A 68,084-nucleotide genomic window follows, 5' to 3' on the forward strand; every position below is an offset into this window, starting at 1 on the left:
CAGACGCTTCACGGATGTAATTGCCTGCCGGACTGCCCGTTAAATCCCAAAACAATTTCTCGTTTTCTTTCCGCATCCGCAAAAAGATTTAATCAGTGAATTTCTCGAACCGTTAGATGGTCGATGTAAAAAAAAAAAAAACTAACAAACAAACAAAGTTAGATTTAGTTATTATATTATTCACGGCGGTTGGGAGAGTTTAAAAACTTGTGTCAATAGAAAAATATCCGTATAATTTATTACGTAGGTATATTTATGCTTTAAATAATAATATATATATATATATATGCGTATATTCTTTAAATAGTATATAATAATACAATATAACACTTTAACACATTAACTAACAATTTCATAAGAAACAAATCTAGGATTTGGTTAACAGAAATCATTATTATAAATTTATCAATATTATTTTTGATTCTTTTTATAACCAAGAAACCCATAATAGAAAATTTAAATATTGAATGTATTGAATTGTATTGCATCAATAGAAAATTATAGTAAACGTAACTATTTGCGTAGCTTATAAACTACAAATAATAATGCATTAATTAGTATATGCGTATCTTAGACTTAGTAGGTATATACCTTATATTTACCTGAATAGGTATATTAATATATATAATAGGATCTCGTTAATTCGATGGAGTTTGGGGAAGAGGGTCATTCGGATTACTGTTTTTTTTTGGATTAGTTACCTACAACAGACTATCACATGATACGATGATTCTCAAGCAAATTCGAATTACCACGTCTTTCAGTTTTGTCAGTGTTCGATTTAACGAAACGTGGTTTTTATGCGTATTTTCGTACTAATTCCTATTTTTCACTCAATTAATGTTACAGTATTTACGAAGACATACAAATAAATTATACACGTACCATGGCATATACATCACTGTCATATTATAAAACTATACCAGGTTATAATAATTGATATAGTTTCCACTACTCGAGAAGTAAAGAATTGGGTAGGTTTATTAAATATATAAATTGTGTAATATCTACAATTAATTATAGTTGTATGGTTTTATTAATTGTTAGATAGATGTACGACCAGCGTATTATGAGAATAAATCGTATATGATTTATTTTGACCTTTGAACATTGTTTAATGAATCGAACAATTGAAAAAAAAAAATGAAAATTATTCATTTATGTAACTTTGAGTATTTATTTATAAAATTATTATATAAATCTACTATTTAATGACGAAATTGCAAACTGCACAAATACGGTAGACTCAAATTCGTGAAAAAATCCTTTGAATAACTCTGACACCACTCTACTATTACGTTATTCCTATATACATCATTTTTACATCATTTACATCAACTGACTACGTCTATTATAAAAAATATGTATACCTGTTTAGAGCAGCAAAATCAAGCCGAAAAACTGCGCAAAATATTAAATACAGCAACGCCAACGTGCAGATGGGGAAATAAGGATAAAATGGAATGAACAGTAGTTGTTTACAGATAAATAGATAGATAGATAGATAGATAGATAGATATACAGACGGAAATATAGAGATATAAATAACGTTCGCCGAGTGTGAAAAGCGACGCGCGCGTAGGATAAAAAGGCCGAGAGTTCATTTTCCGGACGACCGGGAACCGCTGGAGCGCGGTCAGCTGCTCAATAACCGCGTGCCTGTCTGTGTCGGGCCTTAAGAGGGGCCGCGCGCGTACATTATATTATATATTTTATTAAATGGCAATCGGATTATTTACGGTAGCCTGTTACCATATTATATACGTATTGCAATATTATAATATAATATTAATTATACATCAGTTAGTACTTAAACTATTATTATAATGCGTCTTTATAAATATCCAATCTCCGTATAAGTGACGTAATACTACACCCTCCCCCCCATGTAGGTGACCTTATTGTGGTGACGATATTCAGGTTTTCTACTTTTCAAAGTAATTTTTTTTTTCTAAAAAAAAAAAATGGCAGTACCTATTAAACAACTAAAATACAATTAATGTATTTTAACCATTATGTAATACCAATAAATTTTTCTATCTAAACATTTTTTAGAAATATTAAAACATTAAAAAATATTTAAAAATATAGTAATAAAAGATATAATAATAAAAATATAGGTTAATAATTATTAATATTTTTTAATTTTAAGCATATAAACATTTAGTTGATATTTTTTTAGTATAATAATATATTAACTACAAAAACATATTCTATACTTTCATTAAATAAGAGAATATTATAACATTTATAACTATGAGTTATGCTTATATAATTATGACTAAAGATAAAGTTTAGTGTTCAGTTCAAAAGTAAGCAAATTTAGCATCTCTTTTACACTATATTTAAACACGCCAATAATCAATAATATTATTATTTATTAGTCTCTTTAACCTTTTTAATACATAGCGCTATGATAATTGCCTATACTGAATGCCTTAAAAACGATCGGTATCGAATCATCTTCATAATAATTTGATTGTTGAACTAATTTATTTTTGAGGACTAGAGAATTATTGTGTACCTATATAATATTATAGAAGTTTATAATTAAAAACCGAAATACATCACATATTTAATTATACATTGTTTTCTGGTTTCGTTTTATACGATTCATGAAACACAATTAAATCACTTACACGTTTATTACCAATGAATCAACGGTGTACTTAAAAATCAACGCCGTCGCTGTAACGAGAATCTTCCACTATTAACACCGACTCGTATAAATGTGTACCTAACAAACGGCTGCATGTATTATATATTTGTATATAATATATTATTATATGCTAATAGTTTTGTACGAATTATTATTTAATTCATTAAACAAAGCTGCACTTTCGATCGATTCGATGAATATAAAATTTCGTTTTAACCGCGTGTAAATAGTGCGTGTGATCGTTAAGCATATTTACCAAAGTCTTGCAGTCTTGGGATTAATCTGGTTCTCATTAGCAAACTGAAAAAAGGAAACTAAATGGGGCTTGAAATAGCAGTACGACATTAAAGTCAAAGAGCATATAACTGCGGCTAGTCTTCCTTGAAATTGCCAAAGCCGTTTTCGCCCCTAATTCGGTCACGGTATTCTGATCTCTGTGCGAATAATAATATATATATAAAAAAAAATCAGACCGTTATATGTCCTGTGTCATTATTCCACCATTATCTTGCTACAAGGGTGAAACGGAATGCTATTATCTAGCTGTATGCCTATATATATATAGCCATATAGGATAATATATAGGAACACAATATAGGTATATACTACTATTATAATATGTAGGTAGGTATATCGTATATATATTATATATTCATGAAATAATACCTATACAATGTATTATTATTATTTTATAAGCCCCAAGACCATATACATGTATTTACAGCAATACATAAATAAATAAATAGTTAATCGTCGTAATCATTAAAATATGAATATTATAAAATATAAATTACCTAGTCGGTGTAATGAAATTCATTTAATTAATATTTAGGTACAGATACAGATGCACTTTTTAGAAATAGATATAACTTATATCATATAAGTATCTTAAGATAAGTAGGTACATTTAAAAGAAAACTAATTTTATTATAAAGATTTAATATATTAAAGTAAGATAAATATTACACAATTTAACATAGTGTAGTGATTTGAAAAAGAGGATTACTTAGTTAATCGGGGGAGATTGCATATTTCTAAATTCATTATTTATTAAATAACCATAACTTATATTACCTCTCTGATTTCCGTGTCGACTTGTTCGTTGAAATCGTGGCTTTCGTCTGATATGTGGAATGAGGTGACCGATTTATATTCCAGAATAAAAAACTTTTCTCTTTTAATCACTATTTATTAATTTTATTTAACACCTTCTTTTTACACACATTAATTAATATATATATATATTAAATTATTATTAAAAACGTTTATAATTAATTCACTGTGTCTTACTGTCCAGACGGTCTGCGTAGTCTCTTGCCGTTCGTACGATGAGACACAGATCACGCAATTGGCCGCCTGAACGGCAGACTGGAGTTCTTATAATATGATATCTTAATGTGTGTGTGTATGTGTGTGTGCTTAATCTTAATGGCTAATAATTATTATAATTATTTTCTTATATACTTTAAATTTAAAAGATATGATGGCTTAAACGCACATCATTACAATAGGTAATAGCCAATGAGTATTATTAATGTTATTATATTAAACAGTATACATCTGTCCATCCGTCAATAGTTAAAATAACCATAAATAATAATAATAAAAACATTAATGAAGATTTTAGTATTCATTTTATAATAAAGTAAGATTTCGATGTATTCGTCATCGAGTAAATTTTTTCTCTTTTTGGGTTAACACTTGTGCACCATTACTAAATAATAAAACTGCTCAGCCGATGCATTAGAAAAGAAAATTGAATTATATTTTATAAATACATTATAGATATTACTTAATGCCTTAAGAAATTGTAATCAAACTTTTTCTTAAACATGTCTTAAACACTCTATATGTCTATAGAATTCGAGTCATTATTTACGAATTGACATCATTATACTTTAAACCTAAATATTTAAAAAAAAATCATTCAAAAGCTATTTGATATTACTCTATTATTCAAGATCTTATACAGTAAAGTTTTAATTCAGCAATTTACATTCTTAAATCTATTAATAATTATATCATAAAAACTATAATATACTTTAAATACATATATTAAGATACAAAATATTTTTTACCTAATTTACAGACACAGTTTTATTTAAAAAAAAAACTATCTATAGATATATATGGATACAATAAGACACCTATATTACATTACTGATAATAGTTTAAAATTTAATTATAAAAAACACACAAATCCTTTGAAAATGCAAATATTAAATTTATTCCAGAATCATATTTATATATATTGTATATTGGTCTAGGTATACTATACCTTTTAGTGAGCATAATTGCTAATTTCTATGGTATGTATATACACAATTATTGCTTTCACTAATAATTATTAATTTAAATAATTTTAAATTCAATTATCATGATTGGAATTCGAAGAATTTACTTGTATAAACACTATAAACTGAGTTAATTATTTATGATTTACACACAGGTTATCCTATATTATCCAAAACCTATAATTATAATATTATTGTTTGTTCTATGTTAATATTATAGATAGCTAAACAAATCAGTACAATATTTACAGTAATTGAATAAGTATTTATATAATGTTATTTAAAAACTAAAAATATTAGAAAAAAATGCTTTATAATAATAAAATTTATAATTCCTAGTAATTTTACTAAAAAGAGCAAAGGTTTACATATTGAACTACAACATATTTTATATCATACCATAGTCCTACACTTGTGGATTAAAATATTGAATTAAAATTAGTACAAATTTTATATGTTTATGGTTTGACGGGTTTACTATAATTGTCACGAATTTCGTCGATTTTAGGTATAACATCCGTTGAATAGCAAAAGGAATTCATTATAGGTATAAGCAATAATTGCATTCACAATACTATAGATTCACTTTTTTACATGCACAGAAAATATTTTTTTGTGAATTATTTTTATTATTCTTCTTGTACAATCCATTCACCGAGGTGAACGATTATGCTTATTATAGTAGGTACACCCTATTCCGCTGCAATATTTACGTTTATTACGGACCACGTACTGTCCGTACTGATAATTAAATATAAGGTGGTACAATGGTACATTTTCATATTATATAATAATTAAAACTGCAATAAGTGCATGCATACGCACTGACGTCACGAACATCTTCTTCACAGGGGCAAACATTGAAGTTAACCACCCACTCACCCAGAAAAACCCTGCCGATATGCCTATATATTAAATATTAAAAATACTTTATTATTATTATAATATGTATAACATTTGTATAGGTATATTTATTATTTATACATTATAATGATAGTTAAATACAAAAATATTGTTACGATCTAACAAAATTACCCACCCTAAAATTGTTTGGGGAAATTGCCCCAAAAAAAAAACTAAAAAAATTATATACTATAGTTTTATCTAATTTATAATCAATAAATAGTTCTAGCCGTTATAGGTACAAGCATGAAGTCTAGAGTTCATATTCTAGTCTTCATGGGTACAAGTTATAAATATTGTGTGATTGTGTAAACAACAAAAATATTAGAGTATGACGTACTGTCATTTGATTCGAAAACTGTTTGAATAGGCGCGTATTTGTTATCACCGCTGTTGTTACCACAACTATGGTTTTTGCGGTATCATTAGCCTCACAAAATACTATTTGTTTTGTATGCCTGATGCTTAGTACGACTGCCCGCCTGTACGTTATCTGTTCCGTATCCATGTTTATAATTTATTATTTTTGCTTATGATAGAGTTTTGGATTGGATATTTGATTCCAAACTTTAGAGTTAAGTTTAAGTAGGTACAACTGTCAACTATAGTTGTTCTAAAGTAGTGTTTATAATAATTGTTTTTCTAGTTTTATTTCTGAACATTCTTATGTTTAGATATGGAAAGTAAAGTGTGTAAGGTTAATAATGCTAAAAGAAACCACAGTGACGACGATGACGATAATAAAAATTCAAAACATACAAGAAGACACTCAAGTCGAGATCGCCAATCAACAAAAGATAAATATGACAAGAGTAGTAGACGTAATTATGAAGAGTTGAAAGTAGGCGATCCATACTATTCGGGTGGTACTGCTACGAATTACCGTAAAGGTGAGGATCGTCATAAGGATGAATCTAGACATAAAAGACGTCATAGGAGTAGAGATCGTCATGAAAAAGAAAACAGATCTAAAAACGCAGACACTAAAAAAGAGGAAAAAATCGGTGCTCCATATTATTCTGGTGGAATAGCAAATATTGATGAACGTGAGAGTGGTGAAGAAACAAGTGACGATGAAGATGATAAAATTGGACAACGATACTATTCTACAGAAACTGCTGATACTCAAAGAAAAAATAGTGAAAACTATTGGAACAAATATGCTAAAAAAGATAAAAAACAAAACGTATGTATATATTATAATCAACATAATTATGGAAATATATTAATACTTTTTTTTTCTCAGGATGATGTAAATGATGTACCATTACATCAAAAGAAAACTGTGGAATTACTGACATCTAAAACTGGAGGTGCCTATATTCCACCAGCTAAATTGAGGATGATGCAAGAAAGTATCACAGATAAGTCTAGGTATTTGACACATTTAATTACCTATTCTACTTACAAATTATTATAAAGGATAAATGCTAGTTATAGATACCTATATTGATAAAAGTTTTCTATGTATTAAGCTTGAATAAACAATGTTTTTGGTTGTTTTTACATTTAATTCTTTGAGATTTCATAATAGTATTACCACCATGATATCAAGATATTTTGTGTTTTCAATCAATACATTAGCATTTTCAATTTAAGTAACTTAGATTCAAGTCTTTTAATCTATAAAAATAAAAATATATAATTATTAATTATATTAAATAAACTATTTGAACTATGTGTATTGAATTGTAATTTCATTATATTATCACTCCATGAATTAGTGGCGATAATATATTTAATCAGTGTTTCTCAATCACCGTGGCTCAATATATTAGTATAATATTATAATACTCAATAATTGTGATGTATGTCAATTAAGTAAATATTTTTCTACAAATTCAAGAAAATGTATTTTATGTGACGTGTATGTATGATAAAGTATGAAGTAACAGAATTTCATTGATACAAAAATGTTGATAGATATTGCATTAAACTTGTGAAAATAAGTTTCTAGCACTTGCAATAATTAGTTCAATATTTTTTTGTAATTATAATAGGTTATGTTATAATAACATTTATACTATGTGTCCCTGGAAACAGGGTTTACTTTATCACTCTTTACTCTGAAAATATTTTTAATTCTATTTGCTTGACATTAAAAAAAAAAAAAAAAATGTACCTATTAGGTACATTAATTTTTTTTTTTTAATTGTACATATTTTTTCATTCAAGCACCATATGATACATTATGCATTTATTATTAAAGTAATAAATTATTCACTATTTATTATTATATTATTGTGTTTTGAACAAAACATACTAAACATATTAAAAAAATTATATCTAGCTCTTATTTTTCCATTTTTGGGTTTTTGATAGATCTAAATTACTTGAAAAAATGGTATTCTAAAAAGGGTTGTTATTTGAAAAAAAAAAATGAAATTGTGTTGCTCATGTGCAAAATACATAAGTAAACAAAATTGTAATTCATAGGAATTTTTGATCTATTAATCTAGTTATTTAATTTAATGTTCCTTTTTAACAAAATTGAAAAATATTTACAATGTGATGACTATTGAGTACCCTGTTCCTTTGGACTCATTATAATTAAAATAACAAGTTTTCAATTTTATATAATTGTTATTTATGGTAATTTTAGTGCTGCATATCAAAGAATTGCCTGGGAGGCATTGAAAAAGTCAATACACGGTTTAACTAACAAGATTAATGTAGACAATATTGGAAAAGTTACTAGAGACTTACTACGAGAAAATATTGTTCGTGGTAGAGGTTTATTATGCCGATCCATTATGCAAGCTCAATTAGCTTCAACAACATATACCCATGTTTATGCTGCTTTGGTGGCAATAATTAACACAAAAGTAATTATATTTATTAAAATATATTAAATCTCTATAACAATAATTTTTGTTAAATAACAATTGTATTAAAATATTTTTAGTTTCCAAATATTGGAGAATTACTATTGACAAGATGTATTGTTCAGTTTAAAAGAGCATATCGTAGAAATGAGAAATCTCAATGTTTAGGATCAGTAACATTTATTGCTCATTTAATTAATCAAAGTGTTGTAAGTATTAATTTGTTAATTTTTTGTGTTGAAAATGTATCACATCTTTACTAATTATTAAATTCTAAGTAAAGGAATCAAAAAGTACAAACATGTAATATATACTTTATAGTGACACCTTTTATAGGTTGACAGTCTGCCTTTGCTCAGAATAGTTTTTCATGTACAATGATATAATATTTATTTCAAATTTAATACATGTATTACAGTTACCCACTTGAACACTTTTTGACTTTTTAATGAATTTATTTTTATTTTTTATATTAGGCACATGAAATATTGGCTTTAGAGTTATTAACTTTATTTGTGGAGACACCGACTGAAGATTCAATAGAGGTAGCTGTAGCATTTTTGAAAGAATGTGGGCAAAAAATGAGTCAAGTCAGTAAAAAAGGAATGAACGCTATTTTTGATATGTTACGTAATATATTACATGATGGTCAACTCGATAAAAGGGTAAATACATAATATTATAAGTATTTTAATACCATAGTATAAAATTAATTTTTAATTTTTTTAATTATAAACAATAATAGTATAAATATAGATGATTTGTATGAAAAAATTTCATGTAATTTTAGTATAAAACTAAGAATCAAAACCATTGTATTATAATATAGAATTAATTATATTTGTGAAGTTTTATTGAAAATAAATCAAAAAATTAAAACCAAACTAGTTATATTTGTCATTTTTCACTGTAAGAACATGAAGAATTGGATGTAAAAATTAATAATAAGCTCAAATTTTTTTTTTAAACGAATACTCGCTCAATATTTTTATTTTTTTAAATTGTGTTAAAATGTTTTAGGTTCAATACATGATAGAAGTAATGTTTCAAATACGCAAAGATGGATTTAAAGATCACCCAGCTGTAATTGAACAACTTGATTTAGTACCTGAAGAGGATCAGTTTACACATTTGCTTACTTTGGACTCTGCTAAAGAGCCACAAGATATTCTCAGTAATATTAAATTTATTTTGAAATAATATTTTATTTTAAAAATATTGTTTTTTTAGATGTTTATAAATTTGATCCGGACTTTGAAGCAAATGAAGAACGTTATAAATCATTGAGAGCAGAAATATTAGGGTCAGATAATGAAGATGAAAGTGGTTCAGAAAATGATGGTGATGATGATGATGGTGATGATGATGATGATGATGATGATGATGATGACGGTGAAGAAAAAGGTAAAATTTTATTTAATCTAAGATCGTTTGTTTTATTTTATTATCGATAAAAATTAATTATTTCATTACAACTTAGTTATAAATAATTTTAAATAGGTATAATGTCATTAAAAGAAATTGATAATGTTAAAATGTGATTTCTTTAAATTTATTTTTGAAATTTATAAATATAAAATATTTAATAAGTTTCATAACATTGAGTTGAGCATTCATTAACCTTGTCTGCTTTATGAATTAAATAAACTTATACAGTTTAGAAGTAGAGACAATATTTTTTTAGTTGATTACACAATTGAAATTAAGAGTTAATTTTTGTTGTATCTTACGGTTTAAAATATAATAAAATTTCTGATTTTCAAAATTACCTATTATTTAATTCAGTTTTATTGAGAATTATTCATCAAAACTTATAATTTTAACATTTTAATTTTTTAGATAATATTATAAGCTTCTCAGACTACTGATTCAATTGCGTGTTTTTTTGTAAGGTTATTGCAATTTAAATTTAAAATCTTGTTTTACTCTTTTCAAAATGCATCCCCAAATTATCTTACTTCTCAATTTAAATATGGTGTTTAGTATTTTGTTCTATTATTCTATTTATTGGTATTAATATTATAATTTAATAATTAATAAATAATAAATAATATTAATCAATAATTAATTAATCAAGTAGATGTTTTATTATAAAAATATAAACTGTAAAATATGTTAATTTACATATACTCTACAAAAGAAAAAGAAAAATATATTAATTTATTCAAACGATTTAAGAAAATTTTGGTTTGTAAAAATAGATTTAAATTATATGCTAATAATCATCTATACTTCATAATGTTTTTTTATCCTAGTTTTACCTTTATATTAAAGGTAGCTTTTTTTTAGTATTTTTATGTACAATTTGTTTGTTTTAATAATAAATAGTAATTACATTTATTGCATAAAAAATTATTTTATTTTATTATTATATTTATTTTTTAGAAGGAGAAGGTAAAGTTATTATTGATAATACAGAAACAAATATGATAGCATTAAGAAAAACAATTTACTTAACAATACATTCATCATTGGACTATGAGGAATGTGCTCATAAATTAATGAAAATGCAATTAAAACCTGGTCAAGAAATAGAAATGTGTCATATGTTTTTGGATTGTTGTGGTGAACAAAGAACCTATGAAAAATTCTTTGGCCTTTTAGCACAAGTAAGTATTAAGCTTTAATTTAATTAAATAATTTATTGATACGTTTTTTAACTAAAAATATAAATAAAAAATGTATAAGAATATTTTTATTTTTTCATGACTTAATTTATATTTTTAATTATTTTCAGAGATTTTGTCAAATAAATAATATGTTTATTGAGCCATTAGAAAAAATTTTTATCGACAGTTATGCAACTGTCCATCGTTTAGAGACAAACAAATTACGTAATGTTGCCAGATTCTTTGCACATTTATTGTTTACAGACTCTATATCATGGGCTGTCTTATCTACAATACATCTAAATGAAGAAGAAACCACTTCTTCTAGTAGGATTTATATTAAAATTCTTTTCCAAGAACTAGCTGAACACATGGGACTTAATAATTTGAATGCTCGAGTTCAGAATCCGTAAGTTAAATTGTTTTATCACTTATTTTATTTATAGAATTTAGGTACATTAATTGTTAATGTATAAATAATTTGTTGATTAATTATTGTTTCAGCGAATTAAAACTAGCTTTTGAAGGAATTTTCCCTAAAGATAACCCAAAAAACACTAGATTTTCTATCAATTTTTTCACCTCTATTGGTTTAGGAGGCTTAACGTAAGATTTAATTTTATTTCATAAAATTTTAATGGTAATTAATACTCTAAAGAAATATTATTTTAATCAATTGCTCATTCTGTATTGTAGTGACGAATTGAGAGACTTTTTAAAAGTACAACCCAAACAAGTTCCTGCTGTTGCTACAATCATTGATCAGCTATCCGAATCATCAGATAGTGACAGCGATAGCAGTTCAAGTAGCAGCAGTAGTAGTAGTAGTAGCAGCAGCAGCAGCAGCAGTAGTAGCAGCAGTAGTAGTGGTTCCAGCAGTAACAGCAACAGTAGCAACAATAGTTCAAGCAATAAAAGTAAGAATAAGAATAAAATAATTAAATACCATATTATAATAATACATAATAAGTATAGGTACATCGAGTTATTTATTTAGTTTATATTATTTAAAAATAAATATATAACATTATTAATTAAACCTGTATTATTTTAACTTTGTATAAAAATAGAATATTTTAAATAGCTAATAATAGGTAGTAATAGGTACTTTATAACATTCAAAGATTATACTTTTTTTTTAAGAATAGTATATAATATTATGTATCTATTTTCTATATTATTCTTTTAAATTCTGAACATTTTTCAAATCTCTCAACTCCAAAAACAATATTAAATTGTTTTGAAGGACATTAATATATAATTAAGATTAAAATTAAATATTTGTACTTGATATAACATAGCTAATATATTATATAACTACAGTCAACTTATAGTATTTCAAATTTTAAGAAACCGAAAATAATTTGTAGACCAAGTACAATTAAGTGTTCTATTAATGTAATATTTTAGAAAAAAAATTATTTTAAACAAAATGATAAAAGAAACATTGCATTTAAATGCAATAAATTTTTTTTAAAAACTTTTTAAATGTGTTCAGAGTTAGAATGTATTGTGAATTTACAATATTCTCTTTATGATATTTAGAATTTAATAAATTATATTTATTTTTTATTTTATAGAAAATAAAAAAAAGAAAAATCATGATAAATCTAAACAAAATACAGAAATAAATGAAAATGCAAAATCTAAAAAAAACGAAAAAAGAAATGATATTGATAAACCAAGAAGATATGAAGAAAAAAAGGATAATGATATGCCAAGGCAAAAAGAAGACAGAAATGATAATGATCATTGGAGAAGAAATGAAGATAAAAAATATAATGATAAATTTAGAAAATATGAAGATAGAAATGGGAAATCTAGAAGATATGAAGAAAGAAAGGAAATTAATGATAAACCTAAAAGATATGAAGAAAGAAGAGATAATGACATGTCAAGACGAAACGAAGAAAGAAAGGATAGAGACCGATCTAGAAAAAATGAAGAAAGAAAAGAAAATGATAGACCGAGAAGAAATGAAGAAAAAAATGAAAATGATAGACATAGTAGAAACGAAATTGACAAAACTAAAAGAAATGAAAATGAAAAATCTCGAAGAAATGAGGACAGAAGAGAAAATGATAGATCTACAAGACGAAATGAAGTAGGGAAAGAAAATGATAGACTTGGAAGAAAACGGTAAACTACATGGTTTTATTTTAACTTTTAAATATATAATATAATATTTAAGTAAAGCTTTTAATGTCATTATTTTTTTTAAAACTACAAATTACAATAATAAATGATTTATTGATTTAATTAATTTTGTTATTGTACATATAATTAATTATTGAATTATGTAAATTATGTAATTTAGTGTCTGATATAAAAGAAATTATTAAATATAATATTTTCTATTTTTTATAAATATTTAAATTGCTTAATTGAATAAAAATCATTAAGTGCTTATAAGCAAAAATATAATATTATCTAATCATTTACATAATTTACACAAATAAATAATTATTTGCGTTTACAGTCATCCAACTCCTATCACAGTAAGCAGAACTTGCAATATGTCTTAAAACTTAAATATGGTGATGGTTATGCTAGATTAGTGGGTACCGAATTCATAGGTGTAACTGGAGGGGGGCTAACCCCTCAATTTGATTTTAGACCCCCTGTCGTATTATTCCTATTTCCTAGTCCTACCAACACTGGGTAGTAAATTTTTAAATTTAAAATACCGTTACATTTTTTTTATCAACATCTTTGAAAAATATTTATTTTTTTTTTGTCATTCGAAAATTATATTATTGTAGGTATGTACACGTAATGCATCGAGAAATCGATTAATAATATAGGTAATTATAGGCGTGTGTACAGAGGCAGCATAATGCTGTCCCTGGTCTTTATTTAGGGCGGCTACCAATTATGGAAAATATTTAATAATGTATTATTTAAGTATAACTTTAATTATGTACCCATTTGATTTAAAAAAATAATAATAATAATGATAATAACATCTTCAGTTTTATACTTACAGATTCAGTCGATTCAAAGTATAGTATAATTATTTTTTAAACATATTATATTTTATATTGATATTAATGTCTGTTAATTTTATTATACGTAATATTATAAACAATAAATATTAACTATAGGCTTTTCGAAAAATACACCTTAGTGCCTTACTGTAAAACATTTTATCCAAAAAATTAATTACCAATACAATTTTAATTTTGATGCCCATAGTCAAAAAAGTAGAAGTATGGGCCGATTTTAATGGTGAGTTTGAAGAATAGACCGAATTAATCTCTTACTGCCCTTGAAACCGGAGTTTGCGTAAGCCTATGAATATAACCTAATCCTGTCATATAGTTTTTTCTACATAAATACTAGATGAAAGATGTTAATGTAAACAAAAATAGTCGTCATTCGTTATCCAGAACTCAGAAGAATAGACGTACGATTTTGTTTTTGTAACACTAATCATTAAACAATAATCACGATGATCAAAAAAGATTAACTATCATCAGGAACATTTGAAGAGGATATTTAATAAAATGCTACATTTAGCACTTTTTGTTCCAACAAGTTGCGCATCTCGTGAAAAAAACATTTTTAGCAATGCATCACATATAAATACTTACATAAGACATAATAATTAATAATATACCTAGTCGTATAAATTATCTACAATTTTACGTATCTACATCGAAATAACATGTTAAAAGAGCACAATACACAAAATAAATGTTCTTAATTTTTTTTTAAATGTTAAAATATTATTTTAATTGAACGAATTTGTGAAAATTCAATTAAACAAATATATTACTTTAAGAGTTATTAAGAAATTTAGAATAACCCCGTGACGTAGATAATTTAGCCCGGCTTATCGTAGATAATCATCTATCTTATACGTGTAAAAGTTTCTTGCATCACGCAACGATTTATCAGCATAAAAATGTTATTTTTTAAATTTATTAAATTTTATAAATGTGTAAGGCGTTTTTGACTATAATTTAGCTGTATAGAAAATAAAACTGGTTATCATAACAACTTTAGTGTATTATGATTGTTTTGCGTGTCCAGCTGGCAGCTACATAATGACGAATATCATATGGAAGCGGTCACGATGAGTAATAATCGATAAACGTCGTCTGTTAAAAAAAATCAAAAAAAAAAAAAAATCAATAGAGATCGTAGAATAATATTACGTACTACAGTCGTGTGGAAGCTATTTTTTTTTCTTTTCGAATTTCTGATTTCCATTTTTCGATCACTTAGGTATCATTCACGCTTCGGACGACGTTCTAACAAAATAATACTACTAATAATAATTATAATAATACATAATATTATTATATACATCTAAATAATCATTGTATTATACACAAACGCGGCGTCCGTCATGCAGAGCCATACCGACTTCGACGCGGACGACACTGTCGAGTTTCCGGTTCCGGTGTCCGGCGACAGTCTTCCGGTGGAGATCGTCGGCCGCCGGGTGCGACAGCCGCGGGACATGTTCGACTGGGAGCGCAGCGAAGCGCGAGCTGACGTTTCGGCGTTCGTCGGCCACATGAACGACGTGGCCAAACGGTACCCGTCGGCGGCGATGGTCAAGCGGCGTTTGCGGCGACGGCCACACGGCCGTCACTGCAACGTGGACAGGGCGATGGCGGTGTTGCAGGCTGTCCGCGAGTGGGCGGAGAAACGGCGCGGCGGGTCCGCCGGCCACGACCACCCGCCGACGACTACGGCCGCCGAGCGTTTCGGCCGTTTCCATGGCCAGCTACGGGCCGAAGGACGAGCCCTGTTGGACCGGACGTACAACAGCGGTTGCCACCGGGTCGACTACCGGAGCGTCATGCTTCCGGTGTACTTGGAACGGAGCTTCGGCGACCCGGTTGCGATGACCTACGGGCCGGAGCACGAGCTGTCGTTTTGCGTCTTCCTGGTAGCGCTGTTCAAGTTACACCGCTTGACGTGGGCCGACGAACCTTTCATCGTGACCGTGATCTTCGACAGGTGCGAGTATTATTGTGATGTATTAGTTATATTATATAATAATTATCTTTATGCACTAAAAACTATCGAAATATGTATTTAATTTTTTTTTTCTAATTTCTAAACATATAATAAGTAAATTAGTAAAAAACCTTTTGATATTACTGATAGGCACTAGTTACTATAATAACTATAATAGGTAGGTATCTATAACTGTAATTTAAACGTCAAACGGTGATTTATTAAAAATATTATTTTATTATACGTTAAGATGCCAAGAAAAAAAAATTAAGAATTAAAATCAATATTAAATTATATTTCTTAAACATTAAAATGTACAATCAAAATGTTTGAACGGTGTCGCGCCGACAAATGTAACTATAAATAATTAATATTTTATGTTTTATGTATTGATGGATCTAATAAAAATAATTTATCTTGACAATTATATAATATTTCGGCTGCATACGAGCTGAGTCCTAGTAAAACCTTTTATGAAGAATTGAGTTCCTGGTTGTTTTAAGGTGTATATCAATTGAGTCCAGTGAAATTTTAGGTATACAACTAATATTGAGTCTATGCGTTTTAATACTAACTGAGTCCCGTCAAATTAAAAAAAAAAAAAAAACATTTTCCTTCCCATTTTTACAGAGTTTATATATAAATTCAATAAATTCTACAGGTAGGTATAGTTAAAAATGTTTTTTTTTTTTAAAAATATTTTATAATATAAATATATAATAATGTAGGGGTAAAATACAGTATGAATAATTTATGTATAATTTATAAATGTAGATAATAATAAGATAACATTTTTTTTATTGGTAAAAATGTATGGGTCATAGGATAAGCATTGAATATATTCAAATCGAATTATTTTGTTTGATTTCAACAGCTGCATTTGATGTTGGATTTTTTTTTCTTTTTCTTTTATATAATTTCTTGAATACTTTGATACTTTCATCTTTTTATTTTTCTAATTTTTAGATAGGTTGATTTTATGTTTTACTCAAAATAATCCTCGGACTCAATTAGTTTAATATGTCCGTTTGTACCCGGGACTCAAATACTCAATTAGTATATTATTTTTTTTCCTTTAGATATAAGGATTCAATTAGTATACGGCGAATATTTCACTTTAATATGCAATTAACAACGAATCATTTGAAAAATAAACGATTAAACAAAAAATTCAAAGTATGACTACGTTTCATATTATGCAAATTAAAATTTTATAATTTTACAAACTTTTTGTAAAGGCGTAATTTATATTTTTAGCTTATTTAGTAATTATTATTGTCTGATCCATTCTGTATAAATATGTAGATAAATGCATAAACTTCCAGTTCTTAATTATTGTAACAATAATTTTGATTTGGGCGAAGAACAAAATGAAAACCTAAAATAAGACGTACCTATTTTAATACTTATTTATTTGATTCCAAAATCATCAATTTCACTTTTCTGAATTCCCTATACTCCGTGGCTAAAATGCTAAATGAACCTATACTATAACTCTTTATTTATATATTACTGATATGTTACGGGTAATAAAATGAGTTATACCTACACATTATAATATAATCGATACAATAGACTCGATATCCCATAAATCGAATTAAACGCGTAATATGTCCCTCGGGATATCCCCTACGTAGTTTACAGACTAGGTATATTATGTAATTGGAATAAAGCTAATGTATTACAGCTCCCTTCATAATATCGACGTTTGAGGTGCCGAGAGCCAACAGTTCGTTGGATACTTCCACGATTTGAATACAGATAGGTACTGTACGTGTAAGTCACGGGTAAGATTGAATATTATCATTATTTTTACCACGCAGTTTATCAATAACGTTAAAGCAGTTTCTTTAATTGTCGTTTTCTCGACTGCGGCAGTATATGTAGTCTTACGGTTTCTAGTTTTTATCATAATTCATCACCAGCATCGTCCCTTAGCCATAGCGGTACTACCTGCTAAAAAAATTAAAAAGTCGTGAAAAGCGGCAAGATAAAATATATATAGACATTATAGGTATTAAACAAGATCCAAATATTTTTTATGTAAATGTCTTGATAATATCTCTTTTTTTCATATTGCTATAAATCTACATTTTTTTTCTATATTTCCAAGTAAATGCTGTTTCTTTTTTTAAATTCAAAAAATAATTTATCGCGTATTATATAATAATGTGTATTTAAAATATCACAGTCAGTGGTTAATATAATATTTACGTATCGATATTATCAAAGAAATTATGACAATTTTTATCATTTTTTTTAAATTGTATTATTCTTAAAAAAAAAAAAAAAAATGGTTTTGTTGGTTGTTAAAATAATAATATTACAAAATGGTGGTGTTCAAAAAAATTACAAATCTGCAACGATAAAAAAATATGAGGCCGCTCCAAATCGAGGCCAGTTGACTATATATACAGTCACCCAACTGATATTTGCCTTAACATCAGGCATTGGCCGAGGCTTACTAATAATTAGTAATTTAGGTACTTGGACGTCGTAGACTATGTGATACGGTCCTATCGGCTGGACCCGACCACGGGCGACGGGCGCGGTAACTGGTGCCTGAGCGGTTACCAGTTTGTCGGGTTCCTGTGGGGCAGTGCGCAGCTGGCGGGAACCTTCAGCGGCGACGGTGGTGACGGACCCGACGGAGGAGCAGCAGGACTGCAGCCGATGTCGTCACCGACGACAGCGGTGACGGACGCGGACGCGTGTCGACAGCACCGGGACGAGTACGCGTTCGCCAAGTGCATGGACGCAGCGCATCGCCGGGCCAAAAACGGAATGCCGCTATGGTTTCACTCGTACCAACTGTGGAACTTGACGGGCCTGCCGCGATGGGACCGGGTGAACGGTTGCCTGATGGCCGCCTACCAGCGGGACGTGCTGGGTCGGTTCGAGGTCATCCGCCAACTGGACTTTTGTGAATTGTTCAAATTCGCCCGAAACGTACGCCCGCCCGGCACGTCGTTTTACGACATCGTACCGGCAGCGCCGCCATCGGACACGACCATGGTCCAGACGACCACGGACGTTTTGGCCGACTACGACGACGACGACGACGATGACGAAAAAAGAAGGATCACTGAATACGGAGAAACGGAGGACGGAGAAACGGATGATGCCGTAACGGAAGACGTTGAAGAAACGGCCGAGGACGAAGGACCGATATACTACCACTGATTTATTATTGCATTGCCGACTAATGCGAACGACAAATTTTATGAATATTTCTTTCGGTTTTTTAATTTTATCAGACACAAATCGTCATTCAATCGTCAATCCGTTTTGTTAAATATTATATATAAATGGCATTAAAATTGTTTTACTCGTTACGTTTTTATCTATCAAAAACAACACTAATGGTCAAGATAAATAGTTCTTCTACAATCCTAATAGTTTGTATGATTGTATGAAAGTATGATGTATCGATGTGGCATATCCCAAGGCTTAAGGTACTGTAGTTGTAGTAAGCTGACGTAGGTACGGGAAACGTATAGGGCAAAAGGTCAAAACAACATCCCGTCACCAGAAACAGGCCACTGATTAAATTATTGTAGCAGTATTTTTGTATAACCTTTTTTTTATACTTCCTCTCCTAATCAGGGCAATGTCTCCATATAAATAGGAGCCATTCACAAGCTCTGATCAGAGAAGTCAGAGAAGTCTTATAAGTCTTACACACAACGTCTCACCCATGTTTACCCGAAGCCTCTAGGGAGACGTTCTCACAACACTTACTCTCCGGTAGAATACTATTCAGTCGAAAAACTTCTAGTTATAATAAATATATTAATTAATTTGATACAGTTCAATGAACAGTTGTAACTTAACGTTTATAAATCAAAAAAGTCTTAATACTTATTATATACATCTTTTCAACCTCTTCCACTTCAAGTAGCAGCGAACGTGCACTCGTCGTAAAAGAAGCGTGTACCAACCCAGCGGTGAGAGCAACGGGTTACTACAGTACCGACAGCCGAGTTAGAACTTGTGGTTTTAATTTTATTATACTACACCTGTAAAATGTATTATGATTTTAGATTTATGACTGATATGACCGACAGTTATTATTTATTTAGTATTGTTGTCAATACAAATTATCTGACAAAACTGAAATACAACATAAAAATAAATAATAATATTATGTATAAGTATATGAATAGAAGTATGTGATGTACACTTAATTTAAATAATTTCCCTTAATATTATGATGATACATTTTTTTGAACCATGTACCTATCTTTATCTTTATCTTTATATATATTATTAAAACGTGAGGCGATTTCTTATGACACTTATATCTGAAGTTCTACTGCACCGATTTTCATGATTTATTTTTCTAACACAAGTATTCGGTATGTAGATGAGCCATCAAATGATAAGGGTTCAAAAAGTTAATTATTTAAATAATTATGAGAAGTATAAAGTTTGCCGTATTGTTACATACGAAAAAATAAAATAAGTCGGATTGTTATATCAACTATATAAAAAGCACGAGATGGCACATTATTGTATCTTATCCACCGCAGTAAAAAAAAAAATTGATATAACTTTGAAACTAAAGGGTTAGAAATCATAAACTTACGTACACATCTCTCGGGATCCGCTATGCACCACACTGTCCACAGGTAGATAGCCTACCAGATAATAAAATACTGCTCGCATAATCGTAACGAACAACGCTAAGCTTTAATGGCTATAATATAACCTGACTAACTTGACGTGGTCCTGAGTATAAACATTTGAATTCAAGCGGCCTTTACGCGGAAACCGCACTAAAACGAGACGACAGGCGACTCCTACGCTCAACGATCTCGTCTGGAACAGTCGACCAGCCGATACCGCGAACCGGGACTGGACAGAGTCTTGTGATCGGCGGATACGCGTAATGTAGTCGCTCTCACGATTTCGTTTTTTTTTTCCCAAAACTCACAATTGTCAATTGTTTAAAATAAAAATCACAACCCTATCTACACCAAACGCTTGTTTTCATTTTATTTCCTTTTCTGTGTGTTGTGGTATCAACACCAGCTCATCACTAACTCGGCACCTACCAGGTACTCGTCAAACTCACTGACTGATAAACGTAGAGCCTGAGCAATGATAAATCGAGGCTTGCAATTTATACGGCACATTCGTACCACAAATTTAGTGTGCAATAAGAAAGTATTTTAAAGTGGTGCATGCACAAGTTTTTTTAGATTAAAAATGGTCAATGAAAATTCTAAGTTTTGAACACCGTTAAACCGAATATTAAATAATAAATTAATCAAAGTTCAAATCATATTATAGAATTGGCATTTTTATCAGGCAACGAAGTGCACGGGGTCAGCGAAAAAAAATTGTGTATCTACAATGTTAGTATTAATTGCAATAACTATAGTAATCTTTAACATTCTTATCAAAGAAAAGTCGAGACGTTATTGATAGTATAATGCATTGGAGTAACACAACATTTTTAACAAGCTAGGTAGATCAATTATAAATGCTTTGGGAAAAAGACGGAATTATAAATTTAGAAATATAGTATAAAATATCAAAGTAAAGAATGCAGAGGTAATACAATAATATCATATAATTTGTTATGTATTTGTTTATTGATACTTTATTTCATATTTTATGGTTAATATCATCAATTGAATACATATATAATAATAGTACTTACCATTATGTTTTTAAACGAATTTTTAAAAACTTCTGAATAACCTGTTTGTTAGCTTTTTTTTTATTCAATACGCCAAAGAAAGGCGATTACAGAATAAATATTAAGTTCAGTTTTTATTTTTATTTTTTTATAAAATAATACCTCATCTTTAACTGAAAGTTGAATATTGTATATGTTTATTTTTGTTGATTTTAAAGAGTTCCACACTTATGAAGGAAGAATATTCATAAATAATAAATCATCCATACTTAATAAACTTTATAAATATATTATATATAATAAATAGATAAATATTTTATTTACAGATTCTAATTTTGCATTTAAATACCTATGTAAATAAAACACTTTATATGGAAATACATTTTTTATATTTTTGTAAAAATCATTGAAAATAATTTTATAGTAATTTTAAACTTTAAATATACAATATACATAAAAATATAAATAATAAATAAAATAATATAAATAATTAGTAACAACAATAAATATAGAAAATTATGTTATAATATTAAAGACATGCTCGATTTAAAATACCAGTCATCTAAAAATAATCACGACACTTATAGATATCAATAAGTTTATATAATATTTTATTTTTATATTTAAATTATGTGAAATAATTATGCACAAAAAAATTACCCAATGTATGATTTTTTTATATTTCTACTTATACATACATTTTATTTCATTTTTTTACGCTAAAATTTAATTCACAATAATATAATATGATTGTTTTTATATAATTTTTATTTATAATTTACTTAGTTTTAACTTTATTAAATTTATCATTTATATGAAAAAAAAACTTAAAGATAATTAATTTAGTAAAATAAAACAAATAACCATGTGATATAATGTATTTTATAATCATTTAGTAACAAGATCAAATATGGAATTGGTAAAGCAGGCAATATTGATTACAAGAATAAAATTAATACGATCAAAATAACTGAACTACAGCATGCACTGAGATTATTAAAGATGGGGAACGAAAAAAAAAAATCGCATGTACATCATCCAATATCAAATCAAGTCGGTCCCATTGTATATGTACAATTAAATTTAAAATAGAACAAGAAGGTCCAGAAATTAAATTTAATCTAGTGGATTTAGCTGGGTAAGTATACCAAAATGATATTTACGATTTATTAGAAGAAAGAAAAAAGAAAAACATGCCGTCCAAGTAACTTCATTAAATTTATCATTTATATGAAAAAATAACTTAAAGATAATTAATTTAGTAAAATAAAACAAATAATCATGTGATATAATGTATCTTATATCATTTAGTAACAAGATCAAATATGGAATCGGCAAAGGAGGGAACATCGATTATAAAAACAAAATCAACACAATAAAAATAAATGAATTACAACAAGCATTGAGACTGTTAGAAAACAGAACATAAAATCAAGTAGCAAATGATAACGTAATGAATCAAGACGAAGTTATCAATAATTATTGAAATATCCAACTGAATTCACTTGATTTGCCACCGCGCGTTCTAACATTGAAAATTTATGTGCCCATCATTCTCTTACGGAATATCAATCCACTAAGTTTCTTCAACGGTACCAGGCTTTCAGTGAAAAAGTTGATGAACAACATTATTGAAGCTACAATTTCAAACGGAAAGTTTAAAGGCGAAGATTTAATGTTACCACACATCCCAATGATTCCAACATATGCCTTTCGAATTCAAACGTTTTCAGTTTCCGGTGCTACTGGTCTTTGCAATGGCCATCAACAAATGTTAGTAATTGCTTTATTTGATTTTGTTTCATTCATAAGATAGTCAACGTCTAGTGCATTAGGAATACATCCACTTCTGTTTTTAATATAATATGCAATTGATAACGAGCGATCTTTATCCTGTGACGGCGTTAGATTGTCTTGATTGAGAACTGTTTAGTCGATTCTGTTTCATCACAACCTTTAAGCAACATTTTAAATGAATGATTTTTAGACATCGTATATTTAATAGTAGTGCGATCGTTTTATGAACACAAGTTAGGTATATGTCGATATAATAAATTGTTAATAATATATTAATACAATGATCAATGATTAATATAAAACAAATTGTTTAATTATAAATATTTATTGATTCCTTGAATAACACGAGTGGCTAATAGTTTCATTCACATAATGCAACTATTATTTTTTTTATTTCAGCTTGATATGATATTTTATTAGATAACACTACGGTAGATTATTATTAAAACGTTCATTTACATTAAACATCTTTATTTTATTGTAAAGTTATGTTGAATAATTTATTCTATCAATCTATTTAGTCATTTTCTAATCGTTTATCAAAACGCTATAAGTGCACATATGTATAATATAATATAATACCTATGTATAGCCGATTCCGCTCGGTAACGCGCTACGCATGTCACGCAACATCTGAGAAGGACGTCGGTCACCCATGCTTTTCCGTGTTGAACGATCGAACGAAACCTAGTGGCTTGTGGAACGTCGTACGCGGTAACTAGCCGGCTTTTGACGGCGGAATATTGAATGTTAGAACCTAGTAAGTCTCCAAAAGTGTGAATGCCGTCTTCGTCAAGCGCGGCGAGAACATGATTCACGCGTGACAGATCGGACCTAACGCGTTTGTTGTGGAAAATTGCTTCCGCGTGTGTAAGCCACTGCTGTGGCGAATGACGCTAAGATTCGGATAGTCGTACGGATGTGAATGCATTTATGTCTAACGGCATTATTGTCGATGAGTTGGTAGGCGCGAGAGGTCAAAGAAAATCACCGACGTTTTAATTCATACCCGCGATGTTCGAGTTCACACTCGCGACGTTCCTATTCGCACTCGCGTTCGTATTATCGGTACTCGCGTTGGTGGTGCCGAGCGATCAAACGTCTCCCCAATCTTGCACAACGACTGGCGGTAAAAATAGTTGAACAGACGTGGAAGGTCTAACAAAATATGAGAGGTCACCAATTTGGTTACGAGACGTTTATTAATACCAATATTGCAAAATATTAATGACACAACACAAGTTAGATTAAAGAAATGTGTTTATCATAGTTTTATTACAAAAATAAAAATAAATAAATGGAAAAATAATAGACGGCAGAAAAATATAAAAATGAGTATGCGAATAGTAAGACGTTCGTAAGAAAAAGTGAGCGAAAAGATGGATGGAGGAAAATCCATGGAGGCAGGCAACGATCGGCGCCTGCGATAGTTATACAAAAAGTAGGGTCGTTATAAATACAGTCGATTACTTATTAATTAATAATTATTATTATACTTTATTGAGTTAATTACCAAATTATAATTGAATATAATATAATAATATTATAATATTTAATATGGGTGATACTATAAGATTATGTGATAACACTGATAAGAAAAAATGATAACACCTCGGTGCCGTAATCGACTGTATTTATAACGACCCCAAAAAGGGAGTAGGGGTGCACAGCTGACGGTGGCTGAGGTGTTACCGCAGTTAATGATATAAAAAAAATGTATTTGTGGGCCGCCACAGTATTATGTACAATACATATATTATGTACCTATGTAAAATGCAGTTGCCTATAATAAAACATAAAAAATGTTTTCTTATAATTTTTAATGAATAAAAATATTATAAAAATATTAATTTCTCCAAGAAGAACCTTAAAACAAATAGGTATTTTTCAATGTTGTATTGTAAATTTATTTTTCAAAATATTTAAATCAGTAATCCACTACATTTATAAATTATTTAAGTCTTTGAATACAATTGCACATTAAGTCTTTTTTATTTTATTATTTTTTTTAATTAAAATATGCAGTATGATATTAAGTATGTTATAGTTCAATATATAAACCTCTGCTCTTTTTAAAAAATTACTAGGAATAAAATTATATATTTTATTATTATAATCTATTTCTTCTAATATTTTTAGTTTTTAAATAACTTTATATAAATACTTATTCAATTACTGTAAATATTTTCGGATCCGGACATTTCGGCGTGGCCATTTTGGCGTTGTGCCGTTTTAGCGTGGGACCATTTCGGAGTAGTCTCTTTAAATTACTTCATGAAATTATTTTAAAAAAATGAGTTTAGATAATAATTTTAGCATTTAAAAACCCTAAAACTACCATATTTATCAATATTCAACCCTTTTGCGGCACCTGAAGGGGGTTATTAATCATCACCAGTGGCGCCGAACTTTGAAAATAATGGTTAGGCGAAATCAAAATTCAACGGCCACAATTTACGTGTTCGGCCTCAAATGATTTTTTGTACTAAGATATCGATACCTTTGTGCTGAACTCTTCAGTATAATTCTATTATACTACTATAACATGTTATATACACGGCAGGTCAAAGGTATTGTCTTTGTAAAACTTATAAATGTATTTAATATTTATAAATATAATATAACCTATATAAAGTCTAGTTTTTTAAATTAATATATTTTTTAAGGAGAAACAGGGAAACTGCGGTCCTTAAAAACTTAAGTTATTTTATTACATAATTTCTAGTTTTAAATATTTAATAAGTAGTTATTGTTACATAATAATGCTGCTGAAAACTATAGAGTAATTTAAAAATATATATATAATATTGTAGTTAATATTATAATTAATCCATTTACATATTCCAACCATACTTTTAACATTTTTTGGTTTATGTTGAAAACTTATGATAATAATAATTTTCTTAATATTGTAGTTTTTGTGGCAAATATATCAATGATCTATAAAGAGATATAAAATATTATTAGGTTTTAAATGTTAATATATTAAATATATTCTTCAAAATATATTACCTTGGAAACATCAATGTCTATGTCATGTTCACATGAAATCACCATTAGATTCTCTAGTCTGTTCTGCTGCATTGTAGATCTTAGACGTGATTTAATTATCTTTAATTTTGAAAAAGATCTTTCAACAGTACAACTTGAAGTAGGTAATGTTAAACTTAATTTTATTATTTCAAACAAATTTTCAAATTCTGGTTTTAAATTAGCTGCTTTTATAATTTTAAATATTTGTATTAAACTTCCCAAATTTTTAAAATCACCTTTCTCTTGAATTTCATCTGCATCATCGTCAGAATCATCTTTAGAATCAGAATCATCGTGTAACTTTTTGGGCAATTCTGTTAATAAATGTACATCTAAATCTTTAAGTATATTTTTAAACAGTATGTATTCATTTTTCACACTTTCCTGGTTTAATTCATAGATTTCACAAATTTTTTTGAAAGCATCTTTAGGAACTTTGGTTATCTCTCTCATTCTTCTTAAAGACAAAAGACCTATGTCTTTCATAACAGATATGGTTTTTGCAGTAAACTTGTCATGAATTTGTTGAAGGATAATGTCTATAGTTTTAAAAAATACAGATATTTTAAAATACTGTTCAACATTATCAATGGGCTCATCTTCAGCTAATTCACCAGACCGGCGTGGAACTTTCCTTTTACGATGTCTGTTAGATTGCGTCTTACATAATATGAAATCCCCAAAGTGCTCCTCAGAATAACTCTTTGCATTACCAAAAATAACAGCAAACTCTTCATCTGAACGAAGTAAAGATAATTTTGATTCTGCCTTATTCAACAAATTGACTGCTGTTAACACATCTAAATCTCGAGATTGAAATATTTTGCTCAAATGTTCAATGATATCAAAAATACGTATGAAAATAAACGCAGTTAATATAAACTCAGAGGATTGAAAGTAATTGAGTAATCCATTACACTCACTACTGGTTTTGAAATCGGATACTCCGTCATGTGTTTTAATTTCACTAAATAAATCTAAAATGGATTCCAATGTTTCTAGTACTGTATGTAAAGCAAAAGATGTGGACATCCATCTCGTAGTTCCAACTCTTTAAATAGATCGAATTTGGTTTTTAGGATATATTTCTTGTTGTTTTTTTCTGTATAAATCAGATCTTATTTTGCTACAACTAATGAAATTGTATAACTTCTCTAAATTTCCAAATAAATTAGCTGCTTCTTTGCAAGAACCTACTGCTGCTAACACTACTAAATTGAGTCGATGAGCATAGCACCATACATATAAACTATAAAGCCTTTGGATTTATATCAATGATTCGAGATTGTAGCCCACTATACGAACCTCTCATATTTGCTGCCCCATCGTATGATTGTCCAACAAGTTTATTTTTCCAATCTAAATTAGATTTTTCCATTACTAATTTAAATTGATCAAAAAGTGCTTCGCCAGTAGTACAAGGAGATTCAGTCAATGCTATTAGTCTTTCATGAATTTTATCATGAAATAAGTATCGCACAATAAAAGATAGCTGTTCTTTATGGGATACATCGAAAGTTGAATCTATACAAATACTAAAATACTGAGCAGACATTATTTGTGTTTTTATTACACTTAAAATATACTCGGCAATAGATTCAATCAATAAGTTTTGTCTATCCCATGTTATAAAAGAACTTTCTTTTCTTCCTTTAGACTTCAATTGATTAATATGCACTGATAACACTGGTGAATGATGAGCCAACAAGATGACTATGTCTTTAAAATTGCCTTTTATATCACTTTCCCAGCTCTCATGGTGGCCACGAAATGAAAGATTATGTCTTGCTAAGAATATAGTTATTTCAATTAATTGTTTGACTACTTCTCGATTGAATGCAACTTGACGATTTCTTTCTTCAATGATCGATGGTACAAGAGGTAAGCAACTTTCTTTAAGTTTAATTTTTAAAGAAGACATTACGTGTGCTGATGAAGTTTCATGTTTCACTATTGCCATTAATCCATTTTTCCAATAACTATAACCATATGTTGTCCAAGAACTGTTTTCACTATTTCCATATAAGATACAATAAAGACAGAACACTTTGTTCAATTTTAGTGAATAGGTGAGCCAGTCCCGCTTAATGTATGTCATATCTAATAATTTTCTAAAATACCACGATGAATGAAAACTTCGTTTATTGTTAGAATCTTTAGGGTATTCACCATTAGGTAAGTCATTTTCATTTGGTTGATAAGCACCACGCATTAAAATCAAATTTTTTAACTCCGGTGTCCATTTCTGAATTTTTATATAATTAGCTGGATCATTTTCCAGTGAATCAAATATACCACGAGTTTCTGATTCCTCAGCACTTGGAATATGTTGACAACCAACTATTTGGTCTGTTGAATTTGAATTAATAATTGAACTGCTTTCATGTATAGTATCATTATCACAAGTCTCCTGAATAAAATACCATAAGACTATTAATATTAAAATCAGTATATTTATAATGTTTTATGATTTACCGTAGTATTAAAATGCTGACCACCAACTATTTGGTCAGTTGGATTAATAATTGAACTGCTTTCATGTATAGTATCATTATCACAAGTCTCCTGAATAAAATACCATAAGACTATTAATATTAAAAACAGTATATTTATAATGTTTTATGATTTACCGTAGTATTAAAATGCTGACCACCAACTATTTGGTCAGTTGGATTAATAATTGAACTGCTTTCATGTATAATATCATTATCACAAGTCTCCTGAATAAAATACCATATCATTTTTGGCTAATAATAACAATTATTATTTTTTAAGTTATTGACGGTTATTGATTAATACAATTTGATATTTTTAAACAGTATTTTTTGCTAGATTTATAAGTTTTTTATATTATATATTTAACAGTTCATTTGTTTACATTAATTTTAATTTTTTATAATTATAATAATTTATATTTTATACATTAATGTATTATTAATGTGCAATAAATTATACACCTATTATAATATAACTGAACTCTATAATAATTACCGTCTACCAATTTATATATATATTTATATGAGTTTTATAAAAATAATTGTTAACTATTATTATGATATTTGGGTCTACACTAGGAAAAAAAAATTATATAGGTAATAAGTAAATAAATGCAAAGGTAGAATGAAACAAATTAACTTAAATTGTTTGTTAAGTTAAATCAACATTAAGAATGTTAAGCTAGATATAATTTAATAGTAAATAAACAATAGGTACACTAATAAATAAATAAATCTAAAAGTTTAGTTAGGTAATATGGAAAAAAAGTATAAACTTAACTCGATTAAAAATAAGTTATTTAATAGTTAATACATTTTTACATACCAGTAATCAGTATACCACCTAGGTTACACATAAACTTAAAGTGATACCTAGTAAAACTTTCAATATTTTTGATACCTACAATAATATGTTATTTATCTTGCATCTTATTCCTTTTTGTTACTCACTAGCTGTAGACTCAGCGGCGGATTGGCCCACCGGGATACCGGGAAAGTTCCCGGTGGGCCGGTTGTCATATTATAACTCTGGGCCGATGTATATTTTGGATTAAAAATTTTATGAAAATAATTTAAGTGTATTGTATTTAATTATAAGATAAGATTGTTATAAAAACCTAGAGTAAACGTGATATAAACAATTCTACAATCATTTATTCTATGAATAATAGCTGCATGCCTGCATGGTAAATGAACTAAGGTATAGCGATAAAAATGTTATTATCACGTAACATTTCGTGGTAAATGATACAGCTGTTTTGTTGATTACATTCAACACAGATATATAAAAATACTAGATAGCCGACTGCCATACGTTATACATACAAAATTATGTCTCCAACAAAATGGCCGATAATCGTTATCTAAGAGGTGACTGTTTACAAATTAAACTGATATGATAAATGATAAGACACTATTTTGGAGGGATATAGTATTTTAAATTTTGTAGGAACGAAAAACTTCAGAAAATTTCTTGTCTGAATATTATAAGCTCAGAAACTTTTATTGTAAAAAATGTATTTGCTTGGAACTGAAATTTGGAACCAATTAATATTTTACACTGTATAAACAATTCAATATTTTAATATAATATAATATTTTACTGTATGTATTTGAATAGAACAATAAAATGGTAATTGTGAGCTATTTATAACTATTAAGAATCCCAAACGATTATCAAACATGATAAATCTTAATAAAAATAATAATTAAATATATGCATTGTGTTATTATTTTATAACAATATAAACCTACGTCCTACATGCCAAACATTACTCATACACCATCATTATTAATGCACATATTAAGCATATTGTTTTTTAATTTTATAAATATAAATTGTGATTAATGTATAGGAAAGGTAGGTAGGTACAGTAATTATTAATATTTTTTAAATATATACCTATTACTATGGTTTATTATTGCTGTGCTTGGAGCTGTTCAAATAAAAGAATACCAAAAAGTGGTATTCATTTTTTTGCGTAAGTATATTTATAAGAACTGACATCAATAATTATGAAACTTACAAACAAAATATTTCTAATATTTTCAGTTTCCCTTTAAAAAATAAAGAGCGTACTAACAAATGGTTAGAAAATATTGATTTATTTCAATATATAATATATTATTTTATTAAAGTTGTATTGTACTGATTAAATAAATAAAGCACTTGATCATTTTTTTAAATGTTATACTTTCTAGGTGTACTGGTATTTGTATTACAATAAATTATGTTATAAGTAGGTAGTTATAAACTTACATAATATATCTTTAAAACTTCATCTTCAAGAACACAGACAAAATATTTGATGTGTCCCTTGTATAAGACATATAGGAAAATTTAATTCCACTCAAAAACTTTTCTAAAATGTTACACAAAATAATAATAGCTTTAAGTATTCACTATAAATTTAATTCTAAAATCTAAATGTTCATACCTAGTATAAAATAATAAATAATAATATCGTTCTTATCAATACTAAGAAACATAAACATTCACCTCTTAGATAAGGATGGCGGCCATTTTACTGGCGACAATAATAATACCCAAGTTGGCTATCTAGTATTTTTATATATCTGTGGATATATCTTAAATCGTGATTTGAATTTTTATTTTTGAATATTGATATTTGACATTTGTTGATAATTTGATATTATTGATAATTATGCTACTTTGTAGTACCAGGATAAATCACTAAAATGCAAAAGCGCTAACTGTTATTCTTGCTATGACAATATCGTTAATTTTAAGCGCACCAAAAAATTAGTTTCGTTGAGTAACCTGTATATCTTAAATCGTGGTCTATAGCAAAAGTAGGTACCTATTATAGCATACCTACGTCATTAGAACCGCTATTTTTTTCTGAATTCGTGCCGCCGCGTTCGTGTTGGCCGCCCATATTTCCCCTTCCAAGCAACTGTACGAAGTATGATATCGGACTATTTCCGATCCTAACCGATCATTTCCGCCGCGCGTCGGTTACGACGTTACGAATTTACAATCGCTATTTGTCATTTGAACACGATTGTGCGTGGTAGTGTAATAACGCCGACTGATGGACTACTTTTTTCAAAAATAATAATATTTCATTATTGTGCACGACAATCGACCACTATTCGTTCGCCGTCCAGTGTGCTCTTAAATGGTACGGAATAAAGTCTACAACAATTAATCTACGTGTATATTTTATTTTATCGCTGTCGCCTTGGTTCTGTTCCGTTGGCCGTTGTCTACGTGTACATTTTTGGTATTACGTGTTCAAGGTGATTGTAGAAAGAGAGACGGTTCGTGCGGACAAACAATAATTTTGTCTATTTATTTAATGGCCATATTACAATAGTGCCTACGCGTTATTATTACGATAAATGTAATGGCTTATGTTTTGACCGTGCATTAATAATTGTAACGGCGATCGTTGAAACGAGGCTGTTGTCGACAGCGGTGACTAAAACGCCATTTTGTTTATTTTATGTGAATAAAATATAATACGTACGAATTCGAGTAATTCACTGCTATTTTGACAGCGCATTTGCAAGGATTATTATTATTCGTGTTTTCATTATTAAAACACGTGGTATCTGAAGCTTAAAGAAAAAAAAAATTAAAATACCAACGTCAGATTGAGGTTTTATACAGATAGAAAACACACGTGTTAAGTACCCATGCAACATTTTAATTAAAAAATGAGTTATATGGGTAACAAAAAAACACTGTACAAAATCTCTATAATTAATACAAGTTATTTAATTTAGCTTGGAGTATACTCATAGTATGTACTTTAAATTCATAATATAAAATGGGAATGTAAATATTTACTCTCATAAAAGACATGTTGAAAATAAAGTATGTCAAGTGTATAAAGATCGTAAACACTGAAATTTTATTAACCAAACATGTTAAGGTATACCTACATTTTCTTATAAATCATTAATCTATTATTTACAAAAATTAGAAAATGTGAACAAGAAATTATGTAATGAGTCTACAGTTGACTTATACACAAAATTCTTGGAAATTTACCATATTGTTTAATATCAAAGTTATTTACTTTATAGATTGATTTCAATTATTAATTGTCTATTTTATTAAAAAAAGCTGTTTTTGTCGCTTTATTGGCTATTTACTAGTGATTGAAGCATTAGTTATTGTCATTCCTAGTTGGAAGGGTCAAAAAATAAGAACTCGACTGTTGAGTTTATCCTTATGTTCCTAATTAATTTATTAATAATATGTTCAGTGATTAACGATCAAAATTCTGTTCAAAGAATCATTTTGAATAAAAAAACATAAGGTTCAACAAAAATAATATACTTTGTTAAGCATTCTACCGGCCAGACTATTGTATATACAAATTGAAATAATCAATGAATACTTAAAAATTTTAATAAAATAATAAAATTGAATTTACACACAAAAGAGCTTATAGATGATATGATATCTCAGTCACCTATACAAATCAATCTCTTGGAAAGTGTTTTGTTGATTACCTTGGTTTAATATTATTCAAATCTAATTCAGACAGTGGATAAGAAAAATGTATTCAATAGTGATACTTGGAAAAAAAGTAATAGTTTGTAGATGGCTTTACTCTGAATAATTGCATCTCATTTTAATAATCGTTATGTAATTTAATTAAAATTTAAATGTATTTATTGTATTTATTCATTTGTTATTGTATTATATACAAAATGTCAACAAAAGAATGTTAGCTTAACTATGCTTACATGAGTAGTATCTATATTTTTTTTATTATTGTAGATAATAAATATAAAAAATAAATAAATCGATGTTATACTTAACAAGCTAAATACAATAATATGATGTATAGTTATATTACTCTAAAGGGTAGTATCTACACTACTTGGTCTATAATACTGTGAATAATTGTGGCTTAATAAATTTAGAGTGATAATTGCTGTAATAGCTTTAAAATAATTAAATACTTCCAATTACTGTAACCCTCCATAGAATATCTTAGTATTATAAAATAATATAATTATAATTCAAGACAACAAGTGATATTTAATTAAACTTGTTTGTTATTTATAAATATGAAAACAATACTGTAATAAATATTAAAAACAGTACTTAAATAAATATAACAATAAAAAACAATTATTTTTAGGTACTTACTAACAAGTCTTTATTGGGTTAGGTTACAAAATATTAATTGTTTTCTCATTATATTCGATATGTGATTTATTATATTTGTTGCGGAATATCTAGAATGAAGTATTTTACCTAGTTTACACCATTTATTTCTTGTAATTTAATTAAATCATCATGATCAGAAAACGGTCTATTTTGCATTGCAATATAATATGCTGTTCTAAATACCTTAATTGTTGTCTGTTCGAGATCGACTATACTTTTTTGCATAGACACTTCGATGGATTTTTCTTTTCCTTCTTTATTTATTTTATTAGCAAGTTGGTGCCCTTCAGATTCATAATGCTTTTTAATTTTTGTACGAAGATTTGATAGTTAGCTGGTACGATCTTTCCCAGAAGCCTCAATTAAACCATTACTCCACTCATTAGAAATACGTAATCTTTCTTTCTTTGACGCCCCCAAGTATGTTATAGACGAACAAATATTACATCCTAATTTTCCATCTGCACTAACAATCCATGGATATTTTTCTTTAAATTCGATCCATTGAGACTCATTCCATACCATTGGCCATGTTTTGCTTTCGATATTACTGTTGCTACTACTAGGACTCACTAACGTTACATTATCGGTAGTTTTATATATTTTTGGTAAAATAATATTATTATTTTTTTTTATTTTATTCGGAGAGTTTTTATTATTTTCCGATTTCCTTTTTCTTTCTAATAAACTTCCCGTTTTTAACCAACTATCCATATTATAACTGCTTATTAAAATATATTTGCAAATAAAATAAACACGTACGACGTACCTTTTTATTGATCGACTAGACATAGCTTATACACAGATATGATATACGAATCACTTTCAACGACAAAATGAAAAATGAACGAATGCATACACTACACAGTATTGATGAGTATACAGTACACAACATACGGTAATGTGCGACGGCTAGTCATTTAATTTGATTGTTATATTATCTAATCTACAGTACAATGCCATCAATCGCCCGATGTATATATTTAATTATATATATAAATTATGTTTTATACAAATTACAAATTGTCTATCTTAACATTCTTAGTTTTTCTATCAAAAATATTAATAATATTAATAATCTAATGACTTTTATCTTTATATTATTTGGTAATTTCACTACAACAGAGAGTATACGATCTTAATCAGAAGGTATACGGAGTTAATTAGAAATAACCAGAAAGTATACGATGTATACCGCCGTATACCCTCCACTACAGCACTGCTTATGAAGGAAGAGTATTCATAAATAATAAATCATCCATACTTAATAAACTTTATAAATATATTATATATAATAAATAGATAAATATTTTATTTACAGATTCTAATTTTGCATTTAAATACCTATGTAAATAAAACACTTTATATGGAAATACATTTTTTATATTTTTGTAAAAATCATTGAAAATAATTTTATAGTAATTTTAAACTTAAATATACAATATACATAAAAATATAAATAATAAATAAAATAATATAAATAATTAGTAACAACAATAAATATAGAAAATTATGTTATAATATTAAAGACATGCTCGATTTAAAATACCAGTCATCTAAAAATAATCACGACACTTATAGATATCAATAAGTTTATATAATATTTTATTTTTATATTTAAATTATGTGAAATAATTATGCACAAAAAAATTACCCAATGTATGATTTTTTTATATTTCTACTTATACATACATTTTATTTCATTTTTTTACGCTAAAATTTAATTCACAATAATATAATATGATTGTTTTTATATAATTTTTATTTATAATTTACTTAGTTTTAACTTTATTAAATTTATCATTTATATGAAAAAAAAACTTAAAGATAATTAATTTAGTAAAATAAAACAAATAACCATGTGATATAATGTATTTTATAATCATTTAGTAACAAGATCAAATATGGAATCGGCAAAGGAGGGAACATCGATTATAAAAACAAAATCAACACAATAAAAATAAATGAATTACAACAAGCATTGAGACTGTTAGAAAACAGAACATAAAATCAAGTAGCAAATGATAACGTAATGAATCAAGACGAAGTTATCAATAATTATTGAAATATCCAACTGAATTCACTTGATTTGCCACCGCGCGTTCTAACATTGAAAATTTATGTGCCCATCATTCTCTTACGGAATATCAATCCACTAAGTTTCTTCAACGGTACCAGGCTTTCAGTGAAAAAGTTGATGAACAACATTATTGAAGCTACAATTTCAAACGGAAAGTTTAAAGGCGAAGATTTAATGTTACCACACATCCCAATGATTCCAACATATGTCTTTAGAATTCAAACGTTTTCAGTTTCTGGTGCTACTGGTCTTTGCAATGGCCATCAACAAATGTTAGTAGTTGCTTTATTTGATTTTGTTTCATTCATAAGATAGTCAACGTCTAGTGCATTAGGAATACATCCACTTCTGTTTTTAATATAATATGTAATTGATAACGAGCAATTTTTATCCTGTGACGGCGTGGGATTGTCTTGGTTGAAAACTGTTTAGTCGATCCCGTTTCATCACAATCATTAAGAAATATTATAATCGAATGATTTTTAGACATCGTATATTTAATAGTAGTGCGATCGTTTTATGAACACAAGTTAGGTATATGTCGATATAATAAATTGTAATACAATGATCAATGATTAATATAAAACAAATTGTTTAATTATAAATATTAATTGATTCCTTGAATAACACGAGTTGCTAATAGTTTCATTCACATAATGCAACTATTATTTTTTTTATTTCAGCTTGATATGATATTTTATTAGTTAAAACTACGGTAGATTATTAATTTACCGTGGTTAAAACGTTCATTTACATTAAACATCTTTATTTTATTGAAAAGTTATGTTGAATAATTTATTCTATCAATCTATTTAGTCATTTTCTAATCGTTCATCAAAATGCTATAAGTGCACCTATGTCTAATAATATAATATAAGACCTATATATAGCCGTTTCCGTTCTTACTGCTACGCATGCCACACAACATCTGAGAAGGACGTCGGCCACCCATGCTTCCGTATTGAACGATCGAACGAAACCTAGTGGCTTGTGGGACGTCGTACGCGGTAACTAGCCGGAGTTTGATGGCGGAATATTGAATGTTAGAACCGAGTAAGTCTCCAATAGTGCGAATGCCGTCTTCGTCAAGCGCGACGAGAACATGATTCACGCGTGACAGATCGGACCTAACGCGTTTGTTGTGGAAAATTGCTTCCGCGTGTGTAAGCCACTGCTGTGGCGAATGACGCTAAAATTCGGATAGTCGTACTGATGTGAATGCATTTATGTCTAACGGCATTATTGTCGATGAGTTGGTAGGCGCGAGAGGTCAAAGAAAATCACCGACGTGACACAACACAAGTTAGATTAAAGAAATGTGTTTATCATAGTTTTATTACAAAAATAAAAATAAATAAATGGAAAAATAATAGATGGCAGAAAAATATAAAAATGAGTACCTATGCGAATAGTAAGACGTTCGTAAGAAAAAGTGAGCGAAAAGATGGATGGAGGAAAATCCATGGAGGCAGGCAACGATCGGCGCCTGCGATAGTTATACAAAAAGTAGGGGTTTTTTTGTTTGGCATTTTGAAGAAGGTGAACGGTGGAAAATAATATAAAGATCACGGTAATATAAGGATTATAATTCCACAAGGAAAGAAAATTAGACAGGTAGTTGACAACATTGATGTTAATAAATTTATTTTTATACCATAGAGTATTTTACATGTATATAATATATAATTAATAATAATAATAATAATAATAATAATAATGTATTATAGTAATTAGCACGGGCCGTGGTAATTAGTATTTAAAAGTACAGTACAGTATTTATATCTACGTGCGTTTTTGACACGGACTACAGTCCGTGGTTTTTGATTTTCTAATCAAATTTTAGCGGCAATTTTGGTATTTACCACGGTCTTCTAAGACCGTGGTATTTACTATTTAATATTAAATTTATTGCCTAACCTCAAAAACGTATAACCATTTTCGCTCTATTATAAGGTGATTAAAATTGGAACTGTTTTCGCTTTTTTAAGCGGATGCATTATTGTGGGCCGGCGGGGTGGAAGTTGTCGGACCTTATCTTCTAAGACCATGCTGAGGTGTTACCGCAGTTAATGATATAAAAAAAATGTAATTGTGGGCCGCCCACAGATATAAAATACTAATTATAAATCATGTGTATTCCACCATTAACGTCGACTTAACATTACATATATTAATTTAATAATAATATGTATTGTATATTTGTATACTTGTTCAATGCTATTTTATGCAATATTTTTACTTTGTTTTTCTCTTTTGTTTTACTTTGGTTTGTAATTCTGTTGTTATTTAATAAAATATACAAAAATAATATGCATTTATTTAAAAAAATGTTTTTTAATATTGACATAATAGCCATTAGCCAGAATATTATAAGATTGTTATCATGTTGTGGTGATAAGACAATTATGTAAACATTGACCTACACGCATATGGCGGCTAACTTCAATGTTTGATGGCTTGATGGCTCCATTAAAAAAAAAAAAATGTATTTAATATTATGAAAGGAAGTTAGATTTTAATATTATATGTATTGGCCTATTAGAATTAATTTCGACTGCCTATAGCAACTCAGTTTATTTATTTCATGACTTGTTCTGAAATAATTTTTGAACTATATCGCTCTCCGAATTCAATATAATTATGGATAATTTAATGGATAAATCACAATATATTAAAATATACTGCAGATTAAAACCATTAAAAAGTTATGAAAAATCTATCAAAGTAAGCTAACATTGCTCTATCTATGTTTTAAGTGTAATTATCTATAATTTTTAATTTATAGTATGAAATCACAAACAACGAAAGATTGGGTGTAGATGTGCTCGATTTAAAATATCAGTCGTATAGATACAACCACGACACATATAAATATAGGTAAGTTTATATATTATCACAATATAAAAAGCAAGGGCTTTCAAGCCGCGTCTCACGAGCCGAACTTGGAAAACGGTCACTGAGTATGGTCCATTATTTAAATTACATAACGCAGACACATTGTACTATTACACACATAAAGTATGCTTAAAATTCGAGTTATCGAGACTCAACTGTCTAAGATAATATTTAGATTTATTAAATAATATTTAAACTTTTTTTTTTCTTCTTTCATTTTTAATAAAATTGTTTATGACTTCAGACTTGTTTATATTATATTATCCAGCGCAACGGTAGTGGCGCGAAGCTAAGTAAAAAAAAAGCGAAGCGGTCACTACCGTAGTATATTACACGAGCCAGAGTTTGCCCATTGTATGTGTGTAAATTTGCCCGTTTTCTTTAGCCAGGGCTACAGACCTAATGAATGAACGGATTGGTTTGTTTGTGGTATCAATAGATCGGGCATGATTTGTAGATTATACCTTTGTCATTTTCGAAAAAATTGGTTGAATAATAACGAATATATTAGCAAAAAAGTCAAGTATTTTTTAAGCAAAAAGATATTGTGCTCGACCGTTTTTAGTTATTACGTTTCACGCAGCAGCGCACGAGACCGTATTACCCCCTCTATTCCGTATACGTTTTCGTCGCGGTCGTACACTGGGCAGTGGTTGTGACTTGCGGTTCCTGCCGTTGCCCGGCGCCCGCGTCTTCACTTATCGTATTATTCGTATTCGTTAAATTAAATATTAAGTAATTAAGTATATTAAATAAAAAAAACATAACAATAAAATAAATGAATAAAAATATAAAACATTACATATTACATGCCATTACATAAAAATATGTTATAAAAAAACTACTGATATCCCAACAAAAACACTTCGTCGAACTCCGTGTAAAAAATTGCTAAGTAAAAAAAAACTAGTCATCTATAAGACTTCAGCATTATAAACATGTGATATCATAAATAAATGCTAAGTTAACTTAAATTTAAAATAAAATAGTTATTTATAATACTTAAACATTATAAAGATGTGATATCAAGAATAAATGCTAAGTAAATTAAATTTTAAATAAATTGATTCTATCTCAATCATTTATTTACTTGGCTAGAATTTATATATTTCGACAAATAAACATGTCTATTCATAACTGGACTATTTAACAAATTTTCATGACAAATTTTATTAAATTTGTTTTATAAAAAAGTCTTGATTATTAATTTATAAAGAAAATAAATTCTAGCCAAGTAAATAAATGATTGAGATAGAATCAATTTATTTAAAATTTAATTTACTTAGCATTTATTCTTGATATCACATCTTTATAATGTTTAAGTATTATAAATAACTATTTTATTTTAAATTTAAGTTAACTTAGCATTTATTTATGATATCACATGTTTATAATGCTGAAGTCTTATAGATGACTAGTTTTTTTTTACTTAGCAATTTTTTACACGAAGTGTTTTTGTTGGGATTATAATATATAATGGTACCTACTAAGTGTCCGAATTTCGCATTTTTAACGCTCGACTGTATAAAGTGACTTAGAACCGGTCTATCTACCTTTGAGGCCTGTGAACAGTGCGAACACATTAAGAATGAGGCTTGTGAGATTTTTAAAATTATGTAGCATACTGTTTTTAAAAAACTCGAATACCCTCGATATAAAGTATCAAAAATTAACTCTATACATTATATTAATTATTATTTAGATACAATGGAGTATTTAATGAAAACACTTCTCAAAGCTTGATTTTTGAAACTGTGGCTGTACCAATATTAGACAAGTGAATATTTCCATTATAATAAATTATAATATTGTAAATAGCTGCGATAGTCTTTGATTTAAAAATACAATATGCTATAATAAATTATAATAGTATATATTTTAAAAACCGTGTTTGAATTTTATTAGAATCGGACAGGTGTATTGCTGTGATATTGTTGTGTAAACAAGTTATACCGTGAAAATTTTGTTTTTTAATTTCAAATAAAATGTATTTCTAGAAGTTGCCGAGTATCACACCAGATTTCATAATCTATATAGTTAATAATAAATTAGTTTTAGACCAGCTTCAATGTGGGTGGGTTAGTTTTTATTTGTAGGCCGTTGGGATAAGGGAATTCTATTATGTATTATATATAACTTATATCTTATGAATTATAATAACAATATAATATATATATTATTTTTACTGGTTATCTGTTAGTTATTATTATATATATTGTAACGAAATTTGAACTCTTGTGGTTTTGTATTACGTTAACTTTTATTTAAAAGAATACTTTACATATATATATGAAATATTTACATTATTTTCTTTTTTATTATTTGACTTTATGTCTTTTAAATACAATAAAAAAATAGGATAGTATAATAAACACTCATTTAATGAGATATGATATAAGAACAAAACTCACGGATGGGAAATTGTGTAACTTTGTCCTTTTCACCAGCTTGATTTGGATCGTGCTGTAGATTGAATGGATCTGCTGTCTCGGCTCTCTGATCTGATCTGATCTTGGATCTGTTGTCTCTCGGTCTCGTTCGGAATCTCACTGTTGTCTTGATTATTTTTCTTCTTCGCGATACACCACTGGGAAGTTTGGGTAAATATAAAATATTATATATCTCAATATATTTGTATTTTACAATGGTATATTGTAAAATATATACTAAGATATATAATAAAACCCCGTGCAACTGAGTGTTGGTCCCGACTTAAAGTAAACCTTAAGTGGGCACTGCAGTTCGTCGTGGTTGAATTGTTCTGGTAACTGTATAGTCGATGTGACGGCACCGTATGAAGGTCGTATATACCTTCCGGAGCGTAATCGACTAGTTACGGAGTAAAGGCCGGAGGCGGGAAGTGTGCGTTTTGGTGCCAGCGTCGACGGTCTTATATGCCTTCGTTGAGCTGTTTGACAACGGAGTTGAAATTTGTGTTTCTTGACATTTGCATAATTTTCTAGGGCCATATTTGTTCGGGAATTATTTTCTTATTTTTTGGGGTGTTTTTTGCTAAACAGAGATGCATGTGGTTATTGGTTGAGATGAGATGTAGTCGATAAAAACAATAAATAAGATGAATAAGAAGTGAGTCGCAACGACGGCGGCGGAACATACGCCATCTGGTTAGTGTCTAATAGGTCGTCGGCGCATTGACGTGATGGTATCGCGCTAATGTACGACACAAGAGCGCGGCACCTGTGCGTTCTTGTCTCGTTACATAGTCCCCTTTTTCTTACGTCTCAAAAAAAAATGTATGTTTTTCTTCTCTTTTTTTTTTTTTAGTAAGAAAACATATATTAAGCGTGATGGAATAAGTTTTATCTAGATGTAGGTTAGTGCTTTTGCTTATTCATTGTTAATTTGTATTGATAGATTCGTCTTCGTAGTATAGAGTTGGATATTTGTTGAGGTGTAGTGATGAGGTCTCTCGATGCTACTGCTTTTTTAAATAATTCTGTATATGATTCATTATGAGATATTTGCATGTGTGTAAAGATTTCACGGATAACAAGTTCTTCAAACTCTTTCGTCTTGTGTTCTATTTTGATAGGTGTTATGGATGATGGAATTTCAATTTGAGAGTCCAAGGTATATTGGGTTCTCTTTACTTTTTGCTCTCTAATGAATTGTGCGATTTGTTTACGGTGCTCTATAGGTAAGTTTTGGTTTAAATTTGTGTGTAGTTTTTGAATATATTCAGTTTTTGGTATGTCCAGGAAAATTTTGGATAAAGGAATACTAATCAGGATGCTATTAGTAGTCATTTTATTCTAAGGTATAAAGAAAACAAAAGAAAATAGAATTATTAAAAGGTAAATATTAACAAACACAAACAAATGATTTTAAAGGATATTTTAATGATCCTCCCTTGTTTCCCCTGGGTCGGGTGGATAGTATCTTTTGATATTCTTCATGTTATAACTATTAATTCGGCCTTGTTGATCTTCTGTTTCTACTGTATTGTTATCCCGTATTTTCGTAATAGTGTAAGGTCCTTTGTATATTAAGAAGAATTTGTGGATCACGTTATCTGTCGCACATGATAATTTGTGATCTTTTACTAGTATTTGTTGACCGGCTTGATATATAGGAAACTTCTTTCCTTTATCATGTTTCATTTTTCTTTTCTCAGCATTCGTATATAGGTTCTTTCTTACGATTTCGATTATTTGTTCTTTTGATTCTTCATATTGTTCGGGAAACTGTATTATTTTGTTAGATATAAGTGTATTTCGTTGTCCGAATAATATCTGGTTTGGATTATATCCTGTAGTGCTGTGCGTCGTATTGTTTATCCAATATTCTATAGAGTCTAACCATTTTACCCAATTGGTGTGTTTGTCGTGACAGTATGTACGTAAAATTCTACCAATTTCTCTGTTCGCTCGCTCCACAGGGTTTCCTTCTGGATGATACGTAGTGGTATATATTGGTTTTATGTTAATTTTTTGAAGTTCTGTCTTCCATTTTTGGCTGGTAAATTGTGTCCCATTGTCGGTCAATAGATTTTTCATTTTTCCTGTTTTTGGTATGTAGTCTTGTATAAGCTTTTTTAAAATAACATCGGTAAGAGCTCTTTTAATTGAATATAATCTAATATATTTTGAAAAGACATCCAAGAATACAACAATATATTTAGCTCCCCCCTGTCCCCTGGGTAACGGGCCAATTAGATCTAAAGATACCATATGTAAGGGTTCTTCAGGTAGTATGCTTAACATTGGTCCTCTGGACATTTGGTTATTAACTTTTGCTTTTTGACATTTGTCACAACTTCTAATGAATTGTTTAATAGTTCGGTACATATTGGAAAATTGATATTCATTCTTAAGTAATTGGTAGGTCTTGAATGTGCCCATATGTCCATATTGTTCGTGTGTTTCCTTAATGAGTTGTTTGCTCATATTCTGTGGTATTATTAGTCGATGCTGAGCGCTCATTGATTTGACAAATAACAATCCTTTTTCTATTATGAAATATTTGTTATTTGCACTAGATGTTCGTTGAATCAATTTTCTTATCTTATCATCTTCCTTCTGTAGTTGTTGGAGTCGCTGGAACTTCTCTTTCAAATCTTTACTGTATTCAGTTAATAACAATTTATTTATTGCAATCGTAGTCTCTCTTCGGGTATATTGATCTTCTGGTGATTGTGGATATCTGGATAAGGTATCCGCTCCGATATTTTCTTTCCCTGGAATATACTGTATTTTTAAATTGTATTCTTGTAGCTTAATAGCCCATCGTATAAGCCGGTCGTTTAATAGTTGACAACTTTGTAAAAAAGTTAAAGCTTTGTGATCCGTTAATAGAATCGTTTCATATCCCAGTATATAGTTTCTAAACTTCTTGCATCCGAATACGATTGCTAATAATTCGAGTTCCGTGGTGCAGTATCGTCTTTCAGCGTCTTTCAAAGTTCTGCTTGCAAATCCAATAGTTCGTCTTCGTCCCCTATCGTCTACTTGATATAGTTCTACTCCTAGGTGTGTGAGTGAAGCATCAGTATTTAAGAAAAATGTATTTTTGAAATCCGGATATTCCATAATAATGTCTTGAAGGAATTCTTCTTTAATTGTTTCAAATGCGGTTTGTTGTTCATTTTCCCATATCCAAGTTGTTCCCTTTTTCGTTAGTTTGCTCAAAACTTCTGTATATTTTGATAAATCCTTGATGTATTTACGATAAAAATTAATGAATCCTAAAAATGATTGTATTTGTTTTTTATTTTTTGGTGGTTGAAAATTTTTTATCGTTTGTATTTTATCTGGATCCATGGTAATTCCTTTTTCTGAAATAATATGTCCCAAAAATGTGAAAAAATTGCGGAAAAATTGTGATTTATCCATATTTATTGTGACATTAAATTCTTTAAATTTGTTCAGAATCATTTGCAAATGATAGATGTGTTCTTCAAAGCTCGCTGACATAATGTGTATATCGTCCACATAAACTGCAGCAAATTGTAGTATAGTTGGTCCTAAAACTTTGTCAATTATCTTCTGAAATTCTGCTACTGAGTTTACTAAACCAAATGGTAGAACTTTAAATTGAAAGTTCCTACCCTTATGTAAAAATGCTGTTATCTCTCTGCTGTCTTTGGCTAATTGACATTGCCAATATCCAGCTGTAAGATCTATAGAACTTAGATATTTCGCCCCTTGAAATTTTAGTATAATATCATCAATATTCATAGGGCTTTCGCGGTCTGGTATTATTCGTGTATTAATTTTCCTGGCATCAATACATACTCTTATGTCGCCATTCTTTTTCTCTATTGCCACAATTGGTGATGACCATGGTGAATTGGATTGTTCGATGATGTCAAGGTCCAACATACGTTTTATTTCGGTGTCTACTCTTGTGATTTTTGATACTGGTATTGGATATGGTCGTTGATATATTGGATTGCCTTGTGATATGCGAATATGACATTCGTTATTTTTAATTCTGCCTGGGTTTTTTGAAAATACTTCCTTATATTTTTTTAATAGATTATCAAATACAATTTTTTCTTCTTTACTGAGTAGTATAGTATTTGATGATTTTTCTTGTTCTGTGATATTGATATTCTGTATCATTTCTTCTTCCATAACTTTCTTTGGAGCCTTGTTCGCAAATGGTATTGAATGTATTTCTCCTTCTATCTTCATTTGAATAATGCGGTTGTCAAAATTAATTTGAGCATCATATTTGTTTAAAATATCGGCTCCGAGTATTCCTTTTTCATTAAGTCCATCCACTTGTATGAAATTTGCAAATATGAAAGCATCTCCTAGCTTGCATTCACAGAATACTTGTTTAGTGATTTTGCATATCTGTTTGCCCACTGCGTTGCTAATTTTTACTCCAGAAATTGGTAATTGTGGTATTTTGTTGTTTTTATGTATTGCTTGATCTATAACCTCTTTAGTCAGTACACTTATTGTCGCACCAGTGTCTACCAATAATAATATCTCTTCTCCTTCGATATTACACTTGATGTATGAACTTACTGATGCATTGGTAGTTTGTATTTGGTTTATTGCATGTCTTGTCATCGTGGTGTCATTGGTCTCGGTGATTGGTGTCTGTTCCATAGTTATTTGATTTACTCGTTCTTCTTGATTTTGCTGATTGTTTTGATAATTTTGATTATTTGGTGATCTCTGTGTATTGTCATTATATCTTGTACGTCTATAATCATTGGAGGTTTTGTTATTTTGATTTGTATTTTGACTTCTCCAATTATTATTATTTCTTTGTGCTACATTGTTGTAATTGTTGTCCGTATTTGGTGACTCAATTTTCTCTCTGCGATGTTCTTCAGCGCTAAGTACCTTCATTGCTGAAATAATAGATTTTTCTGGCATTGATATGAGTATTGCCCTGAGGTATCCGGGATAATGACTAGCAATGTTTGTTACAATTTCTTCTTCAGATATTTGTGGCACTTGTAAATGACGTAGTTTTGCTGACCATTGAGAAAAATGTTCCCTGTATGTTATGTTATTGGGTACTTGAGAGGTATTTAAACAGTTGCTCCATGTTTGAATTTGTATCTCCCTAGGCCAAAATTCGTCTATGAACGCGTTCCGAAATTCTGCATATTCTCTGATTTGAAATTTGATCGTAGCGAACCAATTACCTGCCGTACTTTTGAGGCAATCACGTATAATGATCAGCTTTTCTTCTTTACTCATTTGTTTTATTTTAAAATATTCTTCCAGATTCTGTAAAAAATCTATAGGGTGTTGATCTTTATTGTTACCATAAAACACAGGCTTAGATATTTCTATATTTGAGCTTCGCAGATTTTCTTCTAATATATGTCTTCGTGGTATATTATTTTGATTTCTGTTGCTTGCGATTTGTGTTTCTAGTTCTTCTATCTTCTTCATAACATTGTCAATTTCTTTTTTGTTTTTTCTTTCGTTTTCTTCAATTTTCTGTTCATAATTGTCTATGATTTTTTCAATGTCTTTTTTATGTTTTCTTATCATATTTTCCATTGATTCGATTCGTTCCGTCATGTCTTCTTCGTATTGTTTTTTCTTTTTTGAGCTCATGATGTAGACGATGTAGTTATATTTTTCTCGTGGTGTCGAGCCTTGTAGTTGGGCGCCAATGTAACGAAATTTGAACTCTTGTGGTTTTGTATTACGTTAACTTTTATTTAAAAGAATACTTTACATATATATATGAAATATTTACATTATTTTCTTTTTTATTATTTGACTTTATGTCTTTTAAATACAATAAAAAAATAGGATAGTATAATAAACACTCATTTAATGAGATATGATATAAGAACAAAACTCACGGATGGGAAATTGTGTAACTTTGTCCTTTTCACCAGCTTGATTTGGATCGTGCTGTAGATTGAATGGATCTGCTGTCTCGGCTCTCTGATCTGATCTGATCTTGGATCTGTTGTCTCTCGGTCTCGTTCGGAATCTCACTGTTGTCTTGATTATTTTTCTTCTTCGCGATACACCACTGGGAAGTTTGGGTAAATATAAAATATTATATATCTCAATATATTTGTATTTTACAATGGTATATTGTAAAATATATACTAAGATATATAATAAAACCCCGTGCAACTGAGTGTTGGTCCCGACTTAAAGTAAACCTTAAGTGGGCACTGCAGTTCGTCGTGGTTGAATTGTTCTGGTAACTGTATAGTCGATGTGACGGCACCGTATGAAGGTCGTATATACCTTCCGGAGCGTAATCGACTAGTTACGGAGTAAAGGCCAGAGGCGGGAAGTGTGCGTTTTGGTGCCAGCGTCGACGGTCTTATATGCCTTCGTTGAGCTGTTTGACAACGGAGTTGAAATTTGTGTTTCTTGACATTTGCATAATTTTCTAGGGCCATATTTGTTCGGGAATTATTTTCTTATTTTTTGGGGTGTTTTTTGCTAAACAGAGATGCATGTGGTTATTGGTTGAGATGAGATGTAGTCGATAAAAAAAATAAATAAGATGAATAAGAAGTGAGTCGCAACGACGGCGGCGGAACATACGCCATCTGGTTAGTGTCTAATAGGTCGTCGGCGCATTGACGTGATGGTATCGCGCTAATGTACGACACAAGAGCGCGGCACCTGTGCGTTCTTGTCTCGTTACAATATATATATGAATGTAAAATTTGTTTTTCTAACGGTTAATCGCAGAAACTATGGGGGCTTAAACCTCATTTTCACTTAATGAAATAGGCTGCTATTTTAAGTTATTAGTTACAGAAATAAAATAAATATTAAATAAACTAGCCATTACACTGTGTTTCTTAACGGAATCATTTTTAAAGTAGAATATAAAATAATATTTAATTTTTTTATCGTGGGTTGAACATAATTAACCGACATAGCATTATATATTACATGTTTTTAAATTTTATTCCCCGATAAAGTTACGTTAACCACCTAGGTATTATATTATAAAATAATATAAAAGCATTTGTAAAAAAAAACTTATTTAAGAGACATAAATACCTGGAGTTTAGTTATTTTAAAATTTTAATTTTTTTATTTGTTAGCCATCTCTTTTTACTTAAACATTCCAAGACGGGCATAATACCTCAGCTGACAACGACCGCAGAAGTTCTCTATGAAAAGAGACTGGAAGAAATTTACAGTTATTGTTTTATTCCAAGGCGTTAGTCATCCCAAAATTATAAAATGAATATTATATCCAATATATTATATGTATATTATATTAAAAAAAACATTATCACATCGCATTTTATCCATTGATTATAGAATCTATTCAATTATAAAGTAACGAGCAGGTAAATTCCTAAACGTCGTATGTAGAAGAAAATAAAAAAATAAAATTAAAGTTCAGTCATGGCAATATATCTAAATTTTTTAAAACAAATGGAGCTCATCAGTAACATCATCGATATATTTTCGTGTGAAATAACACGTAAATTAATTATAATATTATTATAATTATTATAGTACTAGCTGGCTCCGTGCACTTCGTTGCCCGTTAAAAATGCCAATTCTATATAATATGATTCGAATTTTGATTAATTTGTTATTTAATATTCGGTTTAACGGTGTTCAAAACTTATATATTTTCATTGACCGTTTTGATTCTCAAAAATCTTGTGAAACCACCACTTTAATATGCGAATTTTGTAAAATGCTTTCTTATTGCACACTAAATTTGTGGTACGATTTTACGAATGTACCGTGTAAATTTTAAGCATCGATCTATCATTGTTCAGGCTCTACGTTTATTAGTCAGTGAGTTACTCAAGTCATAATATTATAGTCATTCTGCTTGCCGTTGCCGTGAGACTCTCTTATGATTATGCGTGCAGTATATTATCATGTAGGCAATCCACACGTGGTGGATTGCGGACCCCGCGAGATGTGTACGTAAGCTTATAATTTCTAACACTTAAGTTTCAAAGTTATATCATTTTTTTATTTTACAACGGTGGGTAAAATACAATAATGTGCCATCTCGTGGTTTTTATATTGTTGCCTGTTGGTAAAACAATAAAACTTGGTATAACTTGTTATGTTAGTTTATTGCTGTGAATTTGAAATTTACTGTAGACATTGACTTATTTTGCTAATTCTTATTTTTGTTATGGTTTTAACAAAATATAACAACAGGTCTATAATTATTATATTCAATCATAATCAATAGTGACCTTAATATAGTTTATTTTCTTGCTGGACTGCAGTGATAGTTGTTGTTTTTTTACATCCAGATTCCGAAGTTTTCTGGTGGATTTTCCTAAAATTGTACTACATAAGCACCTTCTCTTGCGACCAATAGGAGCGAATCATCAGTGAAAAATGTTACAAAAATGGGGAAAATAAATAATAATAACAAAAAAATTGTTACCATGATTACCGAAAATAAAATAGTAATAATAATAATAATAGTAATAGTAGTCATCGGTATTTTTTATTTTTCATTGTATTTTTATTAATTTTCCGTGCAATTTTCTTAACTTTTTCTTACATAAGAACCTGGGAATTACGACCCGAACAAAATAAGAATGAGCGAAATCGATCCAGCCGTTCTCAATTGATAAAATGTTATATATTTTTGTCTCTATTTTTATATGTATAGAAGATAGAAGATAGATAGATTATTGTGAACTAAAAAAAAATTCACTCAACAAATTTCAAATTTCCAAACTAAAATAACTATAGAAACCATAGATTAAATTGATTGTACATCGAGCTGATGTTTAGATGTCTACCATAGAGTAAATAAAGACAATGGTATCGAGTTCAAATCCCAGACATCAATGAATAGATTTTGCACTTTTTCTACTTATTCGGTTGATTTTTTAAAAATTTTCTTTCGTAAAAACCTTCTCCAGACAATAACAAATACTCCTAAAAAATAATTAGCGAAATCGGTTCAGCTGTTCTCAATTGATGAATTTTTATATATTTTTTTCTCCATTTTTTGTATAAAAATTTTTAATTTCTTTTTTTACTATGACAACGATTTAAGTTTGTATGTCTATTTGCATGCATTTTTAAAAAACATTTTAAATAAATGATTTATTTTATTTAAATGGTTGCCATTGACTACCAAAAATAATTTAGTTGACTATTTGCTGGATAGATGGCGCTTCTGTAATTTCATCATCACCTCGTCATATTTCTCTAACCCGATAACTTTCTCAAATTTTTCGTCCGTAAGAACCTTCTCCTGGCAATTCCGAACAGTTGAAAAAAAAATTCAGCCAAATCGGTCCAGGGGTTGTTGAGTTATGCGCTTACCAACACATTTTGCGATTCATTTTTATATATAAGAAAGATATAATTAATAAAATAATTGAATTTGTGTTGTAAAAAATCGAGCTGTTTAGGAAAAACCAGAGCCCAATGGGCTATGTTCATTTTTATCGCAAGTTGAACAAAGTGGAATTTTGTTTCTAATAAAACTTGTAAATTATAAAAATCTTTTTATAAGGCGACATGAATTTGTGAATCGACTAACACCTATCTTACTTCCTTATATATATTATAACCACTGCAGATTTATTGATGAATAATCTATTTAAAAATATGTACTGTATTGAATGATAAATATATTATGAAAAATATATACATATGTAGTGCATATTTTTACCTATATAATACTAATATAAATTTGATTCAATTAAGTTTAAATCTCATATTAACATATTATTTCAGATTTTTAGCTGGGATGAACTGTACCATTTTTACGTACGGACAAGTAATGAAACATTTTTGATTTTTTTTTTTAAATAATTTTTAATATAATTTCTAATTATTTCAATTCTATAGACTAGTAGTGGAAAGACTCACACTATGTATGGGACAAAAAAAGACCTGGGAATTATTCCTCGGTCTTTAGAATATTTATTCAAATACACAGAAGGTAAATATTGAAAATTATTTATGTATTCTTAATTTTAAATTACAAGAGAAATTAAAAATTACAGAACTAAATTTCGAATTCCAAATGGAATATATAGAAATTTATCAAAATGATATATATGATTTATTTGGAAAAAAAAAAAAGAAAAACATGCCTTCCAAGTAACTTTATTAAATTTATCATTTATATGAAAAAATAACTTAAAAATAATTAATTTAGTAAAATAAAACAAATAACCATGTGATATAATGTATTTTATAATCATTTAGTAACAAGATCAAATATGGAATTGGCAAAGGAGGTAGTATTAATTACAAGAATACAATTAATACCATCAAAATAACTAAATTACAACATGCACTAAAATTATTGAAGATGGGGAATGAAAAAAAAAAAACCGCATGTACATCATCAAACATAACATCAAGTCGGTCCCATTGTATATGTACAATCAAATATAAAATAGAACAAGAAGGTCCAGAAATAAAATTTAATTTGGTGGATTTAGCTGGGTAAGTATACATTTTATATTTTTTTGAAATATAAATAATATTTTAATATATACGAGTATAATATATATATATATTTTTAAATTAAAAACAACTCATAAGGAACCTTTTATTAAATTTTCAAGTTTTTTTGGTTAACATTTTGTATTGACACTTCAAAAAGTTTTTTTCAGAAAAATCGAAAATTTTAGTTGTCTATAAATAGCTAAAAAAAAAATCAAAATATTTTGAGTATTTAGCCATGTGTTAATAACGATAATATAAACATGTGGTGACAATTTCAAGTATTTACAGTGATTAGTTTTTGAGTTACCATATAAAAAAATCGATTTGGTCGAAAACCGGGTTTGCGTAAAAATTCCTGTTTTTCCGTCACTTCTTTTTGTTTTTCTCGATTTTTCTGAAAACTGTTGGAAAATGTTTAATTTTGACCTCTGTAATGCACCAAGGATATTCACTTTTCCATAGGAAACCACCTCCAAAGTTTGAAATCTATTGAAGCATTATTTTGACTATTTATGCTGTACACAGACACACAAAAAAAACACACATCATTGTAGAATCAATACATTCATCACTCCGTTCAGAATCTAAAAAAGGAAAAAACGAGAAATTTAATGTGAAACCAGTCTTTGATATTTATTTTATTTTTTTTTGATAATTTTAAATTACCAATATTATACCACCAATTTTCTATTTTTAAATATGCAAAGATATCTTGTATATTTTATAATTGTATGAAAATAAATATACATTTTTGTAAATATCACAAATTTAATATTTATTTTAATTTTTAATTTTTAGATCTGAAAATATTTCAAACACGACAGATGACAAAAAGACGTTGATCGAGTCTCGATCAATAAATTCTTCACTACATCATCTGAACCATGTTATACGTTCACTAGCAAATCCTAAAGTATACGTGCCTTATCGGAATTCTACCATTACATCGGTACTTAAAGATTCACTAGGTACTGAATGTGCTACCGCGATGATCAGCACTGTAGTATTGAATCACCGATGCATCGCAGTTAGTTTAATTAATACACTTTCACCCAGGACCGGCTCAAGTGTTTAAACACACCTAGGCAAACTTGAGTTTTGCCGCCCCGTACATACTACATCAAACATTTTTTTTTATCTATATACAAAAACATTAAATGCCACCCTAGGCGTGGGCCTATGTCGCCTGCCTCTTGAGCCGGGCCTGCAGTTACACCAATGGTTGATTAATTGATTGTTATCTCTGAGAAACTACATTACAGGAGTCGATCTCTACTTGCCAAAATTCTAAAGAAGTATCGGCAATAAAATACCGAGTCCCAGAAAAAAAAAAGATAAATGAGAAAAAACAGTACAAGGTTATAGAGGTATTTTCTGATTAAATAAAAGCCAAAATACTAGTTATACGTGAAATAATTAAAAAGTTTCTTTAAAAATATTATTTTTTATATGCGTAAAAACAATTAAAATTTTAGTTGTTACCTATTAAAATATACGTATTTAATATATACATATATACATTATACATATATTTATATATATATTGTGAAATCAGTAAATTTTATAATCTATTACTTATATTATATTGCTCAGCGTTTCTCAAATATCTTATATCAGAATACCATTTTAAACATTTTCACACACCAATTCATTTAATAACTTACATTTTTTTTTTAATGAATCTTTTATTAAAAACTAAATAGTTATAAAAATATTATGTAGCTTTATTATTAATAAATAAACAAAATAATATTATTGAAATATAATATTATTATTTTTAAGAAAAAAATTATAATTTTTTTTCTTTTTATAAAATTATATTTTTTTGCCTACTACTTATAAGCATTTCGGTTGAGAAACGATGTTATAGCTTATTAAATTAATTTTGAATATTAATGCATGCAGTTAAAGTAAATGTTATTTCCTAATAACATAGAAAACATAATTCCTACAATACACTTGATAAATGCGTTTGATTAATCTTTTTATCCAAATTATAAGAAAAAACATATTTTAAAATTTATAAATTTCTATATCCATGGCGATACAACTTACTTTTTCTATAAATCGTTTAAAATTTAGAACTTGATTTTTTTTAAATATTTTGATCAATTAAAATTATCTTTTATGTTTATATTTCTGAAATATTAAATTGTATTCACTTCGAGTAATATGTAGTAAATATAAAATAGATGTAATATTATAATTAGTTCAGTACTTAAAATCGGTAATCAATAAATTGTATAAAGTTAATAGAATAATATAAATTACTAAATTTTAAAACTATATCAAATTCCTTATAGTTATTTCCATAGGTATATTAATAATTATTTATTTTACTAGTTAAATGACGTTTTATTAAAAGAAAAAGAACATGACATGTCTGGAGGTTTTCATAGCAAAGTGAAAGAAAACAAGATAGTCTTAGAGGATAAAACAACCAGTAATTTAATTAAATTATTTATTTAATTTAATTTAACTTAATTTTAGCAAACAAATATGGGATTCGAAACTAAACATAATAAATTATTTTTAAAATATTATATTTTTATTATTATTCAGTATTATCTTTTATGTTACCTTAATGTGTCTATAGTACAAAATATATTTATTTATTTATAATTGATAAATACTTTACTTAAAGACATAAAAATAAGTACTAATATTAATACATGTCAAAATAATTACAACTATATAAATATATCATACATTATAAAATAATACATAATATAATGCGACAAGAAATCATTAACTATTAATATCAAGTTTTAATGCTGTATAAACATTGTGTATGAAAATTTTTCTCTATGGTATTTATCAACGGTTTGTCTCATTCAATTATTAATTATTATGACGTAAATTTACATTTTGTACATCCTTTAGTTGTTGTCCTACAAACTAAATATTACTATAAAAGTATGTATTTTTAATTTTGATTTCATAGTTTTTTAAGTTCAATATTCAATTGAAACACCATTTATAGATGTCTTGTTATTAAAAAATACGAAACAATTATTATATTCATTGATTATCAATATTTTTAGAATAATGTTTCTATATAAAAAATATATTCATATTATTTTACTAAGTGTACTAAGTAATTCAAGTTAATTTATTTATATTCAGTAGTTTAAAAAAATACTATTTTTTGATTCTAGATACAGAGAACAACGAGTATTTGATAAATGAGTCAATTGACACACCCGCGTGTTATATGACAAGTTAAAAGTAAGAGATTTTGTATCACTCTTGTTTAAAAAAATAAATAATTATATAGGTAATATACTAGTTGTCTCGACACGTCGTTGCCCATATATTAATAGTTTTCTTTGGCATTTTCGTAGGCCGTGTGTTGGTGTTTACTGTAATATTAAAGACATGAAGTATCTGTTTTGAAATTCTAAAGCGCGTATTATAATCATAAAATACTTAGGTATTACTCGGTCAATTTATAGAAATTATAAAATAAAAATGGATAAATATCTGTGATTAATATGGTTTTTAGACTTAATATGTTTAGTTCTCAATTCTAAATACATTATAAACACTTGGCATTGTTACTATATTTACTATAGCTACTACATGTCTACTTATAGTTATACAAGTTGAACCCGCGCACTTCATTGCCTGTTAAAATGCCAATTCTATAATATGATTCGAATTTTAATTAATTTGTTATTTATTATTCGGTTTAACGGTGTTCAAAACTTAGATATTTTTATTGACTTTTTTGATTCTCAAAAAACATGTGCAAGCACCACTTTAAAATATGAATTTTGTAAAATGCTTTCTTATTGCACATTAAATTTGTGGTACGATTGTACGAATGTATCGTATAAATTGCAAGCATTGATACATCATTGTTTACGCTCTACATTTATCAGTCCGTGAGTTAGTCAAGTAATAATATTATAGTGATTCTGCTTGGCATTGCCCGTGAGACTCTTACCATTATGCGAGCAGTATTTTATCAGGTAGACAATCCACCCGTGGTGGATTGTGGACCCCGCGAGATATGTACGTAAGTTTATAATTTCTAATCCTTAAGTTTCAAAGTTATATCAATTTTTTTTTTTAATACGGTGGATAAAATACAATAACGAGCCATCTGGTGGTTTTTATATTGTTGCCTGTTGGTAAAAAAATACATTTTGGTAAAACTTGTTATGTTAGTCTATTGGTATGATTTTGAGATTTACGGTGGACATTGACTTATTTCGCTAATTCTTTTTTTTTGTTTTTATGGTTTTAACAAAATATAACAACAGGTCTACAACTATTATATTCAATTTTAACCAATAGCGATCTTACAATAACCAAAAATATAGTTTATATTTTCTTGCTGGACAGTGACGTTATTGTTTTCAGATTCCATACTTTTTTGGTGGATTTTCCTAAAATTGTATTACATAAGAACCTTCTCCTGCGACCAATAAGAGTAAATCATCAGTGAAAAATGTTACAAAAACGGGAAAAATAAATAATAATAATAATAATAACTAGCTGACCCGGCAAACTTAAAATTTTTTTTTTGTTAAAATTGTTACCATGGGTTATCAAATTTTTTTTTTATTTGTGCACTTATAAGAGGCCGTAACTTCGGAACCACTCATCCCATAGCGTGCAAACTTAACAGAAACTATCTACATATTAATATTAATGTATCCTGAAATTTTTATCGAAATCGTTTTGGTGGATCTTGAGTTATAAAATGTATTTAAAATGTACACTTCTTTTTATATATATAGATAAAATCTATATAAACTTTTAAAAAACCATCTTTTACCCCCTTAAAAGTTGAATTTTAAAAAGTCCTTTGTTAGTGCACCCCTATATTGCTTAAGGAACCTCTGTACTAAATTTCAAGTATCTAGACCCAGTGGTTTGGTCTGGGCGTTGATGAGTGATGAGGGGCTGTCTCTTATATATGTATACTAGCTGACCCGACACGGCGTTGCCCGTGTGTTACTTTCTTTTTTTGCATTTTCGTATGCCGTGTGTTAGTTTTTAATTTAATCGTATTGATAGTGCTAATATTACGTCGAATTCACAATTTAATTTTGTGTGTGTGTGTGCGTATGTTTTGCTATAAACATAGCACTAGTAGATTCATTGATAACATATATTTATAGGCCGTGAATATTATTATTGAAGCACCTCCTTATATACATTGGTTGTTCTTCCACTTGGGATAAGAATGACTAAATGTAAATGTATCAACACATAAATCAGGTTGTTATAGCAACTATTTTTAAACAAAAATTCCATCGTAAATCACAAAATCCCTGTTTTAGCAACCCTTTAAAATGCGAATTTTGAAAAATCCTTTCTTAGTGCGCCTCTGCGTTGCTTAAGGAACCTCTGCACAAAATTTGAAGTCCCTATACCCAGCGGTTTGGTCTGGGCGTTGATGAGTGAATCGGGGCGGTTTCCTATATGTATATAGATAATTGTTTGTTTATTTTTTATCTCTCAAAAATGAAGCATTCTTCTAACTTAACTTGTAAATGAGACCCATTGTTTCTTTTTTTGTTATTTGATTGTTTTGTGAAGATATAAAGCTGTATAAAATATCCATAGACCATATGTAATAAACACATATTATGTTTTATGTTAATAGTTAATTAATAATGTTAGCGAATTGCAAACTAGGAGGTTGTATGAATAACGAAGTACGAAGTTAAGCACACTAATGCAAACAAAAAAATTGCAATTGGAATACGTTAGCTATACACATTGCTTTGTGCAGAGTCCCGCCGTCTTTGGTTAATCTTAAACGAATCTACATAATGCAATATAAAAATGAACGTTTGTCTGTATATCCTTTATGCATTCATGGACCGTTCATCCGATTGAGATGGAATTTGGTACAGAGATATATTAGACTTCCGTAAAGAAGATATTAATATTTAAAAAGGGAGAGATTCAACCTGGGGAGGTGTTTAAACAAGGATTTTGAGATTTACGATGGAAAATTTTGTTTGTAAATGGTTGCTATATTGGTTTTAATTTTATTATTATTATGGCAACAATAATTAGTTATTCAAAACCTTTCTGGACTAAACCTTAAAAACGTTAAAAATATAAAAAAACATTTAGAAAATATTGTTTTTTTTCCTATATCTAAGATAGAGTATGAAAAAAAACCTATTATTTTTGATCCTTGATCCTTATTTTATCCTGGGACTCAAAAGTCCCGTCAGTCCTTTACGGTCTAGGCGTATAAGTCCCGTTTAGGGCAATTTTTCTTGCGATATAAGGAATGTATTTTTATTATTATGAGATTAAGCACATTTCTGATTTATATTTTTAAAAAATATAAACAGTTAAAAATTCAAGCAAGTTTTTAGAAGTATTTGAAGTTCGTGGAAATATCTATAATCATCATATTATAAGTTTTTTCTCCTTCACGAATATAATTATCTTATAATATAAGCAGACTATGTTCTCTATTACTATTGCACTCATATCAATCTGTTATAAAAATACAAACATTTTATGCAAAATTCTAAATGACCGACAGGACTTTCAAGTCCTACTAACAAAATAAAATCTCATATGTTTAAAATATATATTACAAGTATAAAATATATTTATACATGCCTTATATTATATTATTGCACAATAATAAGTAAAAAAAAGTGCATTATTATCTTCAAAATTAATTAATAATTGCGATTTTCGTCAGCACTTTTTAAGAAACACGTGAACGCGTAATCCAAAATTTCCACGTTGATAACGTACAATGGTGATAATGTTAATTTTTTTTTCTGAGTAAATATGGGACTAAGAAGTCCCGACACACGTTACCTACATTATAAAATAAATGCACTATTTTATATAATTTTTTTTCGCCTGGACTTTATTATTCTGTTAGTCAAACAATAGTTAAATAATTTAATAATAATTTTTTCAATATTTTTTCAATGGGTGTCTTTGGATTAGTCTTTTTTTTGGACACACTGCATAATTGATAACTTTAATATTATTGAGTTTTTAAAAGTACATCCACGGCAATGTATGTTGGACGTTGGACTCATATATGCGTCTATGGCACTCAAAGCTTTAATCAGATTTGTCAATTTTATATTACTTAACGACAACAACTCAAGGTAATAGTTTTTCGTGTGTTTTTTGTTGTAATAAATAGCATTCAATACATTTTTTTATATTGATATACATATTTTATTCAATGAATAGTGGATTTCAAAAAGGCTAGAGTGACCGACTATAATAATAATATGTTTGATCGTTGTTTAGGACGATGGAATTTGTATGAATGTAACGTATGACGTTCATGATGATCGATATAAACTGGATGATTTTGCCATCGGTGACGGTTTCTGCGTTCCGGTGGTCGACGTGACGGCTCTACCCGTTATGGAATTCGGCGATGGAATTAATGATACTCATGATAATTCGAAGATGACTAAGGTTCATTTTAAATTCATTGTTTAATATTAAACATATTTAATTAATAATTATACTTTCGAATATAATTTTATTCGAATGATATAACCATCTAGATATATTTTTCCAAATATGTAGATAGGTTAAATGTTTGGGCATGGATTTATTTTGCATTTATGCGTTTACATCCTGCATAAACTATATTATATGGTACCTAACTATACCATATATGGTATATAACTAATATTTAAAGTCATTACTATATCAATAAGAACAATGTATAAATCGAAATAAAAGTGCTTAAATATATTATATAATTTTCATAAATAATTATTTTATTGTTTTTTAAATGTTTTTGTTAATAAAGGTTCACGACATGTTACCACTCTTTGTGGAATGCGGGATCGGAACTGAGGATATCTTAGTTACCCAGTCAGAACATGATGATAAAAACATATATACGCCATTAAAAAACTCGTTAATTAATCGAGCCTCTAATTTTTACTGGGGACATTATAAAATGATTCAATTAATATTGATAACGATAATTTTAATGTTGAATTCGCATTTTTTTATATCGACAGTAGGATTTGACATTCACAGGTAAATATAATTTAAATATCAAATATAGAAATTAAAGATTTTTGGTTTTTAGTTTTAAAAACACATCGGATGATTTAAATGACGTTTGCAAAATATTTAATTTCATATTTTGAAAAATTAAAAATGTACTTAACCTTTTTTAATGTTTTAGGAAGATTAACTTCATTCCTCGAATTTATTACATTTTCGCGTAAAATAAATCGTAAGAAACATTTTCAAAATGTTTAAATAGACATTTAATAATGCGATTTTTTTTTTTCATAATTCATTCTTAAAATGGTGACACTTATTTGACAGAATTTTTAAATGTCAAAAAATGATCTTCGATTAATTTTATAGTTTTAGTGGATTATTGTATTTTAACATAGATCATTATAGATATTGTTACATTATTTTCTACCTAAAACAATAAACATAAAAATAAATGTAAAATATAAGTTTTAATTTTTTTTATGCTATAGTTTTGTGCTTGAATGGTTAAAACCTTGGGATCCGGTGAAATTATGCCCAGATGGCATTAATAATCTTCAAACTTTTTGCTGCTGCGGAAAATGTCTGAGGGTCTGTGTTAAGACGGTAAAAAAATTTTTAAATAGTACAATAATAATAATTAAACATTTACCTATAATTAATGGAATGTAAAATAATATATAATATACATTTAAATACATTAAAATACAATAGTTCCAAAATAATATTATCCAGTTGATTCTCCATTTATTTGTCATACAGATAATATAAAATATACATGCTATTAATTAGAGTGAAAAACCCAAAATGATCGTATTTCTTACCTTTCTCCACTAAGCTTAGGGCCCCTTGGGCTATATGAAAACGGCAAGTTTTGATATTGACATTTCAAAATTTCTTTGACTGCTTCGTGAGCATCAATTTCGAAGTCGAGATGGAGCTTTTTAACGATTAGAGCTGGACATATTTGCAAAAAGATACTTCCACATTTTAATGTAAATTTGTTTTGTTTTGTTTTGCTTGGTAAAAAAAATAAACAATAGGCACGTAAAAACCATTCACGTATATGTGTAATGTATATAATTGTAAGAATAATTTTGGTGCAAAATCGTATGTACCGTCTCCAAAAAATTCGGTTTGTTTCGACATAAAATTTGAATTTTGGATAGTTGTTATACAAACGAAGTCATTTGTTTCAGGAACAAAAATAAATTGATCATTTTTAAACAAACATAAATCATTATTTTGCATATTTTTTAATTGGGATATAGCTTCATTTAAAGAAGTAGAATAAATTGGATATTGTTTCCTTTTTTATCATAAATCGCCTTTCGCACTGATGTAATATCATTGTTCATAATATTTGGTAAGCCACTCGCCACTGTTTAATAACTCTGTTCTAATAATTTTTAACGGTCTTGTCGATGTATTTTCATCAGCTTTTCGTTTACAATTTTCCTTCAAAATCTGTCTTTCAATTTTTTGGTTGTTATTACTTGTATGATTTACATGTTCACCATTTGACGAATGAAAAGTTTTGTCTATTTTCGTTAATAAACTGGTACTACAACTGTTATTGGGACATTTCCATTTCATTAATTCGTCTTTACGTGTTCTTACATATGAATTTTTATCATTGTTTAATAATATAAGATCTTTTCCACGTTCAGACGTTATAATTTTAAAGTTTTCCATTTAACACCACTATTATACACTATTGCACTATATTACGTTGTTACCGCACTGTCCACCAAACAACTGAATTTGGCAGTATTAATAATTATTTACAGTTGAATATCTGCAGATACGTACAGTGTACATCTCGTTATCGTATTTATTATCTTTATTACTAAATAAGTATAAAACTAAATAAATATCTGGGATTTATCTGATATATATTTGATTTATATAGATCTGGGAAATCTTAAAAAATGTAAAAATGACTTAAAAAACTAAAAAAATGCACTATAAAAATGCATTTAAATTATATTTATTATAGCTTAAAAATTGGAAAAAAAATTTATATTTTATTTTTATTTTTATAGTATTGTTACTTGTTTAGTTCTGGACGTAGTAATTAGTTACTAATTCAGTTATACTTATCAAGGCCTAGCGTTGTTATCGTAGATAACTTGTACCTATATATATGTATGGTATATACTATATAGGTTTATAACGGCGATAGTTTGAGCGGAAAAGCCTAGCTATGATAACATTTTTATCGATGATAGCTTATCGTGCTATATAATTCATTATTAACCGTCGATAGTTTGCGAATGTCTCTTGTTAATCGCAAGCATTTTTGTACATTTTATAAACAAATTGTGAAAAATGCATTTTTTTAAAAAAATACAAAAAAAAAAATCAGATTTTGTAAATGGCAACGGCACTAAAAGCATCGTTCTCAATCGTTTGATTTTAAGGTACAAAATATTGTTTCTTTGATTTGCCGACATCGTTCTCAATCGTGTTGCTAAAAAGGTAAATACGTTCTCAATCGTACAACACCGATTCGTACAATATCCTATCTGTTGTGGTTTGATGTTGGACTAATATAATGCTATCAAAAAATAAAAATGGTCCTATTTTTTAAATGTAATATTTTACGTTTTACATTTTTTCATCAATAGTTTGTAAGTTATGTTATATGCTTATTACATCCTTGAGGAATAAATCGAATAAAATTGTCTGTAGACTGTAAGTATAGTAGCACAGAACACCGTTACTCTTTCTCGATTAGGGCTTATTATTCTAATTCTCAATGGTTCTGTGTGTTTTAATTTTATTTCATTGATTATAAATAAGTATTTATAATCAATGGTTATATTTATTATTAACGTGTATCCGAACCGTTTCTATGTTTATTGGGTCAATGTAATTTTCAGGAAATTAATCGCGGTATTATAGACAAATCCATATTCATAAAGTTAAGTAATTTATTAAGCATTGTAGGTATGTATAGTATCTTGCACAACTTAGTTTAATATAATGGCGGTAATGTACAAAGGCGTATTCCGGTCTAATTTTACTACTTTTCAAACACTTTTTTTAATACATCGTAAATTTATGGTTTTTAAATACTTCATTATGAATCTCGTTTTATATTTTATGTTTAAGAATTACATTTATTTAATTACTACAAATTGTTAAATGTATATATTTAGAATACACTTGCTAATTAAATAATAGGTAAATTATGGTTATTTTTTATTTAAACGATAACATATCTTTTCATTTTAATACAAAAATTTAATAGCCGACACATTGATATTAATACAAAATAAATAACAATAATAATAACCATATAAATAATTACAATTTACCTATTTTTACAGTTCATGCAATTTACAAACACAGACTAAAACTTATTTTATTTATTTTTATAAAAAGTTTAATAAAATTACAAAATATATATTATATAAGTTTATACATATAGGACATAATTTAGTACAATTTGATATAATAAATAGATATTGGTAGATAAACCGGCATTAGTATTCTAAATGAAACGTGTTGGTTGATGCCTTTTTTTTTTAACAATATTTTTTGGTCCTATTTACCTAACATCAGTGGCTCACTCATATAATTATACCATCAATATCTGCAATTTTTAGATTAAAGACAAAATCAATGAAAAAGTCATAGATAGCTTTTGCGATTGTCAACTAGCGTCATACGTTACGGATTCCCCTAATACAGCAAGTGATCACCGACTGTTTAAGGGTTTGACTTGGAGTGACCAAATGTTTGATGAATACTTGACGTTTATAAAATCGACACTGAAAATATCGATTTATGTATTCATCATGCTCTTTATTACAATATTAATTGCTATGGTGCTGTATAAACTGTTCCGTTTACAACAGAGCTCTAACGACATGGATTTTGACAAGTAAATATAACATAAAGATTTCCTTTCAATAGTTATATAACGGTTTAATGGATATAAGTTCAAAAAAAAAAGGCACATGAAAAATTTTCGGTATTGATTCGAATAAAAATTATTAAAACTTAAAAGTATTCAATATTCATTGTAGGTATAAATGTTTGTTAAGTATCAATTTTATCTTTCCTAATAGTCTCCACTAAATATATCTATATCAATTATTTATTTATTTATTTTAATTTCTTATTATTATTTTTTTTTATATATAAAAAATAAATCATGTAATTTCTTGTATAATAGGAATAGGATAATTGTGTTTAATTGTTAAAAACTTAACCTAACCAATTTTCTATGGACAAAATCAATTTATGCTTAAAAATTTAACTTTAAATCTATGAAAATCGATGTTTTTTCTGAACTGAAAGTAAATTCTTTTAACAGAGATACTTTATGTGTCACAGTTTATGTATTTTTTTTTGTTCTTCTATTATAAATTATTTTCCAAATGAATGAAAATAAATATAACATTACATATTATGCGTATTTAAAAATTTATTCGAATAGATTTGAAATTCTATTAAAATAAATATAAAAATGGATAGGTACCTACACTTTATTTATTTCAATACTTAACAATCTCACAAGACTGATTAAAATACAATACATTTATAGAATAATAATATTTTACTATTTATGTAGTATCTTTTTCCATTCAACTCTTAAATTATTATATTTCTCTAAATGGCTATATTTATTAATTATTAATAACGAGAATTTAAATTATATAACTACAATTTATTTAATAGCTATGCTCGTATTAATAAAACATTATTTTTATGAAGTACAATTCATACTAATTGGATATTTGTCAAATTGACGATTCTTTTTTCATATAATATTCGTTTATGTATTTAATATGATAAAAAAAAAGTATAACTTTGTAAACAGTCAAACTATAAATGGTTATTATACATGTAAACACGGTTGTTAAATTTAAATGAACAATTCTCATCTATTTCAATATTGTAGGTAATTCAAAACTTTTAAAAATCGATGAATTTACAATATGTTAACGTACACATAATAATTTTAGCTCTATAAACATTGTATTAATGAAAAAAGATTGATAATTATTACACTGCTTTGTTGTGAAAAAAAAACATAAAATAATAGAAAATAAATATATACATTTTTTAATTTATGTGATTTTATAGATCCAATACTCAAAATAACAAACAACCAAGTCCAATTACGGTAAATATTGGGCTTGAGAAATTACCAACTTGTACAGATGAAAAATGTCAACCCATTTATTTTAATACAAAGGTACAGCAATATTTAAATAACGAACAACCAAGTCCAACTACGGTAAATATTGGGCCTGAGAAATTACCAACTTGTACAGATGAAAAATGTCAACACGTTTATTTTAATAAAAAGGTACAGCAATATTTAAATACAAAAAATATGAATTTGATAAATTAAATGTTAAATTAGTTATAACTAGTAACTATATTATTTGAACATATAATATAAATTTTTAAATTTAAAATTCTACAATAATTCCAAAAAAATCTAATTCCATTGACTATTGTTTGGTTTTGTTAATCTGACGTAAGCGAATCGTTGTAATAATAATACCTATTGTAAGTGGTAGTTAGATTGATAAAAACGTTGTGAACATCAGCTGTAGCCCATAAGCGCAAAATACGACCCGAACGCAACCCAAAAGCGCAAAAATAAATACCTAATCCATAAGCGCAAATCAATTTTATAAAAAAAGTGTATTTAATTAAAATCGTAGTTATTAATTATTATTAATATTTAACCAAGCATTAACAGTGATATTAAAATTAGTTTAAAAAATAAAAAATATTATTTCGAGTATTATTTTAAATTATTTAAATAAGTGTCAAAAAATAAGTAAAAAAAAAAAAAAAAAAATACAATTTTGAGTATTATTGTTCAAATTAGCACGCAGATTGTCCGCGACCGCAGCTCTCAGACAATTCCTGTACCCCTTTGACGATTTTGGTCGCGCGGTTATCGCCCTGCTGTCGCACACTCTGTGGTACGCTGCCGGGCCAACGACGTTGCTACCGGCCTCTCTATGGCTTTTTCGTCCGAGGCGTACGTAACCTCCCGTTGCCAACTCGGCTTCAGTCTTTGTCCGTCTTCGGCGTCTGTGTGTTCGTGCTCGACCCTTTGTGTGCCGCCATCTTAAACCTTGTGATCATATTAATTTGTAACATAATAGCTTTTACGCCGTGTGTGCGGTGTTTTTCTGCGTCGAGCTTGCGGCTCTCAGCTTTGTGCGCCCGTTGTGCTGCACTTACGTGGTCCGCCAGTTGTGTCGGTGTGCGTCTACCGACATAATATAATATTTTGTGCATTCGCTTTTGCCGTCCGTAGACTCGCGTAAATTTGTTTATATACATACATTTATTCTTATATTAGCGTCGCCGTCAGTGTACCGTCGCTTAAGTTTACGTCTCGTATATTATAATCGCGTTAGTAGGCTCGCGTAAACTTACGTTGGTGCTGTACGCCGTTAGCTGTGCGGTATGCGTCTGCCGCCATGACTTGACAGCTATTCTCAAGTTTGGACTCAGCTCGAGGTGGTGATGGCTAATTCGAGCGGTATCGTTATTTTATATTCTAATTTATATTTTATACTTATTTTGTTATACTTATTACGTATGTAAATCGTACTATTATTACCACCTGGGCGCCCATTTAGCCATATTTTATTATTATTGTAAACTTGATTCTTATCATTATATCGTTTGGTCTCAACTTATATAATATATATAAATACTATTGTGTATCTTATTCTTTATTTATATAATCGTATATATACGTACTGGGGTAACCTGCCTGTCCTCGATACATCGCAAGTCATTGCAAATGACCACATTATTTGCAGGGTTTGCTGCACTAGCGCATAAAACAATTATTTTTAATTATTTAAACAAGTATCAAAAAATCATTAATGAAAATCAGTAAAAAATAAAAAAAATAATTTTGAGTATTATTTGTTGCTGCAATCTTTCGTGGAACGGGTAAAGCCACGCGTACACGGAAAGCGTCAAGTGTCACACGTTAGGTCAATAAAATATTGTATCAAGTAATACAATTTATTTTTGCGCTTTTATCCCAATACCAAGGTACAAAAGCGCAAATTTATTTTTCGCTTTTGAGTTATCGAAAAAAAGGTTGATTTGCGCTTTCAGGTTTCAATGTGAACGTAGCGTCAGTAGTTCCTAACCTTTTTGGTACTACGGACTACTTAGAGAACTTTCGATACGTTATACCTCAATTTCATTCCCTATTTTTCTTATAACTAAGAATCTATTTTATTAATCACAATTTAGAATTTTGATTATGAATAAATAAAAAATAATGAAATTCCTTATAACAGGATTTTAATAATAATTATAATTGATCATTTTTTATTAAAGTTAAAAATAAATTAATAATTTAACGCAAATCAATATTAAAAAAAAAATGTATCTCTACCGATAAAATCAAATCTTAATGTAGAAACAAAACTATCGGTTGAAATAATAACATTCATTTTACTGTATAATAAAAAAATTTATAAATAAACGACGTATTATACACTATTCAGTTTTTGTGTTATGTCTCATAGGAAAACGAAATATTTAAAATATTTTTAAATTTTATTAGTTTGGCTCACGTGCCAAGGTACACTACGGTCGCCAGTATAGAAGACAAGTCACGCCGGACGAGTACCGGCCACGTGAATACATCAGCTCTCGTCCGATCACGGAGATTGATCAATCATCATCTCCGTCACCAGGACAACCATCGGCAACAGTTACAGCTCAACAGACGCCGACCACCCAATTGCAAGAGCAATCCACCATCAACCTCCACCAGGGCCGCATCTCGCGGGACACCTCACAATGCCTCGCGGACCACCAGAGTTCCGAGGATCA

General features: G+C 28.5%; 4 protein-coding genes across 6 annotated transcripts in view; 3 read left to right on the plus strand and 1 right to left on the minus strand.

Annotated features, from left to right (window-relative positions):
* Positions 1–6,330: 6,330 nt before the first annotated feature.
* On the plus strand, positions 6,331–13,549 carry LOC114127769 (pre-mRNA-splicing factor CWC22 homolog). 2 transcript variants are annotated; one of them, XM_050200698.1, is made up of 13 exons: positions 6,331–6,441; positions 6,531–7,042; positions 7,103–7,230; positions 8,459–8,681; positions 8,762–8,890; positions 9,158–9,346; positions 9,702–9,855; positions 9,912–10,085; positions 11,067–11,290; positions 11,419–11,699; positions 11,795–11,896; positions 11,987–12,207; positions 12,871–13,549. In XM_050200698.1, exons 2-13 carry the CDS (start codon positions 6,533–6,535, stop codon positions 13,431–13,433), a joined length of 2,898 nt encoding a protein of 965 aa, XP_050056655.1. In that variant the 5' UTR covers positions 6,331–6,441; positions 6,531–6,532; the 3' UTR covers positions 13,434–13,549. The 2 variants fall into 2 exon arrangements, with proteins under 2 accessions (XP_050056655.1, XP_027847893.2); XM_027992092.2 differs by having other exon boundaries at positions 6,349–7,042.
* A 1,671-nt stretch (positions 13,550–15,220) lies between these two features.
* LOC114127772 (serine/threonine-protein phosphatase 2A activator-like) lies at positions 15,221–19,597 on the plus strand. Its single transcript, XM_050200699.1, has 2 exons — positions 15,221–16,264; positions 18,748–19,597. Exons 1-2 carry the CDS (start codon positions 15,645–15,647, stop codon positions 19,445–19,447), a joined length of 1,320 nt encoding a protein of 439 aa, XP_050056656.1. The 5' UTR covers positions 15,221–15,644; the 3' UTR covers positions 19,448–19,597.
* A 3,331-nt stretch (positions 19,598–22,928) lies between these two features.
* LOC114127771 (uncharacterized) lies at positions 22,929–30,391 on the minus strand. Of its 2 annotated transcripts, XM_050200337.1 has the most exons (5): positions 30,188–30,390; positions 29,372–29,461; positions 29,217–29,306; positions 26,721–29,151; positions 22,929–26,648 (listed from the first exon to the last, which is right to left on the minus strand). In XM_050200337.1, the coding sequence occupies exons 1-4, from the start codon at positions 30,254–30,256 to the stop codon at positions 27,991–27,993; spliced, it is 1,410 nt and encodes a 469-aa protein (XP_050056294.1). In that variant the 5' UTR covers positions 30,257–30,390; the 3' UTR covers positions 22,929–26,648; positions 26,721–27,990. The 2 variants fall into 2 exon arrangements, with proteins under 2 accessions (XP_050056294.1, XP_050056295.1); XM_050200338.1 differs by lacking the exon at positions 29,217–29,306 and having other exon boundaries at positions 30,188–30,391.
* Positions 30,392–39,029: 8,638 nt separating this feature from the next.
* Positions 39,030–68,084, plus strand: part of LOC114131600 (kinesin-like protein KLP2) — a 36,656-nt gene continuing 7,601 nt past the window's right edge. Inside the window, exons 1-9 of the mRNA XM_050200266.1 lie at positions 39,030–39,195; positions 39,257–39,348; positions 41,069–41,143; positions 51,531–51,573; positions 51,645–51,738; positions 51,803–51,899; positions 52,008–52,250; positions 53,052–53,280; positions 53,516–53,620. Coding sequence (XP_050056223.1) covers positions 39,112–39,195; positions 39,257–39,348; positions 41,069–41,143; positions 51,531–51,573; positions 51,645–51,738; positions 51,803–51,899; positions 52,008–52,250; positions 53,052–53,280; positions 53,516–53,620 — 1,062 coding nt within the window. The 5' untranslated portion in view covers positions 39,030–39,111. The remainder of the gene's footprint in view (positions 39,196–39,256; positions 39,349–41,068; positions 41,144–51,530; positions 51,574–51,644; positions 51,739–51,802; positions 51,900–52,007; positions 52,251–53,051; positions 53,281–53,515; positions 53,621–68,084) is intronic.

This window comes from Aphis gossypii, chromosome 2, assembly GCF_020184175.1.
Source record: "Aphis gossypii isolate Hap1 chromosome 2, ASM2018417v2, whole genome shotgun sequence".
NCBI classification, from domain to species: domain Eukaryota; kingdom Metazoa; phylum Arthropoda; class Insecta; order Hemiptera; family Aphididae; genus Aphis; species Aphis gossypii.

Coding starts and splice junctions, on each gene's coding strand:
- LOC114127769 (XM_050200698.1), top strand. CDS start 6,533: ATGGAAAGTAAAGTGTGTAAGGTTAATAATGCTAAAAGAAACCACAGT. Junction 11,291..11,418: donor TCTTTGGCCTTTTAGCACAA/GTAAGTATTAAG, acceptor AATTATTTTCAG/AGATTTTGTCAAATAAATAA. Junction 12,208..12,870: donor CAATAGTTCAAGCAATAAAA/GTAAGAATAAGA, acceptor TTTATTTTATAG/AAAATAAAAAAAAGAAAAAT.
- LOC114127771 (XM_050200337.1), bottom strand. CDS start 30,256: ATGACAACCGGCCCACCGGGAACTTTCCCGGTATCCCGGTGGGCCAAT. Junction 29,462..30,187: donor CGCCGCTGAGTCTACAGCTA/GTGAGTAACAAA, acceptor TATTTTATTCAG/GAGACTTGTGATAATGATAT. Junction 29,307..29,371: donor GTCAGCATTTTAATACTACG/GTAAATCATAAA, acceptor TATTTTATTCAG/GAGACTTGTGATAATGATAC.
- LOC114127772 (XM_050200699.1), top strand. CDS start 15,645: ATGCAGAGCCATACCGACTTCGACGCGGACGACACTGTCGAGTTTCCG. Junction 16,265..18,747: donor GTGACCGTGATCTTCGACAG/GTGCGAGTATTA, acceptor TTAGTAATTTAG/GTACTTGGACGTCGTAGACT.